This window comes from Tympanuchus pallidicinctus, unplaced genomic scaffold (genome assembly GCF_026119805.1).
Source record: "Tympanuchus pallidicinctus isolate F22 unplaced genomic scaffold, pur_lepc_1.0 scaffold4, whole genome shotgun sequence".
Classification (NCBI taxonomy): domain Eukaryota; kingdom Metazoa; phylum Chordata; class Aves; order Galliformes; family Phasianidae; genus Tympanuchus; species Tympanuchus pallidicinctus.
The window spans coordinates 25959493-26031581 of record NW_026294758.1 but is presented as its reverse complement, the minus strand read 5'-3'; the positions used below and the strand labels follow the sequence as shown (position 1 = coordinate 26031581).

The 72089-nt window shown below is 39.3% G+C and overlaps 1 protein-coding gene across 3 annotated transcripts; it reads right to left on the bottom strand.

Annotated features, from left to right (window-relative positions):
* Positions 1-23927: 23927 nt before the first annotated feature.
* PJA2 (praja ring finger ubiquitin ligase 2) lies at positions 23928-63194 on the bottom strand. Of its 3 annotated transcripts, none has more exons than XM_052701006.1 (9): positions 63010-63194; positions 45175-45387; positions 42665-43715; positions 40083-40265; positions 38492-38677; positions 37122-37233; positions 28572-28686; positions 28139-28254; positions 23928-26815 (listed from the first exon to the last, which is right to left on the bottom strand). In XM_052701006.1, exons 2-9 carry the CDS (start codon positions 45371-45373, stop codon positions 26708-26710), a joined length of 2070 nt encoding a protein of 689 aa, XP_052556966.1. In that variant the 5' UTR covers positions 45374-45387; positions 63010-63194; the 3' UTR covers positions 23928-26707. The 3 variants fall into 3 exon arrangements, with proteins under 3 accessions (XP_052556966.1, XP_052556965.1, XP_052556967.1); XM_052701005.1 differs by having other exon boundaries at positions 62921-63012; XM_052701007.1 differs by lacking the exon at positions 63010-63194 and adding an exon at positions 62387-62498.
* Between the last annotated feature and the right edge of the window lie 8895 nt (positions 63195-72089).

Sequence of the window (72089 nt, the reverse complement as noted above, 5' to 3'; positions counted from 1 at the left end):
CTGGACAGACTGGAGAAATGAGCTGACACGAATCTCAAGAAGTTCAGCATGGGGAACTGCCAAGTCCTGCATCCAGGGAGGAATAGCCCCAGGCACCAGGACACACTGGGGGTTGCTGGGGTTACCAGCTGGATCTCTGTAGAAAAAGCCTGGGGAGTCTTGGTGGGCACTGAGTTGAACATGAGTTAGTAATGTGCACCTTTCTGCTAAGAAGGCTAACCATTTCCTGAATTGCATTAGGCAAAGCAGGTGAAAGGAGGTGATCCCTCCTCTCTCCACAGAACTGATGAGTGAGGCTGCAGCATGGGGTTCAGTTTTGGGATTCCCAGTCCAAAAAAAATAAGTGGAGGGTCCACAAAGATGACTGAGGAGTCTTGAGCATCTCCACTGTGAGGAAAGGCTGGGAGAGCTGGGATTGTTCAGCCTTTTTTTTTCAGAGGAGACTGAAGAGTATCCCATTAATATCTACAAATTGTTGAAGGGAGGAAATAAAGATGATGAGGCAGGGCTCTTTTCAGTGGTGTCCAGAGCCAGGAAAAGAGACTTCAAGCACAAACTGGAGTGCAGAAGGTTTACTCTGAACACCAGGAAGCTCTTCTGTGCTGTGCACATGTTGGAGCACTGGCACAGACTTCCCACAGAGGTCTGCTTGGAAATCTCCAAGGACATGGTCCTGGGCACTCTGCTCCTCGCTGGAGAAGGGGCTTGGCTGAATGGACCCGGAGGTCCTCACCATCCTCAGCCATTATGTCATTCTGCATGTCTTTAAACTGGGATGGCTCAGTCTTCTGCTAATGAAACACCTTTTCTGAGGTGTGCAGAAGGCTCTTGGAGGGGGCAGCATGCAGAGCAGATGACTTAGTCTGCAGCTAGCTCGTTCCCAGCATATCTGAAGGCAAGGCAATGTCATCTCAAGGCAATGAGGCTGCTGCTTTTTCTTCAGAAGGTCACACTTGGTTCATTGCCTTTAGTCTCACACCCATCACCCATTCGCCATTTGTAGATACAGAGTTCATAGATGCCTAACTTCAAATGCAGTAAAGAGGGACTCCAAAGTGTAGTGAAACAGCTGCAGAAAAGAATCCTTAACCAGAATGAAGTACTACACAAGATGTTCTCTGTGTCATTTCATTTTTGAATTTCTTTTTTGTGAAGATCAAAGTTATATCTGAGAAAGGCACTTCATTTGAATTCCTTAACTGAAGTTCAGAGATGTGTTAAAGAAGTGCAGGGGGAGGGATTGAGCTTTTATCACTTTTGTGTCACCATTAAATCCCTACAGAGTAGTTCAGATAGGGACTAGTTCCCATCCTGAAACAAAGTTCACTCTACAGCATTGCAAGCTAAAGTTACAGCTCTTCCACAAAAATGCAATCACAGTTCAATTAGTTCTGAATTTAGGACAAGGCAGTTTTTACAACACCTTAAGGTAACGAGCCATACAGCATGAAGAGGGCTTTAGAGTACAGACCGGTGAGAATGTTGCTTTGTAATAGAGAGGAGAGGCGAATCTCATCTACCATCATGTTTATTCCTCACCAACTGATTATTCTCCTCTTGGTTGCACCTCTTTATATGAATATGTTATATGAAGCAGGGACAGGTCTTTCTCAGTTTTTGTCTTTAAACCAGCGCTGGAACACTGCTGTTCCAATTGTGTAGCGTAAGTGCGTAATCACAAAAAGCATAAGCAAGAACTGAAAACAAAGCAGACAAAAATACATGGGCCTTTAAGCCTCACCACACAGAATTCACAAGCAGACTGAATGGTAGTTTAAAGTGCTGCATTACTGCAGTGTGTGTATTTGGTAAGATCTACCACCCGGGTATTAAAAGAACATCTACTTTTTGAAAGACAAGATTATGAATCATGCAGAAGTCTTATGAAAGTATGCTATAAATGCACGTAGCTCTTCAGAAGAGCTGAGACAAATGAAATCCCCTCTGATCTGCAGAACACTGCACAGTTGCTCTTCCTGGATACACCTAAGGTCCTTCCGAAACACTTCGAATAATAGCAGTAGCTATGGCCAATATGCTGCCAAAGATTGGCTGACAAATGTAGAATACTGTTTTCTCTTGGACTTTTGTAGCATGTTAGAGGAAACATAATGGCCAAAATAAGCAAGGAAGGCAAGGAAAGGAATGTGAGAAATTCTATTCCTTGCACTGTAAAACACAAACTGCCTGTAAAGTACTATACAATCCTGTTCACTCAGCTTCTGCTCATTCCTTATTTATTGTGACAACTGACAGGCTGCTTAGTACACAGAAAAAATACTCAGGTGCACTGCCACATAATGCCACCTCTGAAGGTGCAAACTACCACATGGCAGTGTTGATTTATCTGAAATGCCTATGTGCACAACTCATACTCTAGAAAGCCACACTGTCACCTTCTTAAAAACACAAAGTAACAATAACACTGACTTTCTTCTACCATAATCATACAATCCAAATTTCTGCCGGGTTGGTTTTGTCTCCTGTTGCAACTCGTGCTAATTTAAGACAGTGATTAGATTTACACTTAATTACTTTTTTTCCTATTTGGGGTTACAAGGGCTAGCATGTCTGATGGGAGGAAGGATAAACAGAGAGACCAGAGAAAACCTAACCTAAGAAATTTATCACTCAGTTCTCCATCTCAAGCCACGCTCCTGCCCCTTTGGTCCTTTACAGGACACGGTACCCATGCACTCTGGAGTCACAGAAGCTACTACAACTCCAGACTTGCTGCCCACTGTCAGAAAACAGAGAAGGGTTTATGAACCAGAAAGAAAAGCAACACATATAACGTGCTTTCCACAGTTCCAAGTCCCCTCGTCTGCTTTCTCAGGGAAGAAAAGGGAGCATAACCCTGGAGATTATGTCTAATTTTGGAGAAAGCAAGGTGGGGGTGGGAGGCAGTGAAGAGAGAAGAGAGAGGCAGAATAAAAACAGTAGCTCCAAGAGCCTACAGAAGAAAAGAGCCAACAGAAAGAAAAGGAGAGGGAAATACACACAGAAAGTCACATGGCGAAAAGAGAGAGAAAAACTTGTATAGTCTGTTATGCAGGCATAACTGAGCTACACCCATGTTAGTTGATTCACACAGGTGTGGGAATGCAAGAAAAACTGTTCAGTTCATCAGCTGTGGAGCAAGATAAACAGCATGAGAACCTCTAGACACCTCTAGAAGAAGAAAGAACATCTCACGGCTCTGATTGGATAAGTGCCTGTGTGAACATTTGAAGAATGTTTTGTAGAGCACTCTGTTGACGTGTAAAGATGGATGAGAAAGTTATAGGGGGGGAATGGGAAGGCTAGAAAAAGAAAACCTTTGAAGGTATAAAAGTGATGTGAGAACTTGTGATAAGGGATTTGGATCATCCACATCTGAGTCCATGCTGGTGCACACAGGTACATCTCACAGTCCAGCTGCAACACACCTCACAGTCCTAGCACAGAACTCACTTTCCTTGGAGGATCTTTTCTTCCCACCATCCCAAAAGAAGGTTTGTGTGAGACACAAAGCTACAAGACAAAATTACTGCTGGGTTTGAACAATGAGTAATCAAGTAAGTAAGCACCTTGCAGACACATGAAAAGAAGAGGAAAGGAAGAAGAGGAAAAGAAATATGATGAATTTTCCTATAATTTTCTCCTTTTCCTTGGAGAGTGTACTTGAAATTTAATCAATAGAATGAATACTCCACTGGAGTTCGCATGGGAGCATGTATGTACACAGCAGTATGTTTCAATGTGATCAACATGCTGAGCTCTCCAAAGTCAGAAAATTCCAGGTATCAGGGCAGAAAGCATTAAGCTTACAGATGTCCTAACTGTAATAGGACATATAGTTGTATATTTGCAAGGGGGGATTGGTCACTGCTGAAATGAAGATCTCCACTGAAAGGCAAAGTTATGAGGAAGGTGTTCAGCTCATGACACAGGGGCCCTTGAACTCCTGCAGGTACAGTGGCAGTAAGTGGCTTCTTTACGGGAGGTTTCTAGCAAAGATGGTGGTTCTTTGAGACAGGGAGAAGTCACACAGCATTTCAGCCCAGTGGATCTTAGAGAAAATTTGATTCAGCCAGGAAAAACACCAAAAAATCCTACACAGAGGTAGCTGAAATTCCATAGGAAAAATGAATGAATTAGGATACAGCTTTGTTAGCTGCAGCCCAGCTCTCTTCCATAGCTCACTATGTAATGTAACAGTGCTGTCAGATGTTCTCCACCACTGTTAAATAGCAGCAATGCATTTACAAATGAACACTAGTCTTGTCTTCGCTACAGAAAATAACTTTCAATGTGCATGTCACTACACCGTTTTTACATTAACTCTTGCCAGCTCAGCATTCTGCCTGGAACCCTCTCCAGACTCTTATTCTCTACCACTGCCTTTGTCTTTGTGTGGAAGCTTATGACTGCACACAGTGCCTACAGAAAAGGGAGACCAGAAGTAGAAAGGAAAAAAAAGAATATTCCACACATGAACAGAAGTAACGATAGGTACATATATAAAAAAAACTGTCTAATGCATAATACTGGTGGGATGAAATAAAATGCATATAGTCTTGTTCAGTTCTTTAGGATGATTCTTATAAAAACACAAGAAAATACTACCAGAAAGCAAAGGCTTGAAATTGATTTTACAGTCAAGTACAATGTGATTGATCTAATAAAGGTCTACTTTATGTGAAGAAAGAACAAAGCAGCTGATTTTTTTTTCTGTGTATTTGACCTGAGGAAAAACATCCTTTGATACTGTTAAATCATGCCCAACATTTATCCATAGTCCACAGCATGTTTTTCAGAGCATACATCGTTTCTCCCCACTACTGTGGAAGAAGGTAACTTTGCCTACCTTGAACGCCTCTGTTCTCTCCTCCTTTTGTTGCACATTGCAACAAAACCATTGTGCTCAGTGAGTTATTTGCATTCTATCTGACAAGGCTGCTACTGTCAGCTACTGTCCACGTTCTTCTTTCTGGCCATAGTCTCACATTCACGTGTTTCAACAGGAATAGAGTGGGTGTGTAGAGAAAAGAAAAATCTCTTAAGTAAAATGCTGGCTGCATGAAGTCAGGATAAGACAAAGCAAAGCAATCAGAGAACAACCTTTTGTTATCAACAAAACATTCTAAAAAAAACGTTCCATCAGCCATGAAAGATAAAGCAGCGCTTAGAATGGACGCAGCAGCTGATCACTGCAGACAGACACAGTAGCTCCTCCTTGGAAATACGAAGACTGGAAGACATGGAGTGCTTGTGTGGGAACACAACATGTCTTAAAGAGTAGGGGTTGGACTCGATGATCTCTGGAGGTCCCTTCCAACCCCTACAATTCTGTGATTCTGTGTGAGTATCCAGAACTACAACTTAGCTTTAGCAAAAATTAAATAGTATTTATGCTCAGTAATGCATCGTCACCCGAAAAAATGTCCATAGCACAACTTTGATGTAGAGCTGCACCTCATAAGGACACTGGCACTGGTTATTTCTGTGGATCTTTGCTGCCCCACATCCTTGTTGCCTTTGGCTCTACCCATGTCACTGCCTCTATTCTTACAGTAGCTTACTCTCTTAATGAGAAAAGCATTAAGAAAGAGCAGCTTAATCTGACTACGTTAGAGGTATATAGACCTCTATACAACCTCTTTTACAGGTTGTAGTTGTGTATTTTGGTGGTAGAAGTAATATACAAGCACCCATTTGCCTGAGGAACAAGGTCAGCCAAGTTAGCAAACTCAGACGTTGTTTACCATTGTCTCCTTATATCATTATTTAATCCAGACACAAGACAGCTGAACTGCAGAGAGTACTTACAGGGATCGTTCCTGCATTAATTTTTCCCCTCCTCACAAAGAACTACTGCTTTCTCTGACTCTGATGGATATCCTCTGCTTTTGTTTTCCATTGATCCTAGGCAGTACAAGAATAGTAAAACATCATCCAATGACCTATATCTGAAGTGTCAGAGTGTATTTGTAGCCTAGGATCTGCCTTATCAATTTAGAAACTTCGTGCGCCAAAAAAACTCAACTGTTCATTTTCTTGCTTCTTAAAAATTACTTTTGTCAACTTATCCCTAAGTGAAGGCTACTCTACCACTAGTCAGAACAGGCAGCTGGCCTGTGGGAGATCACTGCACAAGGAGGCTGTACACAGGCATTTCTGCTCTAAATGCTTATCTGAGTCAACCTGCAGTGACAGGCAGCATCACAGCTGTGAGGGTGCAGTTTAATTTCAGTCAAGGAACTTCATTAAAGTTTTGATGCTGACTGGAACACCAAGGAACACAGAAATTCCTCTTTATGAGATTACTGTATCTCTGATGTGGAAAGTAATCCCTGTATGCCAGGGCTTAAATCTACACAGTAAGTGTAAATGCACAACAAAAAAAAGCCTCTGCTACAGTATGAGCAGTATGTAACAAAAGGCAGCAACCTTTGTCACCAAGGGCAAGTAGTGGTCCACTTTGGTAAAGGCTTTATTTTGGGCTGTGATAGAGGAGAAGAGGTTGGGCAGAAACAGCAGTATTTCTCTTTGCAAGATATGGCCATATATGTTACGTATAACAGGACCAGATTCTGTTTTTATTCCCCACACAAAGAAGAAATTATAATCATGAAACCCCACAAATTTCCTTGTGAAGCAGCTGCACAAGTGCCATTTGCAACCACTCAAAAAAGAGCTCCACCTGGCACCATGGACTGCTGCTGGTATGAATATCAGCGGGCTTAGAAAAGGTCTGTGCCTTTATCAAGTTCTCAGACATTCCCTAAAAACAAAGCACAAGACAGATCTGCTGCATTTCACTTTGGCAAAGCAAGCCCTTCCTTCTGAAGTCTAGGTGTTAGTTTTAGGCTGAAATAAAACTTTTTAACAAGCATTAGAAAAAAAACAGGTATGTAATATTTCCACACATTTTATCTCATCTTGAAGATATTCCTAGTGAGCTGACCAATTGCTAAGGTGCTAGCATTTTATCCTGCAACCTTTTCAATGGCTGGTCAAGAGAACCAGGCTATCCTTTATGATTGCTTTTTTATCGGTTTTATCACTGACTATTTATCTCTTGTAAAAATGGTAATGAAAAATAATCTACAAAGTAGGTCACAAGCTTGTGACTGAGAGCAACTCCAGCTTGGAAATATAAATACAGAAGGATATAATCCAGCAAGACCCCATGTTTGATGGTTTGCATAGGACAAAATGGAGATTCTGGGTAGAATGAAATGGAGATCTGTTAAACAGTTAAACTCCTTCTGTTTATTGGGTATTTTTGTTTACCAGTTCAGATGACACTACTACATGCCTACAATAGTCTTGTACAATAGTACTTGCTTTGGACTGTGCTAAGCACTGAAATGAATTGGTGCACCCAAGGTGGAAAAGAAGGTAATAAGTGAAGGGAGAAGTGACAGTTTTTTGCTGTTCAGAAAATATCACAAAGACAAAGATAAGGAAATCTGCAGCACTACAGAAAGAGAGAAAGACACAGATAAAAAGCAGCAGCTGCACTTAGGAGGATGAAAACCAGGACATTTTAATTCTATCTCTGTCACAACTCTATGTAGGGGTTGGAGAAATGGCTCCTGCCATTACTCAGTTCTCTGCTGTTCAAAATCAGGATAGCAGCACCTCAGAAGAGTGCTCTGCTTCTGGATTGTGCATCCCACTGCTGTTCCTGGTAGAAGAAAGCTAAGGACTGTTAAAAGAACACAAGCTTTACACTGCAGCTTGCAGCTGACAAGTGGGGACACAGTGCCTGCAGTCTTCAAGTTCCCAGCAAGAAACAAGACACCTCCCATGCAGCAGAGGACCTGATGCACATGAAGCAGTGATCTCCCTGTTCCTTGTCTTGCACAGAGGATGCTTTTCTATCCAGTGGAGTGGTGAGAGCTGTCAGACACCTTGGGCCAGGCAAGATATTGGCAAGTGCAGTGAAGCTGCAGACAAGAAATGGGCTGTGACCATAGTTTGGATTCATAGTTTGGATGCTGGCGACACAGACACTGCCTACAGGCCCAGGCTTGGCTGCCCGCCCGCGGAACCACACAGAGCAGGCACTTGGGGAAAGAAAATGAACTGCAGTCACTGCTGGGGAGTTTGATTGATGAAGCAAACGAGCTGCTGAACCTGGCAGTTCCTAGGAGGCTGGTGGGCTGCCTCTGCCATTCTCCTGGCCGAGCTGTTCATAGGCCGCACACCATGGCCAGCCTTCATGAATAGTAAACAGCATCTCAAACCCCTGGTGCTACGCTGTTTGTTTTGGTGTCTCCTCGAAAGCAAAAACAAAGGCAAAATCTACTGTCCTCGGCAAGCTAAAGCTGGGGGGAAAAAAAGTAAAAATCCCCAGCTGGTGATGTCAGGAAGTGAAGGGAAAGATTGTCTAGAAGTGCAATATTGTACCTCTCAGCTACATACTGAAAACAACAGCAAATGACAGAGGAAAGGACGCACCTTCAAGTCCCCTGTCAAGTCTTAGACAAAACAAAAACTTTTTCCTGCTCTTTTAGGTGTTCACATTAGAAAGATAGGGTTTCTTCAGAAGTTTTACTAGAGAAACTAATTTCATATTTAATTCAAACTTTTGAGCTATTTTAATTAAATTAGGAGTGGATTTTTTTTTTTTTTTGGTAATCAGTTTTTGTCCTTGGAGATTAAATTAACATGTAAGAGCCTCAGGAATTACAGAAGGAGGGTTTTTCTTTGTTTTGCTTCGTTTTGTGCTATTTTTCCTAAGGTAAAATTACTGCAAGGCAGCAGCATTAAGCAGTAACTTCAGTGTTACAAGGGGAATGAATTTATTTTCAAACCCGTTTTATGAAACCATAACGGATTTTTTTATTTTATTTTTTTTAAGGGAAAGTCAAGGTCCCTAGATTCGTTTTGTTTTTAAAAGCATAGCTCTCTGTAGTCATTTCAGTACGCAGAGCTACCTGAACTCAGCAAGTCCCTTGAACTACGTGTCATCTCACAGAAGGGAAAACACAGTGTTGTGTCATTCTGCTGCATAATCCGTGTGTTCTTGGATGTGCTCACATGTGTACATATGTGCATGCTGGGGAAGGGACTAACAGCAAGGATTTATTTGCAGCTCTCTGACATTTGTTGAAGTGTACGTTGTGTTTCCATGTGGCTTATGCTATAACTTGCTTTATGAATTCTTCTCGGTTAATGAGTTTCTGTTATTAAACTGGTGAAAAGCAGTTGTCAAACGTCACGACCACAACACTGACTGGTCCCCATCTTGCACACCGCTCCAGGGGCAGCCCTTCTCATCTTCATTATTATTTCATTATATATACATATAGTTATGTACCTACTCCAAACCAATACCAACTACTCTCTAAAAACAGAATGTATTTTCTGGGAATTTGTAGTAAATCCAATATTAACAATTACAGTATGTACTGTACAGTATAAAGATATAAAGTTAGAGGACAGTGAAAGACGAATAGAATATCCATGTTCCAACTCCCTCCTTTTTGAAAACACATAATATTCACATCTGAGAACTCTGAGTCATAACAGCTACCAAAGGGTTAATAAAATGCGTTTAACTTTCCACTGCTGTTACAAGAGATGCAATATAGATATGTGCCATCCATCTCTCCCTGTCATTGCTTGTAGCAAAAGCATTTTACGGGTTTCATTATAATTTCTTCCTTTCCTTGATGGTGCTCATCACAGGACCAATAAGTGTACCTGCAGAAACTTATTTGTCCAGCAGATTAATATGAAGTGTATTACTTGGACAAAATACACCAAAATAAAATGAACAGACTGAAAACAATTCAGTTAGTGCGTGGCGGAATTTGGTTGGATTTTTCTTTACAAATGTAAGAACATTCTATTCAAATTCTTACAAAGAGGTCCAACCAGACCGAAGCTAACAATAAAGCTAAAGTAAATAAAAATAAAATATATATGCATTCTGTATTCATATGTGCTCTATTTGAACTAAATCATTATTTCATTTATCATTATCAATTATCATTATTTACACAGAAAGACACTTCCACATCTAAGCACTAAAGATGGGCATAGGTGGATAGGATCAGAATATTGCTTTCATATGCAATATAATAATAAAATGGGAAAACAGTGTGTATTTGTTAAAGATTGCAGTTACATTTGATTTATATAAATCACACGCTGCTGTGATCCATTACACTTAAAAAATGCCTCCCACTGGATGTAACATTTGGAGACACATTAACTTACTGGTGTGCGCTGTGCACTTGTACCTGATCGTGTTCTTAAGGTACCACATGTGTTTCTTAATTGCCTCAGACCAAAGAGAAGTCATGTTGCAGCTTAATGTGAGATTATTTTTTGCCTTAACCTTCCCAATACTTCTTCCTAGCAACTACCACCACAGCCTTTTTCTTTTCTCCAGGATGTTAGGAGAAGATGAAGAGTGGAGGTGAAAATCCATGTACACAGAAAGGAAAAGGGAAATCTAAATACACAATTGAACTTCTGTATTGAGCAATAGATGGAAGAAGTATGTCTTCAGGAACCAGGGTTTAGCCGTCTAACTATGTTCATCTCTGGGCAATATTTCATTACCACTTCAAATCTTAAATTTTCTGAGAAAAATATGAAAAAAAGAGGATGAAAGCAAAAATAAGCCCCAAACAGAAGAAATTTCTATTTTCAAAGCTTTTTAAGTTCGTACCTTGCAGTGACACAATCTTTTGTGTCAACAATCGTTTGTTTTTGTTCTGGATGATATTGCATTGTCTTCATGCATAATGCTAACTGGCTCTAGCAGTACTATATGTTAAAGCACTTCGGAGTCGGGGAGGGAATGGGATAGAGATGTGAGAGAATCAGGGGAGCATTAGGGAAAAGGTCTTCACCAGGTCATCATGAACACAGAACAGGCTCCACTGGGCAGTGGGCATGGCCCCAGTGCCAGAGTTCTGGGGTGTTTGTATAGCACACTCAGACACAGGGTTTGGATTTTGGGCAGTGCTGTGTGGAGCCTGGAGTTTGAACTGTAGGGGAAAAATTGAAGCTTGCATTTTCCTACCTTCAATCTCTCGCACTCTTGTTTCAAGCAAATGTTAAATTCATGCCTTATCAGTTATTCATTATGAACTACAATATTTTCAGTCCACATATGCAAAAGTTAGGACTTAACTTTAAAGTGCTAGTAAGGGTTCCTGTGAGTTCATGGCAGTAACCTTCTCCATTAGCCTAGCTGCAAATCAGGTAGTAGGCATTTTGTTGTAAAACTTATTGTTCAGGAAACACCATTTGTCCATAAATGTTTTCATGTTTAAAATGCTATTTTTCATATGTTGAACAATTTGAGTTATCTTAGTTTCTTTCTATTCATGTTGATGCTGTGCTTTCATAAGCATTTATGATCTATGATGATCTGGTATGAGGCCTGTGGCCATTCATGTTTTCCACTTGGGGATTCAGCACTAATTTCCAGTGCCTGTTCTTTAATTGTGCTCAGTAGTAGGCTTGTTTGCTGACTTTACAGGCAACCAATGGACAATTACTTCAAATTTCCACGGGATTGCAAGAATAATTTTTTTGAAACCTCCTGAAGTGTCATATACATTGTGTATGCTTATATGCTCACTGTCACATGGCTATCATTTGCTGATGAAAATGAAAATCCTAGATGGTGATTCTTTCCAGTATTCAGGAGACTTATAATTTGATTTTGCTATTTTGGATGACTTGATAAGTCATACAGATTAAAATACATTAAGATTGCTGGCCAGGTCACCTTCGTCAGAGGACAAAAGAATTATGTGTGATTGAGACACATCTAGCTGGTAGACATGATCTTTACTTCAGAAGCAAGATGAGCAGTCAAAATCATGTTTGACTGACTCTCACAGAAGTAATGGCCTACTATTGGTTTTGGTATGAGTACATAGAAAGTAAATTATGCAATAAATAGGGAAATTAGAAGAATGCTTGATTTTGCCCTCCATCTGCTGTAAGTTCAAGTTTCAGGATCCGGCTGGCAGTGGAATGGAGGAGCCCTTGTGGTAAAAACTAGAAGTGTCACAGCATAAATACATGTGAAACACATTTCAGAAATACAGCAATAAGAAGTTATCTCAATGTAGATTCTAACTAACTGAAAGTGAAATATTTATGTATACAGGTGATATTCACATTCATGTAGACTTAGACTTCGGTATATATCCAAGCTGCAACATTTTAAACAGGAATATAAAATGACACCATATCCTGAGATTTTAATCCAAATAAAATGGAAGCTGCCTTGAAAGTGCACTGTGTTCATTTTTTTCTTAAAAACAACAACAAAACTTTATATATGTGGTGCTGGTATAAAATTAAGGCTAAACAAAACATTGGAAATATTATAAGGCAATCATGTACATAACCACACACTCATATCCACATACAAATATATATAGAAAAATTTATCAGGAATATCTATTTTGCTGAGGTCGACACAAGTACATGTTAAGTGAACAAGCCATCTGTTTCCATTGCTCTCATCATAATGTCAACATTTGACTGTTCTCTCTTACGTACTATATGCATGGATACACGCTGTGTGTTACTAACAGTAAAAATAGGTACTGTGATTTACTTGTGCTTGTAAAAATGTAATTGCATTTAGTTATTCTGAAACTATATTAATACAGTCACAACAGAATTGCACCAGTTTGTAAGTTCCTAGTGGCTACATGTAGTCATAAAGGCCACCTTTGAGGATCCATGTGCACAAACCATCTGCTTCCAGCTGATACCAGAGAAAAGAGGCATGCTAGGGGAAAAAGACAGTCTCAGCTGTCCTTAAATGGTGTGACAAAAGAAAGGCTTGTTGAAATCAAATATTTAACAAGACAAATGCAATAACATATGTGTAAAGCACAACATTGGACAGTGCTGGAGACTTCTGTCCCAGATAACAAGATGTGTCCACAAATCTACGTGTCAAACTCCTCTGTCCTATTTTCCTCATCTGTCCTGGAACCTCTCCCCAAAGACATCACTACCGCACTGCAGTCCCATAATGATGACACAGCTGGCAGGCAAAGATTATTTTTATGCGAAATGTTTCCTTTATGGGCATTTCCATCTCCCATTGCCCATCCACCCCTGCTGCACCAACCGTGCCTAATGTTTTTTGTAATCCCACGTAAGTTTTAACAAGTATTAGATCTTCATCAAAACTTCGTCTCTTTGAAATAAGATCTGAAATATGGTGGGCTTTTTCTCCTGAAAGTTCTTCTCACAATGTATTTTTTGGTAAATTGCTTTACCAAGTATTTCAGAATTTAACCAGGTCAAAATTATTAAATCCGCAGTCCAGGTTTTTATGAGTCACTGAAGAAAACAGGTGACAAATTTAATAGCAAAATGCTTATAAATGCTTTTAGAAATCCGCACTGAGTAATGCCACTTAAAAAAAAAAAAAACAAAAGAATACATTTCTTTCTCATTATAAATCATTTATTTCAATGGTAATGTTGCCCTAAAAGGAGCCACAAACTGGTAGTGGCATTGTTACTTTAATTGCTGGAAAATTACTGAGCTTTTTTACTCCCTCCTGTAGTCCTCATAATTAGGTACTGAAAGACAGCTTTTAATCTCCTTCTGCCTCTCCACACTTAGCTATAAATCATTACCAGCTTTGTTAGATGGATTCTCAGGATTAAAAAAAAAAAAAAAAAAAGATTAATAAATTCTGACCATGGTTTAAAAAAAATATGTAATATGCCCATGATGAATTTATACAAACACAGCTAACAGTCAGGTACCGAACACCAGGTTCCTTCACCAGTTTTCTAAGTAGCACAGAAAAGGAAGCAAATACTTGCACATATATAAATATATTCTCAATAACTGCACATTTTAAGATTTTAAACTTAATTTTCACAGCATCTTTCAACAAGTTCTGCCATTCTAAGTCATCTTCTGACATTTTGCAAAGTCAGTCATTAATTACCTCATACATCAATTTTTTTCCTATGTGCAGAAGAGAAGAGACTTAGTGATGTAGGGAAAGTGACAAAGGCTCAGCAGATTTCCTGCTCTCAGTGCACCACATCAAAATGAAAAAAGAAAGCACAGAATCACAGAGTCACAGAATTTTAGGGGTTGGAAGGGGCCTCCAGAGATCATCTGTTTAACCTCCTGCCAAAGCAGGTTCCCTACACCAGGTCACACAAGTAGGTGTCCAGGTGGGTCTTGAATATCACCAGAGAAGGAGGCTCCACAATCCCCCTGGGCAGCCTGTTCCAGTGCTCCGTCACCTCACCATAAAAAAGTTCTTGCGCACATTTGTGCCAAACTTCCTATGCTGCAGTTTTACTGTAAATGAGGATTTATATTTTGCAAAAGCAATGGTCTTTTTAATTTGAGGACTGCAAATGCATTTGAATTTTATGAAATACTGAAAGAGCAGCAAGGATTTTGAAATATTAGATCTTCATCAAATCTTGGACTGTTTGATATAGAAAGACTAATTGTTTTTGTTAATGAAGAATGATAGTTCAAAGTTACATGAGATCACTTCCAGTTTTATGTAAATGTATTTAACAATATACACATATATATATTGGATGTTAGAGGGAAGTTCTGTACAAGGAGAGTGGTTAGGCCCTGGAACGGGCTGCCCAGGGAGGTTGTGGATGCCACAGGGTCCTGGGCAACCTGATCTAAATGTGTATGTTTGGTGGCCCTGCTAGGCAGGGGGGTTGGAACTACATGATCCTTGAGGTCCCTTCCAACCCGGGTGATTCTGTGATTCTGTGATATTTAACAGGTCTCTCAGGGAGGTGGTGGAGTCATTGTCCCTGGAGGTGTTCAAGAACTGCGTGGATGTAGCACAGAGGGACGTGGTTAGTGGGCGTTGTGGGAATATGCTGACAGTTGGACTAGGTGATCTTAGTAGTCATTTCTAACCTGAATGATTCTGTGATTCTATATGAAAATATTTAAAAGTTTGGGGTTTTTGTTTTGCTTTTGTTAACCTGATGTGACATCAGCTCACAATGTTTCAAAAAATTTTGATGTATTTTTCTTGAATAATGCAAATCCAGAAGGTATTTTCTAACTCTTCATCAGAAATTTAACATGAACTAGAAATTTAATTACATACTGTACATAAGTAAGTGTAATTTCAGCTTTAAAGGCAGGTTATGATGAGAAAAAAAAAAAACAAACAAGCAAGTAAAAAAAACCATACCTTTATTCAGATACCAAATCTAAATTTAGACCATATCTTAGTATGTAGATGATCATCTAGCAAGCACTGAAATTGCACAGCAGAAACTATAGAAAACTGGAAATGAACAGCACTGACATGCTTCTCTTTTTTTCTTTGAGGAAAAATGTCCAAAATCTTTCTCACAAGCTGCATTGCAGTATGTTTCCTGATCACACCCGTTCTTCCAATGCTCTAAAGTAGATGGGGCAAGCTAGTGCTCTCCAGTGTGCTGCACTCTGTGTCGTAACAAGGCAAACAGAATGATAATGCAAGTTAGCAGACTGTATGAACCTGACAATAACCTCAAAATGCGAAGGTGGATGGGGGGGAATATTGCCCTGGGTGTGCAATGTCATGCATAAGAAAGAACAGAAAGGAACAGCTGCTGTAAATACTAGCGTGCCTACTACAAACTCAAAAATATCAAGAAAAAAAAATCAAGAATTTACAATAATTTGGAAATAGAAACTACTACTTAAATATATGTTAATTCTGAAAACAATACATCCAGATGTTTTGTTTCGTAATTTGTGCTTGACTTATGCATACACAGAAATATCTTGATTCTGTAATGCACAGAAGGAGAAAATATCACCTTCAGACACTTTGCAACTAACACACACTGAGTATACCAGAAATAAAACACCAGCATTTACAAATAATTTTCATCAAGTCATTTTTAGGAATAGAACAGAAAATACTTTTTTAACATCTTTATCAGTGACATCAACAGCAGGATAAGTGTGCCCTCAGTGAGTTTGCAGACGATGCCAAGCTGTGTGGTGTGGTCAGCACACCTGAGGGATGAGATCTGATCTGGAAACCTGGACATGTTCAAGCAGCGGGTCCAGGAGAACCTCATGAGGTTCAACAATGCCAAGTGCAAGGTCTTGCACATGGGTTGTGGCAATCTCCACAATCAGTACAAGCTGGGGGGTGTAAGGGTAGGACACAGCCATGCTGAAAAAAACATGGGAATACTGGCAGATGGCAAGTTGGACATTATATGCAATGAGTCTTTGCAGTCCAGAAAGCCAATCATATCCTGGGCTGCAACAAAAGAAACATGGCCAGCAGGGCAAGGAAGGTGATTCTACCGCTCTACTCTGTGCTCAGTGCAGTTCTTATTTGAAGTACTGTATTCAGATTAGAGTTCTCAGTGCAGGAGAGACGCAGACCTGGAGCACATCCAGAGGAGAGATTCAAAGATGATCAGTCAGAGTGCTGGAGCACCTCCCCTATGAGGACAGGCTGAGAAAATGGGGCTGTGCAGCCTGGAGAAAGCTCTGGGAGGACCTGAGAGAAGCCTTTCAGTATGTAGGGAGGGTATAGGAAAGAAGGGGGCAGACTCCATAGCAGGATCTGTTGTAACAAGACGAGGGAAAATGGTCTTTCATGGTCTTTCATACTGACACGAAAGAGGTCTGACAGACTTTCAAGGACTAACCCAGCTTTTATATAATTTTAAAAGCTTCTTAATTTTAAAAGGAAAAGAATCTCCTTTCCAATATGGCTTGTCATTCAAGAATGTAATGCAACAAAGGAGATAAAGGCAGATACATACGCAGAACTGGCTCTGAGCAAGCACCAGGACATTTCACTACCACATTTTAAGAGGAGCCTGTTTACAGCTCTGCTAAAAAGAACAACATTCTTGACTAGAGGATCAGAAATTACTGCCTTAAAGGAGGATTCACCTACTAGCAAAGAGGCTGAAATATTAAAAAAATCTGAGTCGGTATTTCTGCAGCTAAAATTATCTCACTGTAACATTAAAGCAGCATTAAAAAGCCATTTTCTGCTTTTCTGTTTTCAGTAAGAAAATTCCATGCATTCACACTGAGGCTTTTCTATGCTGACAGAGGAGATCTTGCATATTAGCAGGTCACAGTAGTCAATATACAATAAAGCAATACTTTATCTTGCAAATTCTAATTCTGCAGGATTTCCTGCTATATCTCAAAAGTATAAAACAACCCCCAGCTCCCAGATATTATTAATTAATACCACCTTGGTTGGAAAACTAAAATAGCTTTGCTTCTTTTCAATTGGAAGATCAGACATAGAATTACTTTGAGAATATAGTCCTTCCCACTCTTTTAATTTAACTGATTTCTTTGAAATCTTTTCCATGGCTTTTGACTGGTGACCTGCAGAGGGTTCTGTTTTACAGCCAAGAAAAGGGGTTTTTTTTCTTTTTACTTTGGTTTAAGCACTACTAAAAGAAACACTGGACTGTAATCCCACTTATGCTATCATTCTGTTTTATTACCTAGTAAGTTTTCACTTATTCTCAAAAGCTTTTTTCTATGCCTAGGGAGCACAAAGTAACTCTGGTATAAATGAAAATCATGTTCTTTGCATTTTGGCCCTAAGATATCATTAAAACCTCGTACTTATTCATTAATAATCATCATTAGTTGTTTTGTCTATCATTACTTATGATACATGCCTCAGAGCAAGGTAATTGCTTATCTACTGAAAGGCTTAACACTGAGAAAAATCACAATTACGTGGAATTTGAGGAAAATGGAGATGTGTAAGTATAGATTTGGCTTATCAGCATATGAAGAATAAATACTTATTCTCCTTATAGTAAGATCCTTTCTCTTGCCAAAGTAACGGTAGGTCTGAGCTGTCTATGAGCATCACATTGACCAAAGGACTGTGCATGAGCAGTGTCTTATCCTCTCTCTTTTCCATCCTGAATATCCTAAAAGCACACAAAAAACAGAAGGGGCACGTAAAACCTTAGTTTCAAAAAACACACTAAAAAAGCAAAACTGAACTGTCTGGCCTGCTTTATTTCTCTCCCATCAATATCTATAGCAACAAGAACTAAATTAACAGTATCAGTTCGGATGTGGTCATAGCAATACTCCATCCCATGGAAAGACTGCTTTACTGGAACAAGAAGGTGAAAGGGAATCCTATGGCTGTGTACATTTGTTCTATGAAAGAATAAATGTAACACCGGTGCTGCTGATTTAAAATATATCATTTACAACACAGTCTTTAATTCATTCACTAAAACACAATTGATCTTTTTAGGATCAATGTCCTTAAAATTTCAAAGCAAAAGATTAGAAGTCTTACATAGGAGTATATATTGAAACTACCTCTGTGCTAATATATTACTTCCTCAGCAAAATATTTTCCTCCCCTTCCACTGAAAATAATTTGACAGATGATTAGTTTCAAACCCAGAGAAGAGAAAATATTTGGTCGTTAATTATTTTGTTGTGGTGTAGGTGAGGACCCGTTGAAGAGCTCACTCTGAGCCTTACATTCCATCAGTCCTGACAGGTACCAAATCTTGTTTTGGTTAGCTTGGACAGTACTTAAATGAGAAGGCAGCGGAACTTCTAGCAACAACCTTAGGCACTTCAGGACTTCTAAACACTGATTTAACCCTTGTTGTTTGATTTGTATACCTGAAGACTACATGCAAAAAATCACCACTTAGTTTGTCTCCTGTGTAACACACAGCCTTGTCCACTAATATTTGCCAGTAGGTCCATAATTCACAGAGAAAAAACACACACAATCAGTTTAAAATTGGAGTAAAATAACAGCCAAACAAACAAAGAAGAAAATTCCTTTTGTTTGGTTTTGCCTTCGTTTTGGGACAAATGTACTGAAGATACTAAAGATAATTAAATATTTATAATACTTAATATAATATTTAATAATTGAATTTTCTTTTTACTTGAATGGTGACATACATATTTCCACAAAAATCTACTGAGTTTCTGAAGCAAGCAAACTAATTTTGCTACATGACATTGAAAGCCTGGAGTCAACTTTCTCCCAGAATTGGTTACATGGTTATCCATCTGCCCTGCTACAACAAGCTCAAACACAGCCAAAAAGAGTCAGCGTGTCCACTTCGTCCATGATTAGGGAAGAGGCAGGGTAGAGATCTGTTGGAACAATCTTCCTAAATTTTCCCTCCAGAGGGATGTGGAGCTGCTTCCTGGCCATTCACTTCCATGAGCTTTCCAGGTTTGTAAGTAGAGACCAAACTCTTTGTTTTTCTTTTTTCTCTTTCCAGCCAGCTGACAGAGCATAAGGAAAGAAGGGTAATTCGGGAGGGAAACAGAAGCCATATCTTTTGGGTTGTGGTTCTACAGATGAGGGACAGGGGCTTGCCTGTCCTGCAGTGAGGTTGCAGACTGGCTGGCAGAAGGGGATAGGAGAAGGGCAGATCTCTCAAAGAAGTTCCTACACCCTTTCTCTTCAGCTGGCAGTGCCTTCAAGTCACATTTTTCTGTTTCTAATGTCACACATCTGTGCTGTCTCTACAGTGTCATGCACAAGGTCATGAATGTTAGATGCAGCAAGTTTCACTTTGAATTCACGTTTTGTTCAGGTTAAGAATTTCATTAATAAAAACTAAAAATACTATTTATGCAGAAAATCAAGTAGTGTTGTTAAAATACAATTACATATTTCAGGATCCAAATTAAAATGGAGTAATTCTCCTCTTTCGCAAAAACGAAAATGAAAACAAAAAAAAGTCAGAAGTGGGATCATTCACTAGACTTTGCTAATGCCACTAACAAGAAAAAAAAACAAACATACAAACAGAAATTCAGTGCTTCACAAAACAAACAGTTAACAAATATCAAATAGTTCCATTGTATTGACAAGTTACAACCTGTTCCCTTCTCCTGTGAAAGAGTATTTCGTAATACTGCTTCAATTTAAAACTGGTAAAACATTTCTATAGGAAAAAAATTAAAAACTAATATAACTTGCAATATTTTGATGTTCATGGAATTCTGTTGTTGTAACACCATCTTTTGAACAATACTGCTTCATGAATTTTCATGCACAGTAAAGAATAAGGTAACACACCAGTGCATCTTCAAAAAATGCACCAAAAAAGAAGATATTTCAAAAATATCTTGTAAACAGCTATGGGTATGGCAATTCATTTGAAGACTTGTCCCTACAAACATAATCATTCCCTTCTCAATGAAATTAAACATAGACTGTTAGAATATTCTCCGTTAAAAGGGATCCACAAGCAACTCCTGGCTCCACACAGGAACACCTAAAACTCAAACTCAGTGTATGAGAACTTTGTCCAAAAGTTTCTGGAACTGCAGTAATTTGGGCTTGTGACCACTGTGAGAGGCAATATTGAAATTTGCTGAAATCCAAAGATGACATCACCTAACTTCTCTTGGTCAACTGGGTAGGTAACCTTATCGTAGAAGAAATTAAGCTTTTTAAACAGGACTTCGCTCTTGTGAACCCATGATGGCTATGGCCAGTGACTGCATTGCTTTTCAAGAATCTTTCAGTAACTCACAGAATAATCTTCTCTATAATTTTACCAGGCACTGAGCTGAAACTGACAAGCCTATTATACCAGGGTCTTTTTCTTGCCCTCTGTTAAAATTGGGATAACACTTGTCAGCCTCAGGTCAATTGGCACATCTCCAGATTTCCAAGACCACTGAAAAATAATTGAGCGAGGTCTTGTGATGAGTGAGATCAGCCAGTTTTTTTAGTATGTTGAGATGAATCCTATTTGGCCCCATTCACTTGTGTGCACTCAGTTGGAGCAACAAATTCTGTACGGATTTAATGTTGGCTGGGAATTTACTGTTACCACAGTCACAGGCACTCTGAGGATCCCAAAGCTGGTGTTAAAGGCAGACGGAAAGAAGGCATTAAATGTCTGCCTTACCTACCTCACTGCAAAGGCAAACAGCATCTCCGCAGTTCTCGCATGTTGGCTGACCTTGTTTCCAGTGGCCATATAGTTTATTTTCACACTTAGGTTCTAGAAGAACACTGCTCAGCCAAGCTGGTCTTCTGCGCCACATGCATGATTTCTGAAATTTTGGAATTACCTCTTCCCGTGCACTTAAAAAGTGGTACATAACAAGTGATCAGCACTGATAGACTCCAATACTTTAAAATGCAGAATCCTGGGGAATCCTGCTAACTTGTTCCCTCAATGTCCCAAACCCCTGACTCCAGGGTTGGAGTTTGGGTGGCAATTTTCTTTCTGTCACCAAAGATTTTCAACTTGGATACTTCATGGTCACTACGTCCAAGAAGGCCACCAATTGCCACTTCACCCACAAAACTTTCTCTATTTAAAAGTAACGAATCTGGGAAGTACCTGTACCAAGAAGTTACCACCAAGGTGTTTAAGGAATCTCCTGGGCCTGTTTGTATGTACTGTGTGGTATTACTTGTTAAAGTCCACCAAGTTGCAGTCACCCACAATCATCTAGAGGTATCCCCTAGTAATCAAAAATTCATCTGTGCTCTCATCCTGGCTGGGCAGCCTCTCACAATTACATCCTCTTTATTTGCTTCTTCCTTCATCCTTACTCAGAGGCTTCCAACATTGCCATCAACTGCAATCTCTGTACAGCCCAGCCCCTCCCTTGTGTATGGAGACCAACCCATCTCACCTGTATGACCCATCCCAGCTGGAGGGCCCAGAAACCTTGTCCACTGAGACACAGCAGTCACAGGACTCTTCCCACCAGATTTCACTTACATCAGTAATGTTGTAGCTCCAGGACTGAGTCCAGGCTTCTACATATTCATGCTTTTCCCTTGTGCTGTGTACTGGCTCTACTGGTGTAGAAACATTTCAAATGTGCTTCATTCTACCCAGCACCTCCTGGAGTAGACTGAAGGTTATCGTGATCATGTCGTCCCTCAAATTTTAGTGTACCATCCCATAGCTTATGACGCTATGAGCTGCATTTTATTCCTGATCTCCTTCAAATCTAGTTCAAATCTATCAGTCATCTCTACTAATTCCTGTGCAAAAACAGGAAAGGTGCATCTCAGTGTGTGTCAGCAGGCCTGGTATTGTGAGGATCATGTCAGCGACTCACAGACATGTGAAGACCAGCTGGTCTGCCTGTTCAAGATTGTTCTCTGCTGCTGCTGGGAAACGCTACCCATATTCTTGATCCTTCAATTGCACAGAGGCCCTGAAGTTCCTTTTGACTGCTCTTGGACTTTTTTTCTTTTTTTTGCTATTTCACTGCTGCTAACATGAGAAAAATCTAAATGAATAATTACCAGAGGGCCATACTGGGCTAGTGAGTTTTGTAGAAACATCTCTCTAGGGGCCCTAGGGAGGCAGCAGACTTTCCTGTGGGTCAGGTCTGGTTGGAGTATCAGGCCCTTCATTTGCCAGAAGGGAGACACCTATCGCAACCACCCTTTTTTCTTGAAGGAAATGGCTGTGATACTGGGGACAGCAGACTAGTCCTAGGAGATCGTTCCAACATGGATGGATATTAATGCGTTATCGTTTGCATGTCCATTCAGTTCCAGAGCCTCATGCCTGTTGCATGAGAACATTTGGGAGGGTGATGTAGGCAGGCAGGGAATTTGCCTGCACCCCTGATCAGTAACATGCCTTCCTTCTCTGTGTAAGGTGACCTCCATTTACATGGTGGCACAGGGTAGGGAGTCCCTCATCTCTTGTACTATGGTTGGAAGACGTACCCGTTTCAGGGACAATACAATTCTATCAGCCCACCTCCTTCTCTAGCTCCCTGACATTTTTCTCAGCCTGCCCAGCTCCTCCTGCAGAGCTATACATACCCATGCTGATCATTTCTTCTGCCAGTACACACCTGCCATGGATGCACTCACTACTGCAGTCAGACACTGACAGAAAGCTCCTCATGCTTTGCAGCCTGGGTGGTTGCACATTCCTTTGGAAGCTCTATCTATGCAACTGTATCAGTTCCTGCTGCTAGAGAAGCACCAGGATACAGAGGACATAGCTTTCTGCCCAGTAGATATCATGAGTGGAATTCTGTCACTGGAAGTCATGCTGATCCCACTAATGCTCTCCTGCTGTACCTAGGAGCCTCAGTGCTCCTTGGACAGCCTTTTGCACACGCACAGGTGCACCGCTGCTCCTGGCCTTGCCCAGGACTTGCAAACTGTTCTCATGATAACTAGCATACCCTGGCAGATTTAAATCCTACAGATTAAAAACAACATAAAGAAAATATTTTGAATGTACTCAGAGCAAAAATGGGCAACTAGCTCAAAACAGGAAGAATTTGTGAGGCTTTTGCCTGCTTCAGCTTGTAAATTGAGATTTATTTTATAGTGAAGTCCCACTGGATATTCAGCACATTCCCTGCCATTGAAAAAAGTCACTCTGATGATAAAGGATTTCAAGCCTGGAGAGTCAAGTCTGAACACCAATGCAATGCATTTGTATTTGGAGGCAGAACAATGCAGCAACACTGCATGCATACCAAATCCCATAGCAGATTTATTCTACACAAAGCATGAGAACTCAAGGGAGCTGCTTGGGCCAAAGTAGTAGCACTGCACGTTGAGGCTATGAGGTTGTCGAGCATCACAGTTAATGGCATCCCTAATGCCTGGTGTTGAGTGGAAGTGTGGTACAGTGCCTAACACTGCGCTGGACACGGGCTGAGAAAAAGTGCCTGCAGCAGAAGCACTGCTCAATGGTTCCCATCCAAACCAAGCCCCCAGAAAGCTGATGAAGAACACAGAGAAATGAACCAAGGAATTAATATCAGTGTATGCAGATGAAGCAGGCTGCTCTGTTTCTTGGCCAATAGAGAAGATAATTCTATATGCAAACGACAGTTCTGGAGTGCTGCTGGCTTACCTCAGAGGGCCCTCAGAAAGGAATGCATAAAATAAAAAGTTAAAAAATCCAAAATACTTCATATTTTAACTTCGCAATGAAAATGTTTTATTACATATTAAAAAGCATTCATTTTACATCATGTAGTTTACCAGAAACACATTTTTCACAAGAACTTCTGTATTACTTGAACATTATTCAAAGTAGGTAATTTGTTTATCCCCTTTTATGATCTCCTATGGACTTTTGATGCATCCAGTTTACTAGTACATGAAGAGATGATACAAACCCTTGGTTGTAGCAGACCTATTTTTCCACATTTTCTTCCACCTTTTTGTTGAATGCTTTTTTTTTACCTAACGTAGGAAAAAGATTTTCTTCTTGTAGCTAGAATTTTTTATTAGAGAATGCCCAGGATGTTCTCTTTGAGCAAATATTTTTTCTTTAATATTTATTGTTCTAGGAAAACATTACACTTTACAAGGCATTTTCAAGGACCAGGCCTACTTGAACTGATTTTACCACTGAATGTGCACAGCAATCTGACACAATTTCATTTACCAAAAAAATAAATCACAACCAGCACTTGAATATTCCAAAGAATTAGATCATTCAACTCTTCTTACGTGTTGCTGAAGGTTTCTGGTAATCTCCTGAATACGTCCTGACCTGGCATATAATTTTGCAGACACCTTGACAAAGATCTTTCATTTGCTATTTCCTCAGTTGAGGCACCAGGAAAGATCTATGAATAATCCATCAATCCATTCAAGGTGAAGGGGGGGAAAAAAAAAAAAAAAAAAAAGCTTTAACACTTAGACAGCTGTTCATCAGTTGTTTAGAAATAGTAAGCAAAACTGAGGCCAGTAACAGACAAGGAGAAAAAAAGACCAACAGCTGCTTCTGTCTTAGCTCCTGACATTGCTGGTTAAGTCCGGAATCAAAAGCTACAAGCAAGAGTGCTTCCAAATCTTGCCCCAGAATCTAAGGTAATCCTCTTTAGAAAACACGGTTCTTAAAGGATTAAATGAGGGACAGCATACTGAGCAGTTAGGAAAGAAACGTAATTCAGGCTGGTTAAAATACCTGTTGTAGCATTTGCCATAGGAGGAGCAATCAATGGGCATTCTCCCCAGCACTGATTCATAAATGAGATACGGAAAATTATAGTGCTTCTTGGATTAGTATGAATTGTACCAGTGAGTATACCTACAGCCTATGTTCCCTGTCACATTTTTCAAACTCCTGCTGATGTCAGCTTTGATGAATGTAGAGTTCTAATGCAGAAAAATAAACTTGTAAGGAGCTGTGCTAACCACTTCCACAACTTTTCACCAACACCCTTGTTCTTATTTCCTCGTATTCATGTTTAGGAATGCAAAATCTAAAACCTCAGGAATAGATCTATGGCAATATCCAGCAATTCTTTTTCTGTCACAGTCCACAAAGCGCACTGTAAAGGAAGTCACACTACTCAGTATGTCTCTCAAAAACACTATTCAAAGAATATATTAATATTTATAAAGATGAGGCTATTAGGGCAGCAATAACCACAACCAAGTAGCTGAATGCTACTTTAATCTTAGTTTTTCAGTCATCACATTAAGCTTTCCATGAGCTCAACTAGTAGTTACTGGAAGCAAGTAATTTTAAGAGTGCTTGGATTTGGTTCCTTGCATATTATCCCCATGCTCCAGCACTGTAAGATTGCACAACCATTAATACAGAATACACAAATCAAAATCTTAACTTTCTGTGCACGAAGACTAACTTCAGCACAAGAGAAAACTTTAAGGGACACGGAGTATTAACTAGAGAAATACATTTTAGAAATTACAGTCTTTTTCCCTTTAAAATACTTTATGTAGCATAACCCACTGCAACAAGTGCAAACACCAGAAACATCCATTCTTAAATTTCTGAAATAATAGTAGTTATCCTAACACCCATGTATTCAAATATATTTTTCAACTAAGTGTACAAGGTTGTTACTACCTTGTTCAGACTTCAAGACTCCAAGAGTCAAAAATATTTTAATTATATCTGCATTAGGAAAGCAATCCCTCCCTGACATTATATATAAAAATAAATTTATCTAGAAGAGAGTGAATGTGTGTGCAAGGAGGAGAAAGTAAAGGAGGTCTATTCAGTATAACGATATTTAAACAAAACTCAAAAGAACCAGCTGCCCAGACATTACAGATTCAACTTCTTAGAAACTCAGAATATCAAATGTTGAAAGTTCATACAGTCTAAAGTTCATTCAGGACTTAAGACTTAAAATTGGTAAAGCATTTGTAAAAAAAGCCCAGGCAACAGTAACCTAACAGCACTTTCTGATGCCAGGAAAAAGTTTAATGTGGAACAGAAGTCAGTTATTGTTCCGTTGCATTTCCAGTGAAAGAAAATTGTACTGCTGTCATCACAAAATGTCCTTATATCTGACGTAAACAAAAGAAAAATTACAGTTACTCATTGGCAAATAGTTCAGTTACGTAAGATAGTCTATAAGCATAATTTCAGTAAGCTGCAACTGCACTGCAGTTGTAAGAATGCAAACACAAAGTGCCGTGTTATCTTTTTAGACAAATCTAACATAATACAAGCTGTAGACATTCTAGTTAGCAGCAATATTACTTTGAAAACCGAAAAAAGGGTGCACATTTTTAAATTTTCAAATTGAAAGCTAGAAACTACTGTAAACCTAATCAGTTGAAAAATTCTTGCATCTTCTTTCGAAACTGAAACATAACATACACGGTATTTTACGTATCATTTTTTCACATTGTAACTAAGCACAATTAACATTTATTTTGGCAGTAGAATGTTCATCTCACACACTAGCTGGGAGCTCCTGTAACATTCTAAACAGAAGATGAAGAGTCATCATCAGGTAGAAAGGAAGCAGAGGAAGCAGCTGCCTCATGAAGAATGGGAGCAAGCACATGGCGACAAACAGGACATGTTCCTGACTATAAAGAGAAAAAAAGAACAGTTCATTTGCACAGCCAGAATTTCATTCTAGTGAGGAGCTGAAATTTATGATTTACAATGTCTTTCTACTTACTACAAACAGTACTGTCTCAAACTCAAATTAGATTGGACTGCTGAAGGAAGCTAAGAGATATATATATCACTTCTGATGAAAACTTTTTTTTTTTTTGAACACCAGGTATATATATAACAGGAACCCTGCAAGGTGGACTTCTTCAAAGAGAAGTGGGAACTTAATCTAGTTTATATTTGACACTTTAAGGAAAAATAAAGCCCAAATCTAACAGGATTTCATCACAGTTCTCAGCAACAGCATTTTACTATTGACAGTAGGAAAAAAGGTAAGACAAAATACAAAGATTTTAACATCAAAACTAAGAGCATTAGGATACAAAAATAATGTAAAACCACCTAGAACTCATTCCAGAGGTGATCTTCTCTCCCTGGTTTGAATCAATCACATTCTTACAGTACTTGAGGAAGGGATACATTACATTATAGGCTCAGTGCTATTTCTAAAAACTACTAGAATCAAGTCCAAGTTCACACTGTACATTACGAAGAGTGCAAATCTATTTACAGAAATACTAATTAATGAATTAGAGTTCTTTTAGTGTCACCTCAGTATGAGCCAGGATCGGATCCAAGGAAGGAAAACGTAATTATGGATGATGAAAATGAAATCTAATACAACATTTATCAAAGGAAGGTGTTGCAAATTAAATCTACGTTACATTCTTGCAAATGTTTATTTCTTCTGTGAACTTTATCACCACAAATGCGCCTGACACATTCCAGCAAAACAGATGAGATACTTATTTGTCCTCAGAAAAAATAAAAGCATTATCTTCACTTTAGGTGGGAGGTACAGTAAAAAAAAAAAAAACTTATCTTGCTGAAGTGTAACTTACTTTTTCTTTTTTCATTTTTCCCAAAACAAATCATGTTTTTCCACACAAAACTCCTTTCCCATTCAAGAATGACATCACTGCATTCTAATCTCTAACTACTATAAATCCTTACAGAAATAAATGTTTAACTATTCAGTTTATTTATCCATGTATATTCACATATGCATACCTAAAAATAAATACCAAGTCATGGCTCCTGGTGACTATGGATATAAATTACTCTCACTTGATTTAGAATTTGTTTCCACAATGCATAAGAATAATAGCCAGTTATTTCACAGAACACCATTCCACGTTTTCAGTTTCAAACTTTTGTTCTTCCAGTAAGAATGCAAATACTCAAACAAAACAAAGAAAACCCACCAAAAAAACCTGCCAAAAAACATTTACCTTCTGTAACCAAAGAGTGACACAAGGCTTGTGAAACAAATGATGGCAGGGTAGCTCCGTTATCACTTCATCTTTTACATATTCACTGCAACATATAGTGCAGCACTGTTCTTGACCTACAGACATCAAGTAGAAAAAACATTAATATCTTTTAATGCCATTTAATCTTAGATGTAGAAAACTGATATACCAACAGTATCACCAATGATTATGAAATACAATCACATCTCATAGATGTAAAGATTTAAGAGGTAAAGATTTATTTCCCAGAAGTTACAAAAGTTACATTCAGTTCAGTTCAAAATTCAGAAGCTCTTAGTACAGTATTTAAACATACTGTGCAGCTAACAAGGCTGTATCGATGCTATTATAAAAAGCTAAATTTGTTCTTATAAACATAGCAGAAATTAGTTCTTAATTGTTTTTTCCATACCATCATGGTCATCTGTGACAATGATCTGTGGCAGACAATCTATGCTTTCTTTAGTAGCTGGTGGATGGGCCTGTTCAACATCAACTGCAAGAGACTCCAAATGTGCCAGAGCATTCTGAAAAAGGTGAGCAGAGATCAAGTTCTCTTACTCACAAATATAACATTTCATATAAAAACAAATAAGCAAGACAAGGAACCCTGTCAGATCAACCATTACATTCATTTTTTTTTATTTCAGTAATGAAAGAGCAAAAGCTGAAGATCAAAATAGCATCAGATAGTTTCTAAAGCTTCTCAACATATCAGCACAGATGCCCAACTTATTCTCTAATGAATGTTTGTTCATGTTCTAAAAAGAGAGCAAGTAAGAAAATACAATAAACCTTGCCAACATAAAACTGCCTGAAGAGAAAAGCCCCATTTACGCAGTTTTTGGCCTCAAAACTAGTATTACTCAAGTGAGAAGAAAAAATTAAGTAGCTGGGCTACAACAATCAATGTATGCTTTCAGGAAAAAGCAGGATCCACATGTATGTTTCTCATCTGTGTAATGACTTTGCATGGTATGCACTTTGAAGTCATCTTATTTGGAACTAAATTATACTTTTCACCACATAAAGCCACCATGACACCAATTATAAAGCAGGCAGATTTGATGTTAATTTACATCATACATTCAACCACATTGCAGTGTTTTCTTTCTGCTGGAGAACTTTTCAAAAAAGCAAATACAGCCAATCCAAATTCTAAAAAATGCACAAGATATACCTCGTCCAACAATACAGCAGAACAAACTGAATAACCACAAACACATAAGCACTGAGTTGATATCATGAATTAAGTACCTGCAGCCTTCAAGTACAACTGTTTCCTGTTCTAATCAGGATGAAACAGCAAATTTTCTGCTAAGAATTTTAAGATAAATTGATATTTTTTTTAGCATCTACCATTTACATTGTTTACCCAGTAACAACAAGAACAAATCAGAAGAACACTGGATGACACGTAGACACCTTCAGCAGCCTTTACTCTGGATCTTTTGAAGTTATCAGTCACAGACTGTGAATGTGTCTGCTCTTACCACAGTGGCAAGATAGCTTGGGTAGCCATTCCATCTAGTAGCTCTAACACCTACAGTCAAATATTTGCAGTAGCATAAGATCAGCTAGAACTAACAGGCAAACACAGCTCCGACTGCCACAAGTATTCTCATCTAGAAGTTCTAGTTAAAGAGAACCCTGGAACAATTCTTTGTGGTGCAGTATACAACTCTACTTACAAAACAACTACATTCTTCAAACTCCTCAGATCTAACAGCTTAAAGTCATTCAATTCTGCTACAATGGACAACACTTCCTTATTAAGTTGACTTCAGTATTTCTAATGGTATTTTGCCGCAGCTGTGATGGTCTGAGAATATTTTGAAGATAAAAGTACTGCTGTTGATTAGATTAGCTACTACAGCTGGGAAAGCTAAATGAGATCCAAAGCAGATGCAATATTGCGCTAATATCCAATATTAGCGCTATAAAACAGAAAATAATTTACAGAAGCATTATTTGCTTTTTGAAAGCTACATAAAAGAAATATCACAGACGATAAGCCTCACAATGACTCTGATCTTAAACTACACCTTCAGAAAACAAAGCAGACTGAAGGAAGGTCAATTCTGTAACTTGTATAACTTCGCTTTTAAGGCATCATAGGTAACTCCAATTTTCTTCCTCCTATTAAACATGACTGCTTACCACTCCATACTCCACAAACTATATGCTCAATACTGCCAAAGACAGAAGTGGTATAAGCTACAAGAATGTGAGCTTCTCACACCTGTGAATCAGCACTGGAAATATTGATAAATGAAGTCAATAACAATCTATAGTCTTCTGACTTGTTCTATAGTGCTACTGAAGTAAACCAAACACAAGCAAGTGACAAATGACAATCAAAAAACCCACTCATAGATAAAATAAATACAGATATATATCTGTATAGATATATAGAACTAGATATATGGAGAAATTCTAGGACAAACTGCTTTAGTACCAGAGTCTTACAGAACATAGCTTGATGTTTTTAATATCTGTTTTTAATACACATTGTTTTTTCTCCCCTCCAAATGTCAAAATTGTGACAGATCTCCCTGATCTCATTATTCAGAGGTACAGTAAATTTGTTTTGCTGTTTTTTTTTTTTTCCCTGAAAACTTCCTGAGCTATACTATACTACAAAAATTGCCACCTGTGACAATGTAACTTGCTAAAGAGTCTACTATTTTAGTTGAAAGAACTTTGTGAGAAGGATTAAGTAAACCAGTAACAGGTTAAATAAGCTCAGAGTTTTTGGATAAATTTTTAATGATGCTGTAATTAAAAATTTAGCCTAACCTGTTCATCACATCAGAGTAATAGAATAGTATCATGCATACAATGACTTAGGTTGGAAGGGACCTTAAAGATCATCTAGCTCCAAATCCCCTGCTGTGACTCCTTCTATTAGACTGCGCAGAGCTCCATCCAATCTGCCTTGAACACCTGCAGGGATGGAGTTATCCACATCTTCTCTTGGCAACCTGTTCCAGTGCCTCACCACCCCCAGAGTAAGGAATTTCTTTCAAATACTTAATTGAAACCTACCCCTTGTTCTGTCACTACACTGCCTCATAAAGATTTTCTCCCCATCTTTCTTGTAGCAGTGGAAGGCTGCAGTGAGGTCTCCCCAGAGGCTTTTACTCACTAGGCTGAACAAGCCCAAATCCATAAGCTTGTCTTCACAGGGAAGCTACTCCAACCCTGTGATCATCCTCATGGCCCTCCTCTGGACTTGGCCAACATCATCACATTGTTCCTGTGGTGGGGGCCCCAACCAGGACACTCCAGGAGGAATCTCATAAGATAGGAACAGAGAGAGTCAATCACCACCTTCAGCTAACTAGGTATAATTTTGATGCAGAACAGGACACAATTGGCTTTCTAGGCTATATGAAGACCACCGATGGCTCATGCCGAGGTTTTCAACCACCAGTCTTTCTCCACAGAAGAACTTAATCCATTCATTACCCAGTCTGTAATGACAGTGGCAGCTGTCCCAACTGAGGTGCAGGAAATTACACTTAGCCTCGTTGCACTTGATGAGTTTTGCACGGACCAGTCAAGCTCCCTCTGAATGGCACCCCTTCCCTCTCTTGTGTGAGACACACCATTCAGCTTGGTGTCATCCACAAACCTGGTAAGTGCACTCAATCCCACTGTCCATGTTGTTGACAAATGTCATGTAATACTGGTCCTAATTCAGACCCTTAAGGAACACCAGTCATGTCTCATCTCCACCTGGATACTGAGCCACTGATCACACTATTTAGAATGCAACCATGCAGCCAATTCCTTATCTATTGAGTGGTCCATCAATCAAATCTACGCTTTCCCACTTTAGAGACAAAGACTTATTTCAGTACTACATCAAGTGCTTTGTAAGTCCAAGCAGACGACACCAGTTACTCCTTCTTTACCTACTAATGCTATAACCCTGCCATAGGAGGCCACCAAATTTGTCAGGTACAATTTGCTTTTAGCTTTCAGCAACAAACTCTGCTTCCTACATGCCATAGCATAGTTTTCAGGAGGACCTGTTCTGTGACTTTGCTGTGTACAGAGGTGAACCTAATCAGCATGTAGTTCTCCAGGACTTACTTTTCATTCATTTTTTTGAAAAATGAGTGTTATATTTACCATTTTCCAGAGTCATGACACTGAAAAGTGGCCAAAGCTTAGATTCCTACATTATTTATACAAACTGAGGGAACATCTCCTTGAGAGCAACCCTGCAGAGAAGGACTTGGGGGTCCTGATGGACAAGAAGCTGGACACGAGCCAGCAGTGTGTGCTTGCAGCCCAGAAGGCCAACTGTGTTCTGGGCTGCATTAAAAATGGGGTGGCCAGCAGGGAGAGGGAGGTGGTTGTCCCCCTCTAATCTGCTCTTGTGAGGCCCCATCTGCAGCACTGCGTCCAGGCCGGGGGCCCCCAGTACAGGAAGGACGTGGAGCTCTTGGAACAGGTCCAGAGGAGGCACTGAGATGATCAGAGGGCTGGAGCACCTCTCCTAAGGAAAGGCTGAGGGAACTAGGACTGTTTAGCTTGGAGAAGAGAAGGCTCCAAGGAGACCTCATTGCAGCTTTACAGTACTTGAAGGGACTGTATAAACAGAAAGGAGAATGGCTGTTTATGAGGGTGGACAGTAACAGGACAAGGGGGAATGGTTTTAACCTGAGAAGGTAGGTTTAGGTTAGATGTTAGGAGGAAGCTTTTCACTCAGAGGTAGGGGTGGTGGTGCACTGGTTGCCCAAGGAGGCTGAGGATGCCCCATCCTTGGAGGCATTCAAGGCCAGGCTGGATGTGGCTCTGGGCAGCCTGGTCTGCTGGTTGGCTAGTACTGCACGCAGTAGGGAAACTGAAACTAGATGATCATTGTAGTCCTTTTCAACCCAGGCCATTCTACAATTACATGATTCTATGATTATGAAACATATGATGCAAAAGCATTTCTGATTACCAAGAAGCAAATGAGTTACAAGGTATATCGCATCCATAATGTAGAATCAGACTAAGCAAGACTTAACCAACATGTTTGCCTTAAACCTAGATCTAAACAGAACTAAAACAGTACAACTGACTTTTTTTTTTTTTTTTTAAAACACTCTAAGGCTCCTAAGAACCAACCTAAGCTAGCCTGGTAGCCTAAGAACCAACAGGTATTCTCTTAGAAAGCCATCTAAAACTGTGATAAATACACAGATAATGTAATTGGAGAAGGACACACACATTTGGGTTCAAACAGGGAAAGCTGTTTAAAGGGTAAAATGAAAAATATATGCCAGCAGTAAAATCTGCAAAGTGATAATGAAGAATAGAGAACAAACAGGAAACATATCTAGTGAACAGGAAACATATCATTGTAGAAAAAAAAACAAAAGAAACAACTAAGAAAACCAAAACACATCCATCACCATGTCAAGAATAGATGAAATCACTCCCTTTATTTCTGGGGAGAGATGAAGAACATAAAATTAGATGACTTTGTTCTTCCTCATGATTGATCTAATTATTATTTCCTTTAAAGAGCTTTCAAGTCTCATCGTCTTGACTTTAGCTCCTAAGATACCCATTATCATGATCTATCTATTTGACACACATATGCATTTAACGAAAACTGCAAAACAAAAAAGGTCGTATTAGATTTTTCACATACTGTATAGAAAAACTGCATTAAAACGTTGTATCAAAAATATCTAGACAAGACATTTTCAAGAGTCTCTTATCCAAACTTAGAAGTCTTCATTCAGTTCATTCTTAGTATCATAAAATATGTTTGATAAATTGTTCTAGCACTCCCAGTGAAAATTCCGTATTCCGCATTTCAGACTTCTGACCAGATACTATGATCAGAGTAGAAAAGATAAAGAGGCGGCTTTGTAACATCATGACATATTTAGATCACACATTGTTCAAGTGAAAGATTTCACATTCCTAAATTTGTTGAAGAGTTCTATGAAGAGTTGCTCTGAAAGTAACGTTCCCTATTTTATGATGCTGGCCCACAGCATCAGAGGCAGATGGTGGTAGTATGGCAGTAAGAGGCTGAACCCTCACACCAATATGTGATCACATTTTATTGCTAAGGGAGAGATGGCAGCAGAGAGCCGCTCTGACAAAATGGCATCTGACATGAGGATGCGTATGAAGTGAAGGTGTTCCACTGAATTTCTCCATGAGGAAAAACTGGCATTACTTTGGGAGAGATCTATGTACATCTACAATATACAACTACTGGGAAAGTTTGCCTATATGCTGTTCTGAGAAGTACTACCACACAAACAAATTTCTAGCCTTTGTTGACCCACTGAATGATAGGGTTGCAACATATTTTATTAACATAGTTTATACAGAACTAGTGATTCGTAAGTCATGTTTTCCAGGAAGCAGAAGATACTATATCCTATATCTTGCTGTGATTTGTGTTTTAAGACACAAGCTTACACACAATCAAAATTAATTCCGGACAGATGACATTTTTTGCTCAATTCTCTCAGCTTCCAGAAATACAGTATGGTCTAAGAAACGTTGGACAACTTAGAGTAATTGTTGCACTTACTTCCTGAACTATTTGAATAACAACTCTTCACACTGCGGTCTTTTGTAAGTTGCTTGAGGGTAATAATCCTCAAGAGCAAGGATTTTAATTCCATTTAAACAAATTAACAATGTGAAAGTATCACCCTTAAAAGTTACTTTGTAAGCTAAACTATCAAAGCAAGAACAACAGTGACAAATATGAACTAAAATGATACTCTATACCGCAGTGTTTGGAAGGGGAGGGAGCAAACGGATTCATCAACTGTTATAAAACATCTTGCTATTTCAGACAACACAGATACGTAAAAATTTCATAAGGTATTATTTTGTGCCAACAATACAGAAATAAACATCCAGATATTATCAGTGTGTTCCTAAACGATAGGAGTTGAGAATATTAACTCAATTACAAATTTAAGAAGTATCTATATAACAGTGATTCTAATGCATTGCCCTGTAAACTCTCAAAGACTTGAAAACTCTTATTAAGCAACTACTTACTGCTATTCCACCTATGCCAGGCTTCTGTGTCCAGCAGTGTCAAAATTTTAAGCATCCAAATGCTAATTTCAAGCAGTAATACTTTTTAAGTATTTAAGAATTGGTGCTTCCTCTCATCCAACACCTACAGTGACCTGTAGCACAGCTTCCACAGAATAACTAACTACGTTTGTACTCATCTTCCTGCTTGCCAAGCAAGTTCAATGACACTCAATTCCTTACGACACTGACATAATTACAGCAGCTTCTCTGTCAGCCATGTATACAGTCAACTAGGACTGCATTTACAGGCCAGCTTGAATGAATTTTACACATTCCTTCTGGTAGAATTCAACAGTGTTCTTGCACAGAAACGAGGGGAAAAAAAAATCTCAGAACTATAATAATCTCAAATCTCCTTTTAACAGTTTAATACATAGATAAAAATGGATGGGATTTTTTTTTCCCTTCTCTATACAATTCCTTTCTTCACTGCAAAGGAGGAAGTCACCTTGCTTCTGTAGTTCTGCCTTGTTTGATGTAGTGAGAACTAGCAGGTATTGAAGAGAAATGGATTTTTCCTTATACAACTTGAGAATATTGCTTTTAGAAAAAGCTATCAACAGACCTCCTACATAGCAAGAAGCAGTTATGATGCATCTCCAGATAAGTTAACTAAAGATTAACTAAGATAAAACTAACAAGGTCCTCCAAAACTGGAGAAAACCCTGTGATACATCTACAAAAAAAAAAAATGCTGACCTCCCAAATGGTTTGAGATGCACACTAGTAATTCAAGATTAATACCTTCAGGTACAGCCCTTTGACCTCCTTGGAAACCATCAAGTTCAATCACAAAATTATTGATTTTATCACTATTTGTAAGGCTAAAAAGCTGCATGATTGTTCCACTGACTGTCAGCTTTTAGAAATTTTAAGATTTCCTCAGTATTGTGCCTGCAAGTATACCCTGACACAGTTTGCCCTGTTCACCCCTTTTAATTAAGAGCTAGTTGTCAAGCTCCCTATTGCTATCCCCTAAACTTCACATAAAAAACACTCAATTTAATTGTTGCAACACCATATATGTCTACCCATCATTTAACTCATTTTGGCAGAGAATATCCTGCAGAGAAGACTTCTGGCAAAGCAGAAATTGTCATGTTGCATGAAGCAGAATTTCAGCTAGGTAGCTCTATATTCATTCTGACAGTGACTAATATCATGTAAGTAAAACCAAAAAAAAGCAACAATACTCAGAACAATGGTGGTTTATCCAGTATGTAGTCAAGACAAACAAATCCAATGAAGACTAGTTCTGAGGAATACAAATACACTTCTATCACTACTCTTAAAAAAAAAAAAAAAAGAAAACACCTGGGATAATCTATACACACAGTTCTAGGTATGAATTTTCTTTGGGTATGTACAAAATTTGACAACATTTGAGTGATGTATTCATACTTGCAGAAATGCCAATATTTTCATTTTTCCTTTAACAGAAAATAATTGCATATTCTAAAACTAGTTCTAAAATCAGTGCTGATCAATAACTTCTTGCTCTATATCACTTAGAAGAAGTTTAACACTTGTTTTCAAACTTGCAAATTTAAAAGTTCAAAGCAGACCAAGAAAGGCTGTTTTCTAGTCCTTACTGAATCTTTGTCCACAAAAGTTGACTAAGAATAGCTCCTGTGACAACACCACGAGTATAACACAGAAATAGTCAGAACACCTGTACCATTCTCATATGTTTTTCTAATACTGATAAAAAGTTTCCTATCTAATGAAATACTTTTATATCTAATATTAACACACAAAAGAGTACCCTTCGAGTTGAAAAAAAAGAATAAAACTCAGTGATCTGAATATTTGTGTATTAAAATAACACAGTGTGCTTTGGTTTTAATTCATACAAAAAGCAACTGCTACGCTTTAATACCTCCATAGCTTGTGCTAGGCGCTCCTCTAGTGCCATATACGTGAAAAACTGAGGATCCACATATGAAATGACTTGAGCAACTCCTACTCCATCACCAAACTCATCCAGCAACCTGAAAAACACAAGTTTGAAACACAGACAGTGTGTTGGGAAATGCTTCCTAAGGTAACAGTGACAACATGAAGACTGGATACCTTTAGTTGTCTCACACCAATAACACTTTCTTCCCAGGCTCCTGCTGGGCTCTGCCAGAACACACTACTGACCTATGCCCAGCACAGTGGTACAGTCAGTGATATAGACATCAGAAGATTCTGAAGTGATCTTTTATTGTTGACTACTTCAAAGTAAAAGGGCAAACAGCTCAGCAAATAAATTCCATGTGTATTCTATTAGGTTCTTTTAAAAATTGTTGTTCAGATTATATTTTCATCATATGTCAACATTTCACAGCTTAACAATCAGGGATCAAATTTTAAAACGGGCATGGCAAAACTGTTACTCTCTGCATATGATGAACAGGAAAAACATACTATTAGAGAAACATTCTTCTTTCTATTCTGATTAGTTAAGCAACTTGCCAAAGCTGATAAATCAGTTTATATCCATATACCACAATTTCCTTGTTAGCTTGCTGAAGTACTTGCTTGTCCCTGTAACACAATGTACTTTATTTCAACTTAGACTTCCACACGTTAGTCCCTTCTGAGTTTTTTGACAATATAACAACACTTATACTGTCCCTTTATGAAGGCACATCTACGCAGCAAACTTTTAATACTGCCAGTAATGAGAAGAAAAAAAGCTTTAAGCCTTTCGCTGAGAAGCATTCAGTCTAGCTTACTTGCAATTTAAACAAACACAATGTGTTACTCTAGGATTAGGTTGTGCAAGTGGCTCTGATAACTTTCTTCCTGTCATTTGCAGGGCTTTTCTGATAAATATATCACACTATTCTTCAGCAATCTAAGGACAAAGAAAATATGAGTGAAGTATTCAAAATCACAATGAAGTTAGGTAAGCACACAGCATTTCCAAGAGAAATAAGGTATGTATTACAATGTCTAACTTACTTAAGCTGCAAAGAAAGAGAAAGTTGCACTGACTTGAAAGTTGACTACATTCATAGCACCTTGTTTTTGTTTTTAATACTCCTGCTATACTTACTGTCTTGAAAATCAATTGAAAAATTAAACACATCCCTCAAATGTGTCCTAGTATGTTCTCATACACAGCCTCATTTAACAGATCTACACCTGCCTTCTAGAACAAAGATACCTGTGTGCATTTAGACAGCTTACATAGCAGAAGTAACCAGTCACCACAAACTCTCTAAAATGAACACAGAAAACAATAAGAGGCATACATACCTCCACTCCACATCCAGGTCCTCACTCATACTGGAGTCATCCTCAAGGTTGTTGTTTCCATCCAACATGAAGAATCCAGGATGCACAAAATCACTAGATGGGTCGTTTTCCTCATCACTGCTGCTTTCTATTTCTTCATGATACTGTAACCAAGGAATTTCACCTTCCTCCAAGAACGTTTGCACCCTTCAAATTAATAAGAGAAAAACATTTGTTCCCTTCAAATAAATTAATGAACAGACAAAGCTAAGAAGTTAGGACAACTTCCAAGCATTTGCAAGCAAGAGAGGATACAAATACTATATCAAGGGTTGCACCTATGTATTTCCCAGAGACCTCAACTAGAAATTTAACATTTGCTTTCAGAAAAAAAAAAAAAAACAACAAATGTAACTTCTCAGTGTTATCAGTTGGTCCATCCAGACTTTGAACTTACTAAAACCCACGATGCTGTAACAGAACTACTTTCACAGTGCTCAAGGTCAGCCATGTAAGCTGCTTGCTCAGCACTTTCCCCAATACAGGCAGTATCCCTGTCAGGGCTACCAAACTTAGTTCTAAAGATTTTCTTATTAATCAAAGTTCAAAAGTCTAAAAGTTAAAGGCTCTCAACACCCTGGAGCAGCCTGCCATGGGGAAGCTTGATCTAATTGCCAAGAGATCACTTGTAAGAGAAGCTATGTGTTGCTCCTACATTCTCCAGAGGATAAATGGCTAAAGGAATTAAGAATACTGCTTTTCTTATCAAAGAGCAAATAAATAGGAATTGTGTTAGAAATTAATACATTTGCAGGTTGTCCACATCACAGAAAACTAAAGGATACACAGTTCTATTGCTGTTGTTCTGAAACAGATTAGTTTTCACAATGTTTTCATAAAGCCATTCTAATTCTTAAGACCTCAAGAGACAGCAATGCTAACAAAGCAGTAACAGATTTAGACCACTTGGTGCTAGCTGCTGTAAGTCCATGAGCAGAAGCAGCAGAAAGAATACTTAGCCATGACTTGTTGCTTTATAAAGACCCAAACTAACAATCTAAGGTCAATACTAGATACTTAGAAAAAAATTCCTTTTTTAACTTTCGTTAAAAAAAAGTAAAAAGAGCAAGCTCTCATCAAGCAAATGTTTCAAATTCACTTTAATCACTTACAGGAAAATAAAAAAGAAAAGAAATAAAGAATAGCTGTTCCATTCACTGGAATATGAAAAGCAGTGAAAAACAATAGCTTTGCAAGGAGTACTATGCAACATCAGAACATGTGTGTAAAGAGACATGCTATATAATTAGCTTTTCTAATCTGCCTTTTTTGAGTCAGCACACCATTACCCCTATTGACGCTAATCTCTTAGTATTAATGCCCTCTTATTATTTCTATATCTTTCACAAAATAGCCAGCACTACTTGTATGACAAGTCATTTTATCCTATTTTAAATGTGTACATCAAGTTGACCATGTAGTTGTCCATAAATAATTATTCCTAAGATAGGAACTATTTTTAGAATTTGTTTTTTCTGCTTAGTGTCACGTGGCTACTGTGATACTGCCATCAGAATTTACAGGAACAAATTAAATGAAAATAAAGACATACCCTCCATGGAAGCAAGGGTCTGCATTCACTCCTATACCGCTGCTGCTGCTCAGCACTTCTGCTTCATGTTCCTCCTTGCCTGGGACAGTCTCCCAGCTCTCATCACTTGAGGACTGGTCTTTTTCTGCAGCAGCAAAATAGACTGGCCCAGTTGCAGGCCATTCTCCATCACTGCACTCTGAGCTGTAATGTAAACAAGGCAGGATGTGGATTTAAGCACTGCTTTATGGGAAAGAAAACATGCATAAAAACATTCTGTGTCTTTGTGCTTTTGTATGAAGATTTCTTTCCAGCACAGAAACTCTCAGGGACAATTTTGTGGTACCTATAAATATAGATACGTATGTAGGATTCATTCAAATCTCACTCTTAATAGGAAAAAAAAAAAATCTGTCCACACTACCTAGTGGTAGTATTTTCTTCTTCTCTCTAGACATTAGCAAAGCACATACAACATCTCAGAAATACAAGTCCACAGCCTCAGATGCACCTTCTGCTACCAGCACCCTGATACATAGAAAACCAATGTTCGCTTAGCAAATATGCAGAAACGTTAGCTTCACATCTCAGTTACACAAAACATTAAGCAGGAGTTCCGTCAATCTCTAAGCCATTCACAACAGTCCTTTCTCAGTTCTCTTCTTTAAACTGCACAAGATTACAATTGATAGGTTACCGACAATCATTTAACCCTTAGGCTTTAGCAGATCAGTGATAGGGAGTTTTTCAAAAGACAATAAATACATCCTATGTCATACCAACTAAGGTTTAACATTCCAGTACTTTCCCTCCTCATACCTAAAAGTTAGTTAAGTATACTGTAAGACTAACCTAGAGCCTCAGAACTATTCCTTCAGGGCTCTCTATTTCACAATCCAGTAATGATTACCAACACAGATTACAGTAACAAATACTGTTCTGAAAGTAACAACTCCTATTTTATTATGTTGGTCTATGACATCAGAGGCTGATGTTGGTGCAGTAGGAGGTTGAACCCTCCCATGAATATTCCACTGCATTTTGCTCTGTGTGACAGATGGCAACAGATGGCAGCCTGACAAAATGGCATTTGACATGGGAGTGCATATGAAGTGAAGAACTGTCAATGGATTTCTCCACGCAAGGAAAAATGGCACTCACTGTCATTCATCAATTCTCACTCAACATTTATGGAGATGAAACAGTGGACAGGAGCACAGTGGTGGGTAGTGCATCTCAGGAGTGGTGAGAGTGATGTGATAGACAAGATGGACAGCTACGCACATCTGCTGGACTATGAAGTGATGAGTATCTCAATCAACTCATCCACACAGATCAGTGGATTACAACCAGCAAACTGTACACAGAGTTGAACAACAGTTTCAATTCATTGGAAACAATGGTGGCACAAAACATGGGTCCCGCAGATGCTCACACAAGAGCAGAAAGAACACTGGATGCAAATTCGTTAGGTTGTATCAACCCAATACAAAACTGAAGGTGACAGTTTCCTAGACTACATTATTATCAGTGAAGAGATGTGGTGTCACCACTATTATTGGGAATCAAAAGAACAGTCTATGGAGTGGAGACGTGAATTTCTTATCAAATAAAAAGTTCAAGATGCAGCCTTCAGTGAATAAAAAGCACTGTACTGCCTCTTGGGATAGGAAAGAGGTGATCCTTCTGGATTTCCTGAAAATGAGGAAAAAAACTTCCACATTTTCCTAGTAATAATGCCATCAGAACAGCTGTAAAATAGTGAGCACGGCATGCAGGTCTTGTTCACCACTAGTGAAAATGCACAGCTAATAGAGATGACTACTCTGAAAAACAGTGTTTTGCAGCTGAGAATTTCAACATCAAATAGTGCAGTGTGCTCTATCTGTTGTAGTTTCCATGGAAATAAACAGGAGGCATTACTTTCAGAGTCACCTACTTATTATTATATTGGTAATCATATGGTTCCAATATAATTCTACTCTGAATTTATATGTACTCGGATTTTAAAGTTCTAATTGAAAGGAAAGCAGATGTGCCTACAGACATTAATAGCAAACAAAATAAGAACAGCATATGATGAATTTCAAAATTTAGGATTTAACAAAGCCAAATTATGCAGAGATGCAGACCTTCATTTAACGATTACTGAGTTATAAACTTTTCATTTGCCAAAATGTGAGACATTAGCTTAACACAGACTTTACCTGAATAGTCACCTAGCTGATCTGGTTCTCTGCCATGCTATCCAATGCCATGGTGTGGGAGCTAAAGGACAGCTCTTCATTCCACCATCAGAAGCATAATTCAGTTAGAAATAACTAAAACAAAACAAAACTTTCCTGACCCAATTCTTATGACCTAGTCTACAATGTTTGGAAAAACACCAAAATCATCACATTATAGTACAGTAATGTAAAGTGCCATTTCTTTAGATTATTTTAGAGAGTTGAAAGAGAACTGAAAGGAGGACTTGGCATTTTGCTATTTGATTATGTTCTGAAATTGAGCTACTGTGTTCCATGTGCTAACAAATTATGCAGATTTGTATATTACTTACACATCCAATTCAACCCAGCACAGATACAAAAATGGAACTTTACCTGTCTTCATTCCTGTGGGATACTGATAAACGTCTGCTGCCATCTTCAAACTCATCCCAGAAACTGCTATCATCTGGCAAATCTTTTTGTTCTTGAACTGATGTATTTCTTCTTAGGTCTAATTTTGTGTGGCTTTGAAGACCACTGTACCACTTGGAATCAAATAACATATTGGAGCTCAATTTTTCTTTGTCATTTCTGAAGGGAAACTCAGCACAGCCCTGCTCGATTTCATCAATTTCACCTTCCCTCTTAGAACTGCTTTCTTCTTCATTATTATTCGGAAGCTTCTCTCTATCCAAATGGCTTGTGGGATTTAGTTTTCTTATTTTAGGTCTCACGATTAGTTCAGGTGAATCTTCTTGCTCAGCCTCCTCATCATTGGTATTTAATTCACTACAAGTTGTTACACAGGTCCTGTTTTCAATATTCACTGTATTTACCAGCGGCGTTTCATAGCTGGCACCACTCAGGTTACTTTCCAGTATGGCTTGATCTTCAGCAGATTTTTTATATGTCTCATTGTTTGGATGGGTAAAGTCTGAACCTGTGCTAAAACATCTTGTTAAGGGCACTGGTCCTATTTCCTCACAACATTCTCTATAAACTCTGTCACTGAGAGTAGATAATTGGGACCGTAAATGCGTAAGAGATTCTACATCCTTTTCTAACTCAGAAACTATGTTATCTAATGTCTCCTGAAGCACACCTGCTTCTTCTCTCACCAAGCAAAGTTGGCCTTGACCATCATCATCTTCTCCATCACTGCTATCTGGCTCATAAGAGTCAATGTTCACAAAAGCTATTCCATTGCAACCATTCAAATCATCACACTCTCCAGAAGCATGTTTTGCGAGGTCCTCTGAATTTTTATCAGGGCTCGTAACGTTTCCTGAGATCTGGCTGCCTTCTACACCATACGAAAATGGAGAAGGGTTTGCCTCAGAAGTTTGCCTGAACACAGCTTGGCAAACGGGTTCTCCAGTTCCAATATTTTCTAACTGAGGCTCATCCAATAAGCCTGAAGAAACTTGAACCAATGGTCCCGAACCTTCAAAGAAAATTGTAAGAAAATACAACTCAATAATTGAAAACAATGGGTAATCTCACTTACAAAACCAGCTCATGAAAAAAGGGTAGTTCATTGTAAAAGCAATTTATGATGGAGAAACATTTAGCAGAGATGTAGTCATTCTTCATTAATATAGTTTATAGAAATGAGAATGTAAATAAGGCTAAAGAAATAAATTTAAATGATTCGAGTTTGGCTCAGCCTTTGACAGCACAAACCAAATACTAAAGAATAAACACGCTCATAAGAAGTACCTTTACTCTGTTCAATTAAAAGGAGATTTTAAGATGAGAAAAGAAAATTTTAAGATGAGAAAAGAAAACCTGAATGACACTAGAAGCTTTAAAAAGCTGCATATGTCTTTCCATATGTTAAAATTGGACTACTCATTTGTTAACTAGCTGAAATGTGCCTCCTGCTACACTCAAATAAAGCCACTTATTGCTATCATAAATTATGTACTAACAATACTATATTTTGTGCATGCAGCTGTAAATGCTACTCTACATAAGGAGAAAATAATAGCAGGAATGAACTCAGAATTTACAGTTTGTAGTAACCATAACCATGGGTTCCATCTGGTCATATTAGGCACCTCTTGTATAAAGATACAATAAATACTGAACTCAGCAAGAGTTAAAGAAGGTAAAAAAAAAAACAAAACATTCTGGTACTACCACAAAATTAATGCTTAGTTTGAGTTATCTGTAAGTTCCATGCTGTTTCTGAACACACAAATAGCTTGCATAACTTGATGCAAGTACTTGCAAATTTTAGGTTGGTATTAAGGAACTTAGAAACTTCATTAAAAAAGAATAAAACAAGAAATGCACAGTTACAGGTAGGGAATCCATAAGAGGTTATTTTAAACACAGGCAGACTTAGGACACTTAGGATGTAAAATAAGCTTCCCACGATTTAAAGGAAAAAAAAAAAAAAAAAGAGGTAAGAAGAATCACTGAAGCAAAAAAAAAAAAAAAAGGGGAGGAAATTGTTCAAGTCGTATCAACAGAAGATAAATTTTTAAAGTCTTATACGAGCTTAAAATAATTTCCACTGCAACTACACTGAGGTCAAAGATACCTTATTTGGTCAATGATATGTCAAATATTTCATAGACTTGTTCTGCTGCAACAAATTTTCTTCCAAATGTGACCTGTAACAAATGTCTTTCAAAAAAGGCAAAATAATGGGATTCTATTGTACGATTATACAACTGGTTAGGACACATTAACTTATTCATACCGCCTTCAAGCAAAACTGAAATCTAAAAATTCTTCAGTTTGCTTTAAGTGTAATTTACACATATGTATCACTTATGTGGATATGTGGATACTCTCTTCCCTTTTCTACACTTCCCTATGTGCCTTCCCACCCCAACCCCTACACACCACAGTTTGCAATAAAACGGAACACACACACAGATATATGTACATACATAAAGAAATCTGTTCCTGAACGTCACTCAATTCTAATCCTTCATATCCTCCATTGTGTTGGTGTTGATTTCCATCTTGACTATTCAAAGATGGTCTAAAACTGACATAAGCATGTCTTCTTCCATATCTTCTACCTGTAATAGTCTGATACCCTCCTGTTGGCTTTGGCCATGCAGGTTTGCCAGCTTCTTGACCCATTGCTGCATGAAATTCTAGAGGAAGGAAACAAAAAACAAGGAACAAGCAAACAAAAAGAAGATTGTATTAGACAACAATGCATCTTCTACAGTTTTAATCCTCTCCAAAACTTCTTTAACTTTTTTTTTAAAACAAGGAATTTCTTGTCTACAAAGCTTTGAAATTCACAAATGCACAGCTGTTAAGAACTTCAGGTGCTCAGCGCATATATGAAAACATATAACATATAACAGTTACAATTTTGATCTACACTAAATATAAACAAGGCCAACCTTGCCCTCACCTTAGCAAGTTTGTGATAAATAACACACACCTCATAAAAACAACTGAAGCTAAATCCAGGTGCCACAAGACCTCCTATCCTCTTTGAAAGCAACTTATTTCTGTGCCTCATGGCACAGAAGACGTTTACAAAAACTGTAATAGAAAAGCCTTCAGCCACATAGGGCTATATATATGCATGGTTGCTATTACTGCAGTAGTATGCAATATTGATGGGTCATAACACTTATCAAGAAAACATGGTTTAAGAGCTACACAGGAACTTGAAAAACAGCGTGAGAAAGCTGCCAACATTGCAATGAAGAGATGTTCTAACACAATTGTAGTATAATCTACAAATAATCTAACAGAAGAACTCACATCCTAAGGATTGTACAAATTAGTAGTCCAGATTTCAGATATTCAATGGCTTTCTCATCTCCCTCTATGTCACTTTCAATCTGTACTATATTATTTTCTACTCTCAAAAGTCACAAAATTGAAATGGAGACACATTAAATGTAAAGAGAATAAATTCTGCAACTATCAACATAGTTCCTGATCAAAAGATGCAACTGCATATGTCCTAACTGTCCAATAGGTTGTTTTTTTTTTTCTTTTTAAACGGGCATTGCTTTTGAAGTTGTTATTTTGCTGGGTCTGATAAATAGGAAGCTACCCTTAGTGCTATCTACTTAACATGAATCAAAAAATAAAAGAAAAGCAGCAAGTATTTGAGGGGGAGAACTATGCTTACAAAAGTCAATACAGAAGCTTTAGCTCATGGGCATCCAACCTGGGCTGCACTGAGTGAAGAGAAAAAAATCCTGGGCCAAAAACATGTAGGTTGTTTCAAAAGTAAATATATTTTATATTTTATATTTATATATATCCTATATATTTCCATAGAAATAACAACAGATACAAAGAACACAGTAACATTATTTGATAGAGGAAATTCTAAGCCTCAAGACTATTTTTCAGCACAGTCACCTCCATCAGCTGTGCCTTTTCATCAGCAGTGAACCAGCCTCACTGCTACACTAGCAAAAATCTGAAAAGTGTAAGTAACTCACTGTTGCTGTTGCCACTGCTGAAACATGCCACCTACACCCTCACTGAGCTCACATCTACCGCTTAGTTTCCATAAATATTCAGAAAGTTTCATGAATGCCAATGGCTGCCATTCCATAGGGGAATTCAGTGACACACCTTTTCTTCATACATACTTCCATGTCAGATGCCATTCTGTCAGATTGCTTCTCTTCTGCCATCTGACACGTGGCAACAAAATGCAAAAAAAAACTGGTGGGAAGGTTCAACCTCTTCTCCCATATCCACCAGTGCCCACCTCTGATGTGGCATAAAATATAATAAAATTGGAGGCATTACTTTCAGAGCAGCCCTTGGAAAATATAGAATGTAGTTAATATGTATAAGTAACAAAACTTGCTTTAATTTTTAACATTTCTTATTAAAATAAAAACAGAGCAACAAAAACATAAAAACAGTGGGATATTTCATTTTGCTTCTTTGCAACTAATGCAACAGCCTGCTTCAGCATCAGCAGTTGCAATTCTCAGGGAGTTCTCCAAGTATTTGTCAGCAATTTTTGATGACATTTTACTCTTCCTGAACTTCATCCCATGTTTACCTTTGTTGTTCACAAATGCACATGCTGCCAACAAGTGGTGATATGAATAAGGTGTGATTGTAAAGCGAGTGCTCTCTTTCTTGTTAGAGAGGGCTTATGAAAGTCCAACAAAGACATGATCACATTTTGAACTGCCACCCTATACATTCTGTTTAAAAATCTGTAGGTAATGTAGTTATGTCGACTGAAAATGGAGTTGCAAATACATTTAAAAATTGCTGATTTTTTTTTTTTTTTGGCAATCTTGAAACCAGTTATCAAATTCTGTCACCAAAGCAGAAAGCAGGGCTGCTTTTAGTCCATGTATGACAATGCACACAATTACTTGCCATAAGTTGAGTTAGCACCGCATCGTGCCTTCTCTGTGTCCTGCGTACACAGAGCCGATCACACACTGATTTGTGGTTGCTGTGAGTGATGAGTGTGAGCCCAGAGCCAGGTAGGGTTGTTCAGTGGGGCAGAACCACGACCATGATGGCACAGGGCAGGTGATGGCTACAAGGAGGGACTCGGCAGTATGCAGCCTACAGCCCAGATACGACAACTTCAGCTGAAAAGCAAATAGAAGTATCTACTTATTACAAGGTACAGTTTCTAGTAGAAGCTGTAGGAGCTAAGTTCAGACACAGCCTCCTACAAGAATTTGTCTATAGTCGCCAGCATGGCAACTCCAAAAGCTTTTCCTAGCAACTGCACTTCAAAGTTCTGTGAAATACATTCAAATACTTCCTGTCTGATCTTCCCCACAGCAAAAACAAACTAAAAAAATAAATCAACAATGAGACAGAACAATAGTGGAAAATGTAAGGCCTCAAAAAATAGGCAAGCTTCTAGAAAGTAAGAATAATTTTTTTTGCTTGATAAACAGGAAAAAGTTATGGGTGGAGTAAATGAAAGAAAATTACACACACTATAACATCTCTCACAGGAGTCTGAAGTATTTGATTTTTATTCCCAGGTGAATTTACAGCAATAATAAAGATATTTGCAGCACTCAAAATTGGAAAGCAAATAGTTGCAATTCAATTACTTAGAACTGCAGTATTACACTTCAGTATAACATAAGGAGTTAATTTAATCTTGTCAGCTTCACTTTTTGTGATCTTTAGCCAATTCTAGAAAGCATTTACTACAGTGATGTTGTTATAACGTAAAACATTAAATCTACAGCTCTAAATCTCCTCTGGAATGAATAATCCTACTTATCTCTTCTTTCCACTCTTCTCCCAGCACATGAAGTGTCTCCACAACCATGGCCCAGTTCCACAAACACTGCATAAGTTCAAACACGTCTATCACTAGCAGCAGTGTCACAAAACTGCTAATTTCTACAGACTTGGGATACAGATCAACCAAACCTCTATAGAAGATAAAAATGAGCGGGTAGCGATTTTCATCTACCTCTGTAGTTTGATACATACAATCTTTTTCTTTTTAAATTACATGTATTTGTCCACAGCTGTTCATACCATATTGAACAACAGAAGCTAAAATGGTAAATTCATCATTAACTATGCTATTCCTTCAATTCTTTTCAAACGCTGCTGTTAGAAAGAAAACAACCCTGTATCATCTTTGCCAGAACAATCTCTGCAACCAATGCAACAATAAAAAAAAAAGTGGGAGGGGAGGAACTGACAATTTTCTTAATTAATCAACCAGTTAATATCTTCAGTAAGTCAATCAGCAAGTTGTGTTTATTCAAGCAAGCTCTGAATTGTTCAATTTCCACAGATTATAATATGATTGGTAAGCAGAGTGCCAGAGGGAGATGACAGTAAGCAGTCACATCCTGACAACTTGTAGAGCAAAACCCAACTGTTAGATTGCTAAATCAGTACAGCAAGACAGAAGACAGCTAACAAAACTTGTTGAAATAGAAGGTAAAAACACAATGTAACTCCTTAATTCTTAATTCATCAGTGTTCTTTACAAACAGATGCCCACTCAGGAGAGTCAAAATTTCTGAATACAAACATTTGGATTTTTTTCTTGTTGTTTTAATGTTCACAGCTGTTTAGACCTTTAAAGTTGCATGCGATGCTTTTTCTGTTCCAAATAATTCTTTCACATTAGGAGCATTCATCTTGTATTCAATTATTGTTAAAAGATGCTATTCTGCCCTAGAAGAAGTTTATTAGATTAAACTAGTGAAAACTTCTACCTTTTACTGAATATTTGGATTTCACATTTGGATTAAGGGAAGAGATGACTTCTACCTAGATAACAAACGTGAGTAGGCACCACGCATTTATTCATCTGCATGCCTGAAATGGGCAGCAATTAGGCATCTAAATCCAGAGATCAGTCAACAAGCAACTCTTTGATAAACAAAGTTCTCAAGATATAGAATATCTTCTCTCTACTTCTGGTAATCTCCCATCCTTAGCAGTGGGCATCATTCTGCCCAGCACACAAAAGCTCAATTTACTCAGCCTGCTCAAAGAACTGCCAGCACCTGCTGATAGGACAGACTTATGCAAGAAAGATGACACATTCTCACAATAGCCAAGGCCTGAATGAAAGGATGTGTTTTGGTCCTGATGCAACACACCTCTAACTAAAGTATGAGAAACTAGTGGAAGACCTGATCTGCGTGTTAGGTTAAAGATGGTTATAGCCACACCTCCACTGTTTGAGAAAGAAGCCTGAATTTCTGAAAGATTCATTAGCACCAATTGTGAAGCAGAAAATAGAGCAGAAAATTATTTCAGGTTACCAGAGCTGGATTTAAAAACAAAACCCAGGAGAGTAGTTCCTGAATTGCATAGTGAAAAAACAGACAGGTGGGCTCTCTGAGGTACTGTATTTCACCAATAAAAGCAAAGCAGCAGACTATTTCGCATCTGTGGCTGCCGCACTGAGGACTCCATTCCCCACAGCTGACAATAGGCTGTAGCACAGAAAGCCTGAGCATCCAGACTCAGTCCATCTGACTTCCCCAGCAAATTTGCGCCAGCGTTCCCCCTTCATACAGCCACTCCCAAAACAAGAAAAAAAAAAAAAAAGCAAAAAAACAACCACACAAAATACTCCTTTTTCCAGAAGTAATGCTGCACTAAAGGTTAGTTGTAGATGTATATATCACAGAATGACCAATGTTGGAAAAGACCTGCAAGACCATCCAGTCCAACCATCCAGCTACCATCAATATTTCCCCACTAAACTATGTCTTTCAGTGCAACCTCTAAATGTTTCTTGAACACCTCCAGGGACAGTGACTCCACCACTTCCCTGGACTGCCTGTTCCAGCACCTAACCAGAAGAATAAACCTTTCCTACTGTCCAACCTGAGTCTCCCCTGGTGCAACTTGAGGCCATTCCCCCTAGTCCAAACACAAGAGAAGTTACACAAGAGAAGAGGCCGATCCCAATCTTGCCACAACCTCCTTTTAAAAATTTGTAGAGATCAATAAGGTCTTCCCAATCCTCCAGACTAAACAATTCCAGTTCCTCCAGCAGCTCCTCATAAGACTTCTGCTCCATTTCCCCACCAGCATTACTGCCCTCCACTGGGCACACTCCAGGGCCTCTATATCTTTCTTGTAATGAGAGGCCCAAAACTGAGTACAGAACTCTAAGTGCAGTCTTACCAGTGCTGAGTACAGAGGGATGACTACTTCCCTGCTCCTGCTGGCAATGCTATCTCTGATATAAAGGCAGGATGTCACTGGCTTTCTTGGCCACCTGGGCAAGATAAACAGCTGTTCAGTGCCCTGTACCATGACACAGGCATTCAGAAACAATGCATTACCATGACCACAGTCCTAAACACAAATCAGTGAGGTTTATGGAGCCAGACTTGACAAGGCTGGAACCCCTCCTGTCCTGTGACTCAGTGAACTCTCAGCAGGATTCTAGACTCCAGCACTACATCCCCCAGTAGCTCTGTTCACTTTACAATGTTTTCCACTCTTCATTATCCTGTTGACCCCTTCACATCCTGCACTCTAGAAAGCAGAGAAGCAGTCTCCTGGGATTAAGGCAGGCACGGCCTAGGTCTACAGTACTACCCATAAACTGCCACCACCTGGGTGGGTGTGAAATGTGCCGTACCCTGCTCTTGAACAGAACTGGCCACCAGTGCAGGCAAGCTTGTCTGATCCGTTGTTCTCAGCAACTCACTTGGACAGCATCATGTTGTTCAGAGTCTAATTCACAGAAGCACTTTTAAAAGTTATGAAAATGAAAGAAATCAAAGCGTATCTAAGCCACCTTAATAAAATCCTGTTGTTCAAAAGTTGTAATATGGAATGCCCTTTTTTCTGCACCTAGTCATTTCTGTAGCTTGAAAAGAAGACAACTGAGTTTTCTAACTTGGTCTGCATACATTTAAACAGAAAAACAACAGAACAAACTTGAGTACACCACATGATCTACTTTGACTGTCCTCATGCATAATCTTGGCCCATCATGAATATGATAACATATAGATTAGATAAACTCTCATTTATGAAGTTGACCATTGGGAGTATTTTATTCCCTACCAGTATAATTCCCTACCAGTATAAAAACCAGCCAAGCAAACCTGTGAACCTCCTAAAGAGTCTGTTCACTAACAATTAAATAGAAAGAGCAGCCAAAAATTCATATATGCCAAATTTCAGCCTGTACCCTATAATCACTGAATTTGGCAGGTTCACCTAATTGCACTTGCATCTCACCTACAGCCTTCATCAATTCAACACTTTGTTATTTTCATTAATCTCCATTTGCTCCAGCTGTCTCCTTTTCAAAGCATGTGACTACTCTGACCAAAAGAATGTTGTTATTATCTTTTTTTAAATTCAGACTGTAATATAATTGTTGTGAAACAGTCTGCAGTGATTCTGCAGTGATGACTGCATAGATAGAGAACAAGAAAAATATAGGGATAAATTCTTAGTAGGTACTTTTCACTATTCCAAGTAGCTGATATCAAAACAAATTTGTGCTCAGATAAATTTAAATATAAATTGATAAAGATTTTCAACTACTAAGGAGGAGCCTGCCTTCCCACTAGCCATTGGCATTTGCCTTTCCGTTACTGACATTAATGAGCAGTGATGTGAAAACCTGTGCATGCTGTTTGTAAAAAAGCTGTTTTTTATTTAATTACAGAAATGTAATTGTTGAAGATATTTATGCATTTATTTAGCTGAACACAGTAGGCTTCTTGACAGAAGCTGCACATTCAGGGCACAAAACACATTTGTATACTGTTGATCATGAAACAGTGCAAAAGGTTTCCGTGGCAGCATTTTTTTTTTAGCAGAAAGTTCTGGCTCTCTTAAGAACAGGAAAGACATTCAGAGTTTCTCCAACTACGTTCAGTAAGGCAAAGAAACAAAGAAGGCTTCTTTAACAAAGCGAGACAGAGGAAACTACATCATGAACAAATTGTAGCTACTGTTCTGTTTGAACCATAAACATGGAGATCTGCTGTACTGACAGGCTTATCATATTAAAGTCATGGAGAGGGGAGGAGAAAAAAAAAAAAAAAAAAAAAAAATCACTTTTCACCACCCTTCCTCTTCAAAGCGTTCTTACTTCAGGAAATTGTCATGGAATATTTGCTGCCGTGACAACTCCCAGAAGTGAGCATTACAACTGACCACAACAAAACAGACCGCATCTCCCCCATCTGCAACTACATTCATGCAGAGAAAAAAAACAAAAAACAAAAAACATTATGCTTCTGCGTTGACTCACAGCAATTAATAGTAAAACTGATGAAGTTGCTAGCTGTGCCTCATCCTTTGCACCACAACACATTAATTCAACTATGTTACCTATAAATAAAAAGTTCTGAGAAAAAAGCTTGTTTTCAGCTATCTTAATAAAAATCTAAAACCAAATTCTAGCATTGGCTAGCTTTACCTAGAAGACGTAGAATAAGTACCTTTTCCTGAGCAGTTATTTCTGAAAGCTGTTAGCCCAAGTAAGACATTCTATTCCAAAAGCTATTAGCCATATGCCCCTGAACTTATGCTTGCTTCTACATCCAAAATTGCCTAGATGGAGACTCCAGTTATTCAACCTGGATTTAAACAACAACAACAAAGAATTTTCAGTGTTACAAGCAGCAGTGCTCTGGACAAGACAGATTTTATCATTTCAGTTCACAAAAGAAAGCCACAGAATAAAAATGACAGAAATGTGAATAATTCAAAACATCATGCTATTGTTACAATTCCCACCTTTCCTCCCACTACAGCCAGATTAGCACTGAAATTCTTGAAATACATTATGCTCACAAACTCCAAACAACAAAAACTAGAAAATTTACTTTCAAAACAAAGAACGTTCAAAGGGAATTCAGCTTCTTTGACTGGGATTTATCTACACCTTGGAAAAGCATACCAGAAATAAAAATTAAACATTTTACTAAAGAACACGATGCTCTTATCAAGAAGTTCCTTCTTCAGTATTTGGTTTATTAGTGACTTTACACTGTTCATTAGGATATTTGAGAACACAGCAGTGTTATTTCCATAAGCAATATACACATAGTTGAGCTGATACTAACAAATGGAACATGCTTCAGGGATTTATTTTTCAGGCATTAGTTATTGTCTTTTCATTAACCTTCCAGGTCACTTTGCACTCTCCTTTGAGCATAGGAATTCCACTAAGGCAATGTTTTTACTTAGCACAGCTCCTTATCTTTGCCTGCGGCTGAAACTAGCCTGCAGTCCCAGTTCAATAAGCCGTCAGTCTGACTTTCTGCTGAATTCACACTAAATTAAAACAAACCTTTTCTTGTTTACCTCTTGGATTACATAAACTGATTATTTTGTTAACAACTGAAACATCATCTGGCTATATCTTCAAACTGACTGACCAATTTAGGTTTCTGGAATCTCACTAGTGCAAAGGATCCCTTTTGCAAACAATCATACTTTCTTTCCTACTGTGGGCCTAACTTTGGAAGCACAGTACAGGCAATTAAAGATATGTGAATGTCTTTGTGAGAAAAAAAAATGATGCTTATTGTCATCTCCTTCACTTTAATGACAAAGTAATTCTGCATTTAATACTACTTAGAGAGTCAAGAAAAACAACTCCATCAGATTTACACGCTGTGAACTCCAAGAACACTGGTGAGTTCTTCATACTTATTTATCATGTCACATCAAACATGAAGTATTTACACACACTTGTGCTACCAGTCTACCAGACTGACCTTATCAATTTTGGCAGAATCAATGCCACTGACAGTACCAGAATCAGGTTCTCACACCTGAGAGATATTTCACCCCACCTCTGCTCTGCACGGTCCTCGTGAACACATCCTGCCCAGAACAAGGCAGACCCTCAGAACAAAGATTTTTGCAGCATTCTGACTCCAGCAGGAGGAAGATAGAGACCAAGAAAATAGTGCTTGCTCCTCTCCTTGCAACTCCTTCCAGCAGCAACTGGAAACCACAGCTGTTAGGTGAAAGAGCATAACAGACTGTTTTTTGGAAACACATAGGAAAAGACAGAAGGAAGAGGAGGCCTCCAAAAACATGCCACCTATCAGAGATAGAACATCTGCATACTGCTTTGTTACACCGTCTGAAGCTTGGTGATAGTGGATGAAACACATTACTAACCATTTGCATTTAGGCATAAAACAACAACTTAGAATATGGAAATTCTAAAATGCTGCTTCAGAATAAATGCTTTAAAATTCAACAGAAGAACATAAATTTGAGGGAGGTTTTATGCTCCTATTTTTGTTACCAATAGAAATTAGTGTCAGCACAACATCATACAAATGCTGAAGTGTTAGACTATGGTAACACAGTAGACATACCTTGGAATTGCCTAGAAGAAGGAAATAAATGTGTAATACATATAATAAATATTATAAAACCGAGTAACTACTAACAAATAAAGTTATCTTCCTCCACCAGTTTTAAAATGAAAGACTCGTAAATAAAGACCACTGCAAAATATTCTGATACCAATCTGAATCTCTCCCCAAATACCATATGAGTTAACACCACTGACAGCAGCTTCCTTTCACTTCAGTGTTGAACACAGTTTCTACTTCAGATTTCTCTTAAAGTTTGCTGCTTTTTGTATGCATTTTGTGCCAGAGTTGCAAAATGGAGGTTTTGAAATATTCCAGTCCAGTTAAACTTTGGAATGTACATGGTTCAATTTATGCATTAGTCAATATGCAGATTCCCACACTGCAGGGCCAGAATAGCTACAAACCCCTGCATTGTCAGAACTTCCTTCTACCCCTAGGCACAGTCCTAAAGCTGGGGACCTGCACAGATCCTAACCATCACTGAGGCTCTTCCTGTCAGCAGGGTGTAGGGAAACCCCACATAGATGCTGCTGCCCACTCACTTCAGCCAAATGGACAGGGTCAGGCAAGATCACTCTGCTGTTGCTTCAGCTGTCAACCTGTCAATTGGATCGAGCTAACTTACCCAGCTTTAACAAATCCCATTCTTTAAGGGTCTGATTTTTTTAAAGCTCAGGTGACAGTTCTATCAGCGTAACTGAGGTGGCACAACTAAGCCAGAAGGAAGCAGCTAGAACCAGGGATCACTGTGCCAACTCTGCTGCCAAGGTCCCTACATTCCTCGGCCAGGGACTCACTCTCCACTGAACCCTGATCTGCAACTATTCCATCAGATGTTTCACTGTCCTTATAACATTTAATCAGCAGCAGTTCATATTCTACAAGACATCAAGTTTATTTGCACTGCCTTGCTCACATTTTAGGCCAGAACTAGAAATAGTTTGACTTTCCTCTATCTTGACTTAGCACTGATTTTGGTAGGACATGCAAATCTGCCTTACTGACTGCCAGCACTGGCTTACCATAATAATTGCTTTTCCAGTTTTTATCCTGAGGAACAGCTTCTGCAGAAATTCTACAATAAAACTCAACTCAAGAGACAGGAAAGATTAAGCAACTGAAGCACTAAGAGCTTTTAAAGATAAGGACAGCGTATGTATCATATGCTCTAACCAATTAAGAACAAGCCTCACTCTCCCTTTAGAAAAGAGCGTTACAGCTTGGAAAAACAAGAAGTCTTTGGGCAGCAGCCCCTACAGTGATTTGCTCTGTGCTTTAACTGAAGGGCTGCTGAATTGCAATACATTTCTATCACCCTTCCTGGGGCAGGGGAAGAAAATATGACACGCACACAAAAGAAAAAAAAAGAAGAAAAAAAAAAAAAAGAGTTAATCACTTAAGGACTTGCTTAATTAAAGTAAAATAGCAAAGGCTGTATAGAAGCAAAGGTATAAAATAATTATTCTCTATTCCCATCAGCAAGCTATGATCAGCTGCATCTCAGGAAGGAGAGCCTCAATACATGGAGATTTTGGGAGAACACATGCCTTCACAATCAGAGCCTCCCCACCCAGCTTTTATTGCTGAGCCAGACATCACACACTGCAGGAAATCCCTCTGACTGGTGTGGGCCAGTTGCCCTGGCCATGCCCCACTCACCTCTTGCTTCCCACTGTCTGCTAGTTCTGGGGGAGCTGGAGAAAGCCTTGAAGCTGTGCCAGCATTAGCCACTAAAACATGCTGCAATATCAAGGCGGCTCCAGGCACAGGTGCAGAGCCCAGTACTGTAGGGGCTGCCTGAGAAGGGGGAGCCAGACCCAACACGATGCATCCTGCCAACACAGCTCACTTCTGGGCAGCAGCACTCAGCTTAGCTCACCCAACTCCTCCCCCTTCCCTAGTCCTTTGATTGTTCAACTGAACTAAAGACAAAGACATAAAGGAGTAGTTTCTCTCATGCTTTTTAAAAAACTGCCAATTTTTTTTTTTTTTAATAAATCATGTACTGATAGTCTGACTCCTTTTCTCTTTTGCACTCAGAGTTACTCAAAAAGCCCTCCCTTTATCTGTCCTCTCTTTCCTTTGCCTATGACCTTCACATTCTTTTTTCAGGTTCAGCTCCCATTACAAACTTTCTGATAACGATGTGTCATGGTTTTATGATTTTTGGTTATTGCTATTCCACATCATAACATCATGTAGTGCACTGGGAGTTGGAGAGTTAATCCTCCCAGAGGTCTGGGTGCCTATCCTGGAAAAGAATAACTATTACATTCCCCAGAAAACTGTTTGCTGTTCTGTTATCATTACTGCTCAGGGGGAAAAGATACAAGGCCTTGTTAGGTCACCCAATGGTCCCTTTTCCCTTCTCCTTTTCGGCTCTGCTCCCTGCTGCTCATTCCAGCCACATGTATCACCTCAGCACTAATATAAGGCCTACAGCTCTTAGATACTCTTTCTCTCATTACATTTGATCTATCAGCTTCAATTCTAATTATATTGTAATATATCGTGTTATCTTGCAATCTAATACCATATTTAGTAAATTAGTTTGTTTCTCCTCAGATCACTGCCGCTGCTGTTTTTAATTATTTGGGGTCCCCTATTTCCCTTTTCCAGAAGTGCAGCTTTGTGAATCCCTGCACCCCATTAGCCACAGAACAGGACTGAGCCAGCCTGTACACCATTAACAGGATGCATTTCTCTTTAGCTGAAAGGCCACAAACAGAAGCCAGCACTAAGCAAAATGCTAAAACTTTCACACAGTTTCAGTAGACTAGGTTTGGTTTTACTTTTATCAGTGCAAATGACCTCAACGTACATTAAGAAGTCAGAACAGTCACTTCCTTTCTTGCTGATAAACACAGCAAGCACAAGATGACAGCAGAATCCCAGGGTGGAAGTTCAAGTACTAGACGCTCTCAGAAAAGACAGAATTCACGTCATGTCCAAAGATGTACTATTGCATTATTGTCTCTAACACAGTTACAGAAGAAAGTCAACTTAACCCAAACTGAACAAGCACTTACCTACTATAAATAGTAATGAAAATTGTTCTCAAAAGTGCCTATTTTTTTCCCTGTGAGGAACAGTGAAACCTTACTGCTTTAAACATTTATTTTTTTTCCCCACAAACATCCCTTTTTGGATGTAAGAGTAACAAAAGCCTCTGATCCACCTGACAGAACTTATACAAAGTCAGCTCTCAAGATAGAATTTGAAATTTAGACATGAAATGTGAAGGGGTTATCACAGACATACTAAGAAAATGAGAATTCTCAACAGGGTATTGCTGTTTAGTAGGAATAAACTACTGAACAAATTACCAAATCAGGAATAATTGCTGGTGTGCAGCTCTGTAAAACAGAGCACAAGGTTATAGAGGCCCCCGCATTGAGTCAATACTTCCACTACGCTGCAGTGAACAGCAACACACCAAGTCGTATTAGAGTGAAGGCTACAGGATGTGCACAGTTAATCCCTCTATCCTGATCAATGTCAAAACTGGATCTAGCATTCTGCAAATAATTTTTAACATCACACTTAAAAAAGATGAAATGGAGCAAGACCTCCCCGACATTCAGAAACAACACACGGAAATGCTCTAAAGGAAATAAACTAAAGCTGCCAGATGGCAGTTGCAAACGTGAGTGCTTTCAGAAGGCAGGATTGGGAAGGGAAAGGTCAGACTTAAGGCCTTCCCAAGGTGCCTCCCCACACTCACACTCCTACACTTGGCCCTAAGCCCACCAGAACTTCAGACTCTTCTCCCAGAGCTGGGATCACAATGACACAGGAACGAGTTTCACATCACTCTTAACTATGCGAGGGTGAGAATAGGATTTTGCTACTTTTTTTTTTTTTCTTCCAGTCCCTGGTGGGCAAAGTAAGATAGGATCAACAGTGTTATTCCCAACTATTACTTGCTTGCTTTCACAAAACTCAAGATGACAAATCACCATTTATCTATTGATCACCTTCTCATTTTTCTGCTTTTGCACATCCCATTTTTTTCTTAAAAACTCCTAGATGGTTGCAGTTGAAACATTCTATGACATGACACTGGTTTCACAGGGTGTGGTATAAATGCTTGATTTTCTTATCATTTCCTTTTAAAATACAGCTACCATTTACTTGAAGCCTCTTCTGCCAATCTTAGAGGTACCCAATGTATTAGGAAGGAGTGAGTTTTCAGGGGTCAAAAATGCTCTTGTTGACTTCTGACTCTCAAAACTGCTTAAAATTGTTAGTGGACAACTTTCCTGAAGCTGTTATGGAATTACAAATATCTTGTTCAAACAACCATGGACGTTCACCTGTTTATAATGCAATACGAGCTACTGAGAAATTGAAATAGAATGCTTATTTAGTCATTTGAAAAAGTTTTAATATCACTTGAGTTATGGGAATTTCTCCTGATCATTTCAGATTTATCTTCTAATACTAAACTGATGGGGAAGGACATTTTAGTGTAACCGATTACCAGTAATCTGAGCAATCATCCACAATCCACCATCAGAATCAGGGTAATTTTTCTGTATTTCACTTCTCTGTGTTACCAAATCTCATTTCATATTCATTCAGTTATCACCCTGGGGTTTTTTCTTCTTGCACAGCATCTAGGAGAAAGGTGCTGCAGACGTTAGAGCAACACCCAGAAGCCACAGGAGAATTTAGAATCTGAACACCTCCAAACTTTTCAGATCATGTTTGAGTAACTAAGTACATATCAAAGAACAGATGTATGTGCCAACTGGAATTTTTCTGCTCCCAGTCACATACTTACCTACCCAAAATGCTCTGCATGGGTCTGGTACCAAAACATCATGCATGAAATAAATCAAATTTGAAAAGCTGTTTTATGATTAGTACTATTGGCAGCATAATCTCTAGATATCTTCCTCTACAGTGACACATAAGCAATTAGCAATTCACACGGTTGTATGCTCTGTCACTCTTGCAGAGTGTTCTACCCATTGCCACAAGCTTGCTGATAATTACCTGTTTCCAGTGTAAGTTATAACCAACTCCACAAGTATCACAAAAACAGCCAACCAGACACCTTTAAGGCAACCAAGGTTCTTGAAAGCACTGTATCTTCTACTTTAACGACTTAAGAAGTGCCTTTGTATTAAGTACAGCATTACCCCCAAACACTTCAGGATGCTCCTGTGATTAACAGAATTAAGCATGTTTTATCCAAATAAGCCTATCAAAAAATCACAGGAGCTGAAACTTCAAAGACTGATAGAAAGTACTGCCTAAAGTACCACTCAAGAGAGCAAGTTTTAAGGGCATACAAAGCATCTCTCCCCACTGTCGCTCTGACCAGAACACTGGAGTTACTGTTCTATCTTCCAGTGATTTGAGTTTATGCCATATTCAAAGTTGTCCCTGTATCATGAAACAATATTCAAGTGAGTGAAGTTTTAGAAATGCATTTGTCAAGCAAAACTAGTGCAAAGTAGCCTTTGGGGACCTGTACAAACACATCATCAAATATACTGGGCTGCTCCCAGAGTAACGCCTCTAGTTTTTCTGATGCTGGTGGTATAGCAGTAGAGGTCAAACCTTCACACCAGTATTCCATTCTGTTTTGTTACTGTGTGACAGATGGCAGTGGGGGCGGGGGGCAATCTGACAAAATGGCATCTGACATCAACAAGCACACAAAGCAAAGGTGTGCCAGTGAATTTCTCCATGTAGAGTAAGTTTCACCCACAGACATACATGTTGCTTGCTGAATGGTTACAGTGACCAAACAATGGATGTGCACAGTGAAAGCTGGACTGTGCAGACAACAATTTCCTAACAACAATGCTGCCACTGTGAAACAGCGAGTCACCTCCACTGGTGCAGAATTTACAAACATGGCCCTTGTTCATGACTGGTGAAAACACATAGCTAATAGTAGTGACTACACTGAAAAATGGTGTTTTCTGCATGAGAATTTTCCTGTATCAAAAAGCATTATTGTGTTCTTCATATCTGTTGTAGTTTCCATGGAAATAAATATTTCCACAGCATTACTTTCAAATCGACCTCACAGAAACAAGACTGTTGAAGCTTCTTTACAGCACTGTAGTGGACACTACCAGACTTCTATAGCCCTTTCCTTGAAAATGCAGGGGAATCGTTATCATATCAGTGAATAAATGAGTTAGAACAGGTTTACTCCACATACTTTATTCAAAATATTCAGAAATACTACCGTAAACACTTATCAAAATGCAAATTTTATGGTTGGAACTTCAACTGCATCCACAACTCTCAATCCCTCAAATGCCAAACAACTGCCACAGACTCTTACACACTGGCCTCAGCACAAGGGTATTCTGGTTCCTGCCCCTGCAGAACAGTCACTTTTTTTTTTTTTTTTACTCTAAAACAAGCCTTATGAGACCTAAGAGATGAAGAATCAAAACACACACAACCCAGCAATTGCTAAAGATCGCCATGTATACTGCTACGTAAAAACAGCAGCCAAAGCAGTTTTAATTTTTGCTACTAATACCCGTTTCAGTATTTGGTGAATTAATCTAATACATTACATCAGTATTCCTTACTTAGTATGCTAAACTGTTTTAACAGAAGCAAACATTTTCAAGAGAGCAGTTAAGGCAGTAATTTATAAATCTCTTATTCTGGGGCCTTCATTCATCAGAAACCCACGCATACTATCAACACTGCACTGCAATTCATTGTATTGGTGATGGAAATAAGCAACTGTCACATTTCATACTATTGCCTTGGTCCTGCAGTTTAATACCACTTCAAAATCACACTTTTTTCTGATCCATTTTTTCCCAGACATTTTCTTTCTTTAGATGGGGAGAAAGAACAGGAAATCAGTTCTAAGCAAGTATGACTCAACAATAAATAAGCTTGCTATTTGCATTTGCTCAGACAAACTTAAATATACATACTTTTCCAAAATTAACTTTACATCCATAAGAATGCATTCATGATTCGTGTATTAACAGAAAAGTCTGTCAGCGCTCTTTATTGTTACAAGATTCTTTTTGCCTATACACAATTTGAAAGAACCTCATATACATTTAAGAAGGCTTTTCTAAACCCTTTAAATATGTACGCAGGCGAATGCAACTCAAGAACCACACTGGAAGGAGTGTCTGATAGTAGTGTGGGAAAGGGGCCTAACTGCAGTCTCCGAGCCCACAAATGCATCCTTTCATGTTTCTGCTATACACCAACACTTGCGATGAGAGCTGCAATACTAACTATCCATTTTTGATCACGAGAGCTCACGTGCCACGTAACAGATGCGCATTATTCATACGCGACGTGGACTCACCGTCCGTAACCCAGCCGACCCCGTGGGCACCCAGCCGACCCCGTGGGCACCCCAACCCGGGACGGCTGCGGAGACCGCTCCGGCGGCAACACCAGAGCGCACACACACGTCCCCCAGGACCTCCAAACGAGGGAGAGGCCCTATCCGAACAGCCGCACCGCTGCGTTTACGGAACCACTCGTGTTTGGCGAGGCACGACCCCTCCGGAGCCCGGCTGAGCAGCCCCCACCCCGCCGCGGGGCGTGCCGGCAGCCCGGAGCCCGCCCGGATTGGCCTCGCCCAGCGGCTCTCTCTCGGCCCGGCCGCGGCCCGGCAGCAGCTGGGCTCGGGCCGCGCTGCCCGTTCACCAAGCCCGGCGCGTCAGCCCGGAACTCTGCCGACATCCCCGCGCTTCAGGACTCCGGCCCGCCGCGGCCCCTCGGCTCCCACCCACCGCACCGACGCCCCTCGGCCTCCCCCCAGCCCCCACGCCGCTCGCTCCCGAGGGAGCCCCTGGCGGCCCCCTAGGCGGGCCGGCAGCCCCGGGGTCTTTACAAGGCACGGCGCTGCCCTGCTCGGCTCCTCCTCCCCGCGAAGCCGCGGTCCCCGCCGGAACCCGCGGCCACAGCCGGCTCCGCACTCACCCCTTCCGGGCCCGGCCGCACGCCTCCCAGCGGCAACCACAGCCTGCCCGTCGCCCTCAGCACAGCCAATCCTCTCTCTCGGTGCTAGCGAACGGCAGCCAATATCTGGCCAAGGGGAAAAGGAAAAGACCAATTCCGACCGAGGGGCGAGAGTTACAGACGCCTCTCTACCGACCGAGGGGCGGAGTTACGGCAATTGCTGCATCGCGAGGAGGGAGGAAGGCCCCGCCCTGAGGCCGGAGGCCCCGTGCTGAGGGATCGTGGGCTTGTGACGTAGAGAAAGGAGGCTGGGACGTGCCCTGTGTGCCCTGGTGAAGCTCAAACTGGTTTCAGCTATTATTTGTGCAATTTTATTTTTTTTTAATTGCAGTGATTAGTTAGTTCCTCAGTTCCTTGCTCATTTGCTCTGTCCAAAGTATTTCAGCTAACAGTCCTGTGTCACTTCACAGTCTCAGGTGTCTTCTGTGCTCCAGTGGCAGCTGAAATTCCTGCACAAACAGAGCTGAAAGAAGTGTTGGATGATGGATGTAGCCTGCTTCCAACTACAGCCAAAGTGTTCAAGTGTTATCCACTACTTAGCATTGTGTTTTGTACGTGCTGTACACACAACATTTCTACTTAGGAGTGGATCATGTACAAACAGTTATACCTTCTTGTTGACATATGGTAGCCAATAAACCTCTTTTTTTTTTTTTTTTTTCCCCCACAAGCAGGAAAGCAAGTTTATCTCAACAGGAGGTCTAATGAAACTGGGTTTCCCTGAGTGTGTCCCATGCTCCAGCTGCTGCCCAACAGCAACCATCACCAGTCACCCATTTTATTACAGCCCTTCCACACGTCTTTTACTTCATCTGCTCAGTTCTTGTTTCCTCCCATGTTAAGCAAGACAGGAGTCAGGATGCACTTTGCTAGTATGCATATACCTACTGAAACCTAGGAAGCCATGTAAAACAAAAACTGGTGAGTTCATGCTCACAGAATTCCTAACTTTGTTTGCTTTCTCCTCTACATTTCTTATGATTTTTGCAAAACTTGCTGAATTGTTATTGCAGTGTTCCCTCCTTTTGTTAATCTTTCACTAAAATCAAGTAGAATTCAAAATAAGTAAGAAAGTATGCTGGTGGGTACATAGGCAGGCTGACGGACAGGTAAACCAAACATACACATTGCAGTATAGAGAAGGACCAACATAGGCTAGTGTTGATAGACTGCCTACTCAAACAGTAGAGCTTAAATCCCTCAGCAGCAGAGAGTATATAACTTAGAAGCTACATTTCTGTTGTAAATTATCCTCTTGCAGAGCCCAGCATAGATGAGCATATACAGAGCAAGAGAAAATAATCAGATGGGTTATAATTAGCCTCTGTAAGTACTCTTCTTGGTACATTAACCCAGCAATCCATGGAAATACAGCAAGAGTATTGGCAGTGCATCTAACTGGAAGGACACTACTCCCATGCAAACTTGTACCTGAGAAGCATGTGTGAACTCTTCCTGAAAACTTTCTTTGCTCATGGATGATTATATTTCAGTGAAGAATTCCAGAAATTCATGAAGCCTAACAGTTTCTAATGAATTTTAAATGGTTGGATGAGACATCTCCACTCTGCTGAAGCATCCATATTGTATTCAAAAGACTAAATAAACACATAAATAGAAAGATTTACTACTTGAGCTGTGTTTAATACATTGAAGTGAGAGGCATGTAGAATTTTGTGATTTTTTAAATCTTGACAGTCTCCAAACCAAGCTTTTTTTTTATCAGGAAGCTGTGTTACAGCTGCACATACTGATGCTGTGTCCAGTATGAGCCCAGAAAACACCACCGCATCCAGGAGCATCATCCTTTTCACAACTCCAAATTATTAGGTTTTGTAGCAAGAGAGGAACATTATCGTCATCCATCAAGTTCATCCTTCTTCCTGGAGATATTTGAATAAAAATATGACAGAATAGTAAAAGGCAGATCTGAAAAACATCAGGATGATATGTTCCTGTAACAAAATTTTATTGCAAACTGTAGGGGTGTGTGAAGGGAGTGCACCTGCTCCTTAATGGGTATCTGGGCACAGGCCTTTTTTAGTGCCAGAAAGGATAATGAGAAAAGAAGGAAGCCATAAATAAAAACACACAAGGACATGGACCTAACAATGGATAAAGTAGGCAGTATTGGGACCCAAACGTGGTCAGCTACGTGGATTGATGAAGGTATGAGAGAGGGTAGAAGGTTTATTCCAGCTAGGTTGTCTGGCTGGGGCCCTAATCTGTTGGGAACCTCACTGAGAAAAGGAGGTAGTATATGTGGGAGGTCCACATCTGCTGGCAAACTGAGCAGAGCTTAGGGCTACAAGTGTGGGTATCCATGGGACAAGAACGTAAGCACAGGTGTGTACAGCCAGCCATGACTGGGAGCAGCCAGTTAGCAGGGCCCTGTGGGTGGGCAAGGGGTCTGGAGTGCAGGCAGGTGGGCTGGGTGGGCAGAGGGGCCGTGTCATGAAGGGTGTGGTGTGTGTGTGAGTGCTGGTTACCAGGGGACATCGCAACAGGGGCTGCTGGCTCTGCCGGTCCCCATGGGAGGGGATGGGCTGTGTACTGTGGGTATGGGTCCTGTGTGCAGGGGCTGCTGCAGGTACCCTCTTATCTTCCATTCATATGGCTGTAAATTAAGGAAAGCATTGTGTGTTTCAGTTAAGAAAACAAACAAGCAAAACAAATCAACAGTAACAACAACAAAACAGGTAAAACTTGAGACAAATAAAAGATTCAGTTAATAGAATGAAGACAGAAGATTTTAAGTTAGTTAAAATAATTTTGATGAAGCACTGAAAAACAGCAAAGGGGTGCTGCTGAAAAGGAATGTTATTGAAATACTATGATTTGTAACTGAAATGGTCACAATAATTGATGAAGTTTGTCTCTAAGAACAGACCCTTGGATTAGCTTTTAAATACACATGAAAATGTTTTGTTTGTTCATTTCAAGAGCTTCTGCTTTTGGTAAGTTAACCAGGAGAACTGGAGAACGCCTAACAATTTTTCCAAAAGTGCTAAGGTTTGCTCTTCAGAATAGAGTGCAAAATATTTCAGATGCCAAATCCCAGAGAAGCTGAAGTAATGCAGTCAGTGTTTACTTCTGCTGAGTACAGTGGGCATGTACTAAATGAAAGACAGTGTTACATCTCCAAATTTTTGTACAAATTCTACTTTGTCAAGGCTGCAAGCTTGCCCATCCCTTCTGGTGCTTGGTTAGTAAAGTTAAGGGCTTTTGTCAAGAAGACCTGGATCCATGTCCATTGTGGGCTCCTTTGCTGATAAGGGCAAACAAAGCTGGAAGCAAGGACTTGCACCTCCTTTCCCCTAGGTAAGCTTTCCACCATGGCTGTACAAGTTGCCTTATTCTGTCCAACACTGCAGCTTTGCAGCAGCTGGGGCTTAGGCCAGTCCTGCACCTCTGCCACTCTACCCTGGCCAAGAGCTCACTAGAGATAAATGAATTTTAATCTCTTAGGAGCAAGATGAGTTGAGAGGTATGCTATGTTATCATTGTTGATATCGTGGAAATGATTAAATTAAAAAATAAATCCCGGCCTAGTCAAGGAGAAAGAGCAAACATTCTGGAAAGCTCTCTATCTCCTCAAAAGCTCAATAAAAGTGTCTTTTGAATTTGCACAGTGCAAGCATTTCAGCTGCTCTGTGAAGATAAAGATTACCGTGGCCAACCTCTGAGAAGATAAGGATTACCTTTCCTGAGCGGAGGTAATGGAAAATGTGCCTGTGCCTCAGAACTCCAGCCCACAGCCTGGCATTTTAGCTTCAGTCGTCATGGAAGGGTTCGTCTTAGTGTATTGGTGATCTGTCAAATGTATTTATAAATATCAAATCAAATAGTGCTCCAAGGCAGGAAGATGCAAGTTCAAAATTAGACAGTGTTGATACATTTTTACTTCTGACTGTATTTTTGGCAAAGACAGTGTGACCTGGGAATTGTGTCACTATTGTGCAGTAAAGTCTGCGCTTTGTATTTTTCCAAATGATTCTTTCAGCCTTTTTATTGACACTCTTGAATACACAGTTGCTCAAGATAGTTCTTTTTTTCTTGAAATAATGACAAAATTGATCTGACAAAAGGCAGATCTACTGGGTTAAGGCACTCATACATTTAGTAGGTGCCTGGATGAAGACTAAATCCTAAACCAGGAAAAAAACTGTATGAGTCACAAGTTGGGCAAGCATGTATTTCAAACTCTTATATGCAATTGTTCTTCAGAAAGTACTGTGAAAAAAACATATTACTTCAAAAACTGCCTGCTTTTTGTGAGGATTTCCATATTTGTGTCAACAGGAGTTGCTTTTGTTTTGGTTTTTTTTTTCCTAGATAGAGTGAACAGATTTTTTTTTTTCCTCTGTTTCTGGTCTTCCATTACTTAAATTAAATAAATCCCAGCCTGTATAGTGATACCACTGTGTGAGGCTTTTAATCAAATTTCTCAGCATTTCAGGTTGGTTTTTTTTTTTTTTTTTCCTGAATTTGGGTACTCTAAAGTTGTTGCTTTGGTGTTTTTTATTTGTTTGTTTGTTTGTTTCCCCCCACTATCGGCTGTCTCCACAGTTATCTAGTTAAACAAATTAACAAAGAGAGATAGACTTTTTTTAGGTTATGATTATCTCATCACCAAGGTGACCTGAGCTGTAGATACTATAGTTCCTTCAGCATTAAAATAAGAAAATTACACTTAATAGTTCCTGGTCTTTCATACCTTTTAGCAAATTTTCCACATAATCAAGACCACTTGAAGATGTTTTATGTGCATAGTGCTATAGCACTATAGCCAGCTGTGCTATCGTGAGTTGTTACGCGAACAGCTAAGGAGGAATTTTGATGTCTCCCTATAGATATCCACCCCGTAATTATAAAGTCTCTAATTCTGCTACCCTAGAGAACCTATGATGACTGCCTAACACTGATAATCTTGCTGCACAGAGAAAAGAACAGGGTCCTCCTTGCTTAGCACCATAGAACAGAATTGTGTCGGATGCTTTGTCTGAAGCTATGAATTCTGTACTTGTTTTGGAAATAGAAACAAACCTCATGGTTTTTCACTGGTATTTTTATCCCTTTTATTAAAATAAGTCTAAGGAAGGCAAATACTTCCGTAACATAAACTAATTTAGGAGGAAGGTAAAATCTGACTGTGCTTAGATATTACTGAATTAAAGAGTGAACTGATCCAAAAATTGATGCTGTTGACTTAGTAGAAAATTTAATTATTCAAATTCCATGGTTCAATATGTCGTACCTGCAGCTTGATTTCCCAATACATCCAACTGTTTGTCTGTCTCCTTCAGTTTTAAATTTCTCTATGTTTCAAAGGCAGTGAGTTGTACAGACTGCAGTGAGAAAGGAGCAGCATAGTCCACCGTGTCAGATAACTGCCATGTTAGTTCAACATCATTTTTTTTCATCCACAGAAGACTAGGCCTGCCAGAACTCTCATCATAGAACAACTGATTTTAAAATGATACAAGCATCCTAATTAGCAGAGGAGTTGAAAATTCAAAATATAAACTTTCCAAATAAATAGGGTGGTATAATTCATTTGCAGAAGATTGATTTTTTGCCAACAAAAGTCTGTCTGGGAGTTATTATAGGAATTATCTTGATACTTATCTTCATTCTGTTTCAGTAAGAGCACCTGTAATATTTTATTGATGTAACTAGCAAACCAGATGGCAACTTTACTAAATCTTGGAGAAAAAAAATAATTGATTTTTGTGCAGTCATTATGTATGACAACTAGGAAATTTTAAACTGGATATATGTATTGATCCAGTCAAGCCATCTTGTTATGTATGTTGATAATCTGCTATCCTATAGGTTGCTAGATATTTTTCTGTCTTTCAGAAACTACTAGCTGTCACCATGTCTTTTATTTGTAAGACTTTGGGAGACTGTTGGCAGAATCTGAAAGTTCTGTGTAACTCATACAAGCCTCGCAGATCCTACTGTAAAAGCCAAGCTTATTTTATTTGTTCTATTACATGTTTAAACCTAATTTGTTTTTTGGCAAGGAAAGGGGACCACATACATGGCCTGAATAATTTTTTATTTATTGAGCTCTTAATCTTCCCTGGTCAGTTGGATTTCTTATTTAAATAGAGCCAGTTAATAAAGATACACAATTATCTCACTTAAAACAATTGCTGTAACATGCAAAATTGCTGCTGAACTTTTCTCTTTTTACTGCTTCCCAACACTTTCAAACAAAACATGAATATTTTCTAGTGACAGTATTTTAATGTATTGTCTAGAAACTAGGTAGGGAAGAACGTTTTCATTGCAGCAATATCTCATCTAATGTCAATGGAGAAAAGTCTACCAGCAACCATTCTACCTTTATAAGCATGTAAGTTACGGTATTTTCCACCTACCAAGTGTATGGAAAATTTATCAGTCAGCTCTGATTAAGAAGCTGCACCACTGGGCAGATTTGAAGAGACAGCAGTCAGTCCTGTGTGTTCCAGATATAACATAGAAAATGAGATCCAGTACAGTTAGTTGTCCATGTATAAATCAGGATAGAAAATAAATATGGTGGCAGTAGCCTTGCCTATGTCTGCCCTCAGAAAAAGGATTTATAGAGAAACTAACCAGCAAAACACACAGAATTTGGCTTTCATATTTTCCCATAGCTTACAGCATATATTAAAGTAAGTCACTGGAAATATTGTAACATGTAACATTGTTATATGTAGAAAACTTACATATTTTGGAAGCTCACTGATGGTGAGCTTTCTTTTTTTTCTTCCTCTTTTTTCTTGCTTTTCTTTCTCTCTCTCTCTCTTTTTTAAATTTCTTTTTACTTTTTCTTCTTTTTCTTTTCCCTGTTCTCTCTCTCTTTCTTATTCCTTTTCTCCTTTTTCCCCTTTTCTCTTTTTCTATCTCTTTTTCCTTTTCTGTTTTTCTGGTGTTTGTTTGTTTGTTTGTTTTTGTTTTTCTGTCTCTTATTTTATTTTTTGTTTTCTTTTTCTTTTGTTGTTGAATGAAGACATTTCTGTATAGATTTTCGCTGTGAAAAAGTGACATTTTAATATGCGTACATATGCAAACCTGAAGCACGTGAAGAATTTACACGTCATAGCACCATGCACATATTTATTATCTGTTATGATCTACTGCATGTTTTCTATTTTCTTAGGGGGAAAAAAAAAAGAAAAAATAAAATTAAAAAGACCACATTGATGTCCCTGATGAACTCATGGTGGATGAAGGTGAGAGGAAATCTTGCAGTAAAAGAGAAAATGACAGCTTGTGACCAGAGATGTGTGTTCAGCTGTTGTGGTGTCACAGGACAGTTCCTCATGTGCTGCCGTGATGCTCTGCAGGGGGTGGAGAGGTGCTGCCCTGCCGTGCCTTTATGCAGCTTGACTTCCAGGAGTACCAAAGGATAGAGCTGAACGTCTGCCGCAGCTGATGGACCGTTATGATGCTCCAAAGCATCCAGCTACTAAGTGGGATGACAGTGGGAGGGCTTCACCGGAAGCCTTGGGGCACAGGTTGCAGAGGTGCAGGGGAAGCAGTGCTTCCTACATTCTTTAAGCAGGCAGCGTGGCCAGAGCAAACCAGAAACTTTCGGCTCCAGAGGAACGACCCGCCTGGACGGCGGAGCGCAGCGCAGCCGCTGCCCGCCCTCCCGCACCCGGCCGCCAGGTGGCGCCGCGGCGCTGTTATGGTGCCTCGGGCGTCCGGCGGCCATCGAGCGGCGTGCCGCGGCCTCCTGCTGCCCTCCTGGGCGCCTCCGCAAAGCTTTGGGGGCGGAGGCCGCCATCTTGCAAGAGCCGCCCGGCCCGGCCGCTGCTGGTGGGGAGCGGGGCGTTCTTCGTCGATTTCTAGAGAGAGCTCAGAGCCCCGGCTGGTGGGTAAAGAAAGAAGGGTCAGAACTACGTGCTTTGTGAGGCACGTGGGAGTTCCTGCAAAGCAGTCCGTGTTGGAGTAGCTGTGGGCTGATAGGCAGTAATTTCATGACATCACGGTGATGTGGTTGCCTTTGTACAGGCAGGAGAGGAGCACCGTTGGATGGTTAACTCAGACCCTGCGTCTCAGCATGACAAAGATTACAGTGCAGATTACAGCTGTCAGCGTGTCACACAGATACCTCACCGTTTGTCTCAGAACAGCTACCAAAGAACTGTTGGCATAATTCTGTGACCAGCGTACAGGCCTCGTCTGCTACAACTGGAGCAGAACATGGAGGGGAAATCCGTTGAATGCCAGATTGCGTGGATGTTTGTGCTGCTGAGCTAGCGAGGGCAGCAACAATAGTGTGTGATGTCACTTCTTATCTCCTGCCTTGCGGTAATCCACAGCTGCAGTTGCCGTGGGATCTGGACATACGGTTAGAACTCATAAAAGGCAACAGTCCGTAAGGTCAATAGACATGTGTCTGAAAGGCCAAAGAGTTAATGTGCTGAGAGGTCTGTAAAGCAGGAAGCTGAAAACAAAGTGAGTATCACTGTTTCCAAGAAGGGAAAAAGGCTACATTTGAAAGGCTGGGGAGAAGTGCACTTCAAAAAATGTTTTTTTACAGATAAATATTTTTTTAACTAAATGCAGAACAAAGTTTGTGTGCAGTTCCTTAGCGGAGTAAATGTCATTGAAACAACATACCACTTCAGTTTTCTAGAAGGTGAGGGAGAGCTAGAAACAGTTTGGGTATCAGTCATATTGTTGACTGCCTGCCCAGTGAATATATTTGGATGTTTCTCACTCACTGACTTCTGCATTTGTCAAAATGTTTGTCTTTACGGGATGTGCACATATACATTGTGAAAACATCAGTATTCAGAAGTGCTGAAGCTACTGTATTAAATACAAATGTACATCAGCATTAGGTATTCGGGACATTTCTAACTTTACCGTGCTGTTTCAAACTCCAGATGTATTGCAAAAGTAGAGATAGGTCATTAAACCCAGAGGTTGTTAAGTAATGTTGCAATTTGATCAGAGTTCCCTTTGTCAGATAAAGAAACCATTCAAAATTGGCAGGTAGTGTGGCTAGCAGGCAAAACTTATTGCGTTTGATA

Bases quoted from the DNA above. Each gene is read 5' to 3' on its own strand.
- PJA2 (XM_052701006.1), bottom strand. From the start codon at position 45,373: ATGGGTCAAGAAGCTGGCAAACCTGCATGGCCAAAGCCAACAGGAGGG. The intron at 43,716-45,174 runs GTATGTACATAT...TTTTCTTTGAAG, and splicing joins TCAGGAACAGATTTCTTTAT to GTTCGGGACCATTGGTTCAA. The intron at 40,266-42,664 runs GTAAAGTTCCAT...TTTACATTACAG, and splicing joins TCCCACAGGAATGAAGACAG to CTCAGAGTGCAGTGATGGAG.